The sequence below is a fragment of the Arachis stenosperma genome, chromosome 5 (assembly GCF_014773155.1).
Source record: "Arachis stenosperma cultivar V10309 chromosome 5, arast.V10309.gnm1.PFL2, whole genome shotgun sequence".
Taxonomy (NCBI): domain Eukaryota; kingdom Viridiplantae; phylum Streptophyta; class Magnoliopsida; order Fabales; family Fabaceae; genus Arachis; species Arachis stenosperma.
In genome coordinates this window covers 87,337,466-87,409,554 of record NC_080381.1, presented here as the reverse complement: position 1 = coordinate 87,409,554, position 72,089 = coordinate 87,337,466, and the positions used below count along the sequence as shown (strand labels likewise).

The 72,089-nt window shown below is 39.1% G+C and overlaps 2 non-coding genes across 2 annotated transcripts; both read right to left on the bottom strand.

The window, feature by feature from the left end:
* Nucleotides 1–20,074: 20,074 nt before the first annotated feature.
* LOC130983833 (small nucleolar RNA R71) lies at nucleotides 20,075–20,178 on the bottom strand. The gene has a single exon (XR_009087806.1). It is a non-coding gene; the product is annotated as a small nucleolar RNA R71 (small nucleolar RNA).
* A 24,921-nt stretch (nucleotides 20,179–45,099) lies between these two features.
* LOC130983691 (small nucleolar RNA R71) lies at nucleotides 45,100–45,207 on the bottom strand. Its single transcript, XR_009087670.1, has one exon. It is a non-coding gene; the product is annotated as a small nucleolar RNA R71 (small nucleolar RNA).
* Nucleotides 45,208–72,089: the final 26,882 nt, after the last annotated feature.

The following is a 72,089-nucleotide window of genomic DNA, read 5'->3' as shown; positions in this document are numbered from 1 at the left end:
AGATGAACAGGGATTGCAGTGCTCTCATTCAAACAGAGCCACCCACAAAGAAGAAGGATCTAGGGAGTTTCCACATTCCCTGTGCCATAGGAGAAACAATGATTGATAAGAGTATCTGTGACTTGGGATCAAGTATCAACCTAATGCCTCTATTTCTCATGAAAAAGCTTCAAATCAATGAGCTAACACCCACAAATGTAATCATCAAATTAGCTGACAAAACTCAAAAACAGGCAATAGGAGTGGTTGAGAATGTATTAGTGAAGGATGGGAACTACTTCCTCCCTACATACTTTGTCATTCTGGAAATGGATGAGAATCCTATTCACCCCATCATTCTGGGAAGGCCATTCTTAGCCACAGCCAGAGCACTTATAGATGTGGAGCGAGAAGAGCTAGTATTAAGAATACATAATGAGCAGCTCACCTTCAATGTTTTCAAACTCTCACAAGAAGCAGATCATGATAACAAAGAACTGAAGGAAGAGTCAAACAAGGGAGCTCAAGCACTACCCCTAAGAACTCCTGTGGCTAACAACCAATGTGATCAGAAGGAGCAATAGGCAAGTGTAATCTAAAAGGAACCAGACCCACCAGAGTCATATGAGATAGGCAACAAAACCATTCTTAAAGAGGAAACCACAAGGAACAAATTGACATCAAGGGACACAAAAAAAGGTCCCAAGGGGATGGAAAAACAAGAAGATCCCTATAAAAGATTTCTCTCTAGGAGATGAAGTGGTCTCTACATACTTTCCATCTATACCACCTCACCTCCCTACTATTCCATCTCAGCTGCCTCCAGTGTACACCATCAACAAAATCTTGTCCTTAGAGCATGTGGAACTTGTCAACAAGGCTAATGGAAACAGATTCACTGCAAGGGGAAAAGATTTTAAGCACTACCAACCACCTTGACAAGGACCAAATGTCAAGCTAATGACGCTAAAGAAGTGCTTCACCCATGTTCTATACCCTCTCTCTTTAATCTCTAATAGTAGTAATAAAGCAATTTTCATGGATTTTTAAATCAATTTTGACAACCAATATAAGACCCCTTACATGCAGCATATAGTACATGATATGTTTGGTGTTCAAGGCACACCAAGAGAGCTTGAACACACTTCATGATGAGAGATTATTTCCGAATCTTGTTGCACCATATGATCACAAACAAGTTTGGTGTACCAACGTTTCATGCATGGACACTTTAGTGGTTGATTGATTTACATTCATAAAAAGCATTTAGTATTTAAAAACAAAAGAAAAAGAATTTTTTTTCTAGTAGCTAGTTCACACCTTAAGTCTTCCCACCAAAAATCTCAATTAACCGTTTGCATTCCTTTTTGTCTTGTATAGGAAATCAAAAAGGACATTGATGGTACTTGATAGGACAATCAAGGAAGGGAGATTCGGCCACTATACCAAGGAACTTATACACTTGTCTCCAAGGGGAGTATCTTGGAAAGTGTTGCCATGCAACATTGGGAGTTGGAGAAGCCTTGGAGACCAAACCAAAACCCTCATAAAAGGGGTGATCCTCGTGCTCATCCAATGACAAACCCCAACCGTCTGTCACTAAACCAACACTAGCAATCTACACCTTTCAAACACCCATCACTCTTCTATATAAATGATCCTTATTTTGCACCCTCTCCGTGCATTTCTTGTTCTTATTCATCTCCCTTTCCTTCTTTTGAACACACATATTTCATCCTCCACCAAAAGTTCCATACACACCCTCCTGGTCACGTCTTGTGAACCGCAACCATACCAACCATCATGGCTTCATCCAGCTCTAAAAGGAAAAGAGGGAAAGAGCCCATGGAGCAGCCTCCTTCCAATGCCGTGAGATTTAAGACTGCCTTTCATGAGCTTCAATATGAACGGATAAAAAACAAGAAAATCTTGCCAGAATTGATATTCCAGTTTAACGAGGATGAATGCCCTAAGATCAGGGAGAAGATTGCACAGAGGGGCTGGCAAAAGCTCACCAACCCAGAGACAAAGATAAATGCAAACCTCATCAAAGAGTTCTATGCAAATGTGGTCAGAGAAGATAGCACTAGGGCTCCCACTTTCAAAAGTTATGTATGGGGAACAGAGGTGGACTTCAGCCCCAATGCTATAATAAGGACTCTTCAACTGAAATCACCATATTTTGATGAGCTTAGCTATCAAGTAAGAATAAGTAATGCTCCCGAGGAAGATGAACTTGAAGAAATTGTGAATGATATGTGTGTCATTGGGTCTGATTGGGAAATATACTCAGACCAGAGACCGAGGTTCATTGGGAGAGGAGACCTTATCCTAGAAGCCAAGGGATGGTTTGAGCTAGTAAGGAAATCTATCCTTCCAGCCGCAAACAATTCTGAGGTCAATATTGCTCGAGCCACCATGGTACATTGCCTAGTAAAGGGTGGAAGCATCAATGTGCATGAAATTATAGCTGAAGGGATTCAAGATTCAGCCAAGAAGAATGATCCGGGTGCTAGACTTTGGTACCCCAGTACCATCCTGAGACTATGCATGAAAGCCAAGGTGGTGTTCAAGGACAACAATCCACAATGGGTAAATCCTGGGAGGCTAGTCACGCTCCAACACATAAACTATGTGACACCTGCTCAACAACAAAGAAGACCTTGGATAGGAAAAAGAACTACACAAGAAGAGCCCCACCAAGAAGAACCTCACCAAGAAGAACCCCAACAAACAGGAAACCAGCAAGAAGGACAATTTGATCCAAACAATATAAATCTGTTTCACATCAAGGAAGCCATTGAGTATATGGCAAGTAGCTATATGGAGGGACAAGAATAGCAACTACATGTCCAAGCTCAAAGGATGGATCATTGATGATTAGATTTTTGATGGTATAGAATTGTACAAATGAATTCTCGTTGCAAGTATAGTTTCTAAACCAACAATAATCCTTTCATACAAAAGATTGTTTGTCACAAGTAACAAACCCCTAATTTTATAAACTGAAGTATTCAAACCTCGGGTCGTTTTCCCTAGGAATTACAATAAAGTGTCTTGTTATTGGTTATGAGTTATTTTGGGGTTTTGGATAAGAAGCATGAAAAGTAAATGGCAATGAAAATAAACTAACAACTATAAAAGGCTCTTGGCAAGGTACAAAAATTAGAAGTCATATCCTAGTTATCCTTCTCAATTGTGATGAGAATTGTTTATTGCTACCACTTAGTTAACCCTTACTAAATAAAGGAAAGTCAAGTGGATGAATTGACTTGAGCCACAAGTCCTAGCCAACTCCCAAGGAAAGACTAGCTTTAGTGCACTCCAAACCAATTAGCAATCTCTCCAATTATCAATCAACAAAGGAATTAGATAACTCAAGTGTTACTAATTACTCTACCTAGGCCAAGAGGAACAAAATCTACACTAAAACTAAAAGAGACATTTCAACAAACACATAAAGTGCAATAGAAGTAATCATTATTAAATGCAAGAATTAAAGGAATCTACAACTACAAAAACTGGAGATCAACAATAGAAAAGCAAAGAAGACACATTTAGTATGAATTACCTCTTATTGAATTGGAAGAATGTAGAAGGAATAATACTAGATCTACAACAAAATATAAGAACAACATAAAGGAAATTACAACAAAAGAGTAGAAGAAGATGAATGTAGCAACAAAGAATTGAGAGATAGAAGTGGAAGAAAGCAAAGATTAAAACCTAGATCTAAGAACTAATCCTAATCCTAATCCTAGAGAGAAGTGAGAGCTTCTCTCTCTAGAAACTAACTCTAACTACTAAAACTAAGCTAATGATCAAAAGTATCTAAAGTATGAAAAGTGTCTTCATTTCCCCGTCAATCCTTGGCTTAAATAGCATTAGAAATGAGTTGGATTGGGCCCACAACGCTTGTAAATTCGCTAGCCACAAGTTTGCATGAAGTGATCACGTGCACCAACGGCGCGTGCGCGTACAGTGCGCGTACGCGTCCTTATACGTATAGCAATTATGGCAAATCTTATATCGTTTCGAAGCTCCGGATGTTAGCTTTCTAACCCAACTAGAACTGCATCATTTAAACCTTTGTAGCTCAAGTTATGGTCGATTAAGTGTGAAGAGGTCGGCTTGACAGCTTTTGCGTTTCCTTTATTTCTCCATGAGTTCTCCATTTCTACATGCTTTTCCTTCATTCCCTTGGTCCAATCATTGCCTCCTAAACCTTAAGTCACTTAAAAAACATATCAAGGCATCTAATAGAATCAAGGAGAATTAGATTTAGCTATTTTAAGTCCTAAAAAGCATGTTTTCACTCTTAAGCACAATTAAAGGAGAAGTTATAAAACCATGCTATTTCATTGAATAAATGTGGGTAAAAGGTCATAAAATCCCTTAAATGAAGCATAAGATAAACCCTACAAATGGGGTTTATCAACCTCCCCACACTTAAACCAAGCATGTCCTCATGCTTAAATTAAGAATGAAGTAAGGGTATGGCATTTATTCAATGTAAATAAACTATATGCAACTATCTATATGAATGCAATTGCTTGGTTAAAATAAATCAATTCCCAAGAAGCATATATGCACAAGGGCTAAGGACTAGCAAGTCTAATCCACAATTGGATTGAGTTATTAAATATTTTTACAAACTTGCACGAAGAGTGATGATTGTAGGTGGAAACATGTGATCGAGCATCGAACCCTCACCGGATGTGTTTGCACTCTATTCGCTCAAGTGTTTAGGGTTGATTCTCTCAATTCTCCCCTAATCATGCTTTCTAAGATTTGTTCTTCTTCTAACAATCAACATATATTTCATGCATGCATACATTTATCATGAGGTCTTTTCTTTAGGTTGTAATGGGGCTAGGGTCAAGGTAGGATGCATATTTAGTTAAGTGGACTTGATATTTGAATCTTTGATAAGCTTAGACTTCCCACCTAACCTATGACATCCTATACAATTTCAAAGCTAACCTAACTACCCACTTCTCACTTTTTCACATACTCATGTATTCCTTTTTATTTCACAACACATATGCATTGATTTTATTGAGCTTCACTTTGCTTTGGGGCATTTTGTCCCCTTTTTATTTCTTTCTTTTTCTTCTTTTTTCTTTCTTTTTCTATATTTTTTTCTTTTCCATATTATTTTTTTCTTTTCTTTTTTTCTTTTGTTTCTCTCATTTTTTTATACAAGAGCATCAATGCATAAGGTCTATACATTTGATCAATACACGAGCATGTACCCAACTCCCAATATTTACAACAAAAATACAAAACTACCCTTTTATTCTCCCAATGTCCCAAGAGTTCCCACACTTGAATGGTACTCACACACACTAACCTAAGCTAATCAAAGATCCAAATTAAGGACATTTATTGTTTTTCCACTTTAAGGCTTGTAATGTGCTAAAATAAGAACAAGTGGGTTAAGCGTAGGCTCAAATTGGCTAACAAAGGAATATAAAAGGTTGGCTATTTGGATAAGTGAGCTAATAAAATGATGGCCTCAATCATATAAATGCATGTATACACAAAATAATGGACATAAAGAATCAAACAAATCAAAGATTACAATCATAGGAAGAGAATAATGCACACAAGAAGGAAAAATAAGTGGTTATAAGATGTAACCACATCATTAGGCTCAAATCTCACTTGCTTGTGTTCTTAGCTCAAAAATTCATGTTCCATAATATATATAATTCAAGCAAGTTTTATGAAAAGTTTCTACTCAAATCAATTGGTGCCCTATAGATAGAAATCTTGAAAATTTTCATTATTTGGACTAAGCTTATTGTGTATATGTATGCAAAAAAATGCAACAAAAATCCTAAAAAACTAGAATGAAATGCAAAAGTGTTGGGATTAGAAATTTGTCACCCAAAATCGCCGACCGGTCGGACGACCTCCCCACACTTAAAAGTTTGCACCGTCCTCGGTGCACTCAAAGATGAGCAAGGGGGTACGGCGAATCTCCGGATTGCTATGTGTTCTTAGTCTTGCTTCCGTTATTGCTTGTGGTGCATCATGTATGAAAAACAAAAATATAACACCATAAGATGAGAAGATATAAAAGCAAGGAAGCATATATTGTTGGAATGAGGTAAGAATCACTAGGAATGAGTGAGTGAATTAGTGTGACATGAATGACAAATAAGTGTGTGAATTCTAAATTGCGTGGTTTAGAACACACATTAGCATAAAAGTTATGTCACAAAAGAAGCATGCACTTCATTTATCTTAGTGTACTTGAGATGCTTTAAGTAAACTTGTAAGGTAAAACAAGCATTAAAGAAGCATGAAAGCATTCAAGCTAAAGCATATATGGATGCGTATGATCATGAAATACAATGCATTAAGGTAAATGCTCAACATCCATCAAGAAATTGCCCACTCAAAGAGAGAGTTCAAATCACATGGTGGCTAGCTACAACATACAATTCAAAAGAGTCACAAGCTCGAAGGCAGTTCTCATCACTTGGTATTCTTAAAAGGTAAGCATGAAGAACTCAAAACCAAGTAGCAAAATATAACCTCAATCATAGAATCCAACAAAGATTATCAAAGATCATTAATTCTAAATTAGCATTTAGGAAATAAGGGGTAGCAATGTATAGTAAACAAAGTCAATAATCCAACACTTATAATGAAAAGAGAAGATGAAATGAAAACTAACGTAAAACTAACTAATCGACTAACTAACTAACTAATTAGTTAACTAAAATAAATGGTTATCAATGGTGTTTGGAAGTGTTGGATGAAGGGTAGGAAAGGGAAGGAAGAAAGGAGAAGGAAAGAAATGGAAAGAGGAGAAGAAACGAAATGTAGTGAACGAAGGAAATCCACGCGTACGCGCGCATGCCGCGCGCGCGGATGGTTTATTTTGAGAGTGGCGCGTACGCGTCATGTGCGCGAACGCGCAAATAGGTATATGCCAAAGGCACAACGTTGGCGCGGCGCAGGCACAACTCTCTGGAAAATGTATGGAATGTAGAACTTCTCAATCCACGCGTACGCACGCATGGCGCGCTCGCGTGGATGGTCGAAAACGCTTGATGCACGCGTACGCGTACAGTGCGCGTACGCGTGGATGGTGCTTTATTTTTAAAAAAAATTTTGCTATGTTTTTGCACCAATCCAAGCATTCTAAACCTCCAAGCAACTACCAAAACACCCTAAAACCTTATTTAACATGATAAAATACTAAGTAAACTCAACAAACTAATCAAAACATGAAATTAAACTAGTTCTACCAATATGTACAAAAGAGAAAATGAAAGAATTTTACCATGGTGGGGTGTCTCCCACCTAGCACTTTTATTTATTGTCCTTAAGTTAGACTTATGGGGAGCTTCTCTCAAGGTGGCTTGTGCTTGTACTCATCTTGGAACTTCCACCAACGCTTGGACTTCCAATAAGCTCCATCATTCAAGATTAATATCTCCAAGCTTTGATGAAGTTCTTCACAAACCATGGGCTCCCAATGTTGATCCTCATGTGTTCCCGGATCCCATATTTTGTCTTCACACCCATCTCCAAGTTGATTATCGTTAATCCATGTGGGTGGTGAGCAAGGTAAATTCTCAACAAAGTGACCAAACATCCTTCTAGACCCATGTACTCTAGTTATACACCAACCTTTGCTATCAAGCTTTGGACATGTGACCATAATGAACCTAGAATGATGCTTCCAACCACTAACCATCTCCTTTTTACTCTTAAAGCCACAAACATGTCTAAGTTGACCATCCGTTTCAAGCAAACTATATTCAAGGGGAATAATAAAGCTTGAGTATAAGGAATTTACCCACTTGAATGAGAGAGTGGATGGTGGTGGCTTGGGGAGAGGTATCTCCAATGTGCTTGCAAGCTCTACTCCCTTGTTTGCTTCTTTGTCAATCTCCACCTCTTCATAAACTTCTTCATTCTCAATCCTTTGTTTATCAACTTCATCTAACTCATCTCCATCACTCAAGTCATAAATGGGAGGTTGAGAGAAATCTACCTCCACATCACTTTCAAATTCATTGGGAGAAGGTTCTTCAAATTCAAAGGATTCTTCACCACTAAGACTTGATGCTTGATCTTCATCACCAAGGAAACTCAATTCTTGCTTCATTCTCTCCAAGTTTTCATATAGAATATGCCTCGGAGGTTGTGCACATTCCCCTTTAACATCAAATTTACTCTTCCTGGAGGGATTTTCTTCGATTTTAGCTTCCCATGGAAGTTCCGCATCTCCTAAGTCTTCAACCACTTCTTCCTTTTCTTCAATAATCATAGGCTTCTCCAATTGTTATAACACAAAGTAGCATTCCTCCTTTTCCACCGGAGTTTCCAATCTCTCCTTCATTATATGCTCTTCTTTTGATTCTCCACATGTAGCCATGGGAGTTCCTTGAGTGTCCAAAAGTTGGGATGCTAGCCAGTTTACCACCTCATCCAAGGCGGTCATGAATTGTTGCACATCCCTTGTCATATCCTCTTGTCCTTGAAGAAGAACACCGAGGGTTTCATCCATTGAGGATTGGGGTGGATAAGAGGGTTCATTGTCTTGGAGAAAGGGTTCATTATAGGAAGGTGGTTCTTCTTGGTAAGGTGGTGGTGTGTATTGAGGTGGTTCTTGGGAGTAGTAATCTTGGAATTGTGGTTCCATGTATGGCTCATATGGTTCAAAAGGAGGTTGGTATGGTGGGTAAGGATCATGGTCATATGGAGGTGTTTGTTGAAAATAGGCTTGTGAGTGTAGTTGAGACTCATGTTGAGGATATGACTCATAGGCATACGGTGGTGGTTCTTGAAAATCACAAGGCGATTCACCATAGCCATTGGATTGATATGCATCATAGAATGGCTCTTCTTCATAGTGCATTGGTGGAGGTTGTTGCCAAGAGGATTGATCATAAGCATATGGCTCCTCCCACCTTTGGTTATCCCATCCTTGACACACATCTTCATTGTAGCTCCCATCACCTACAACATAGTTGTAATCACACTCATAGCCAAAATGAGAATTCATGGTGAAAAGAGAAAACAAGAGAAACAAAATTCTATAACTAGCAAATAAAGCAAAAAGCAAGATATTCACACTATTCACATATATACAATAACCAATAACACAACACCAGTGCAATTCCCCGGCAACGGCGCCATTTTGATGATTCAATTTTTGATGGTATAGAATTGTACAAATGAATTCTCGTTGCAAGTATAGTTTCTAAACCAACAATAATCCTTTCATACAAAAGATTGTTTGTCACAAGTAACAAACCCCTAATTTTATAAACCGAAGTATTCAAACCTCGGGTCGTTTTCCCTAGGAATTACAATAAAGTGTCTTGTTACTGGTTATGAGTTATTTTGGGGTTTTGGATAAGAAGCATGAAAAGTAAATGGCAATGAAAATAAACTAACAACTATAAAAGGCTCTTGGCAAGGTACGAAAATTAGAAGTCATATCCTAGTTATCCTTCTCAATTGTGATGAGAATTGTTCATTGCTACCACTTAGTTAACCCTTACTAAATAAAGGAAAGTCAAGTGGATGAATTGACTTGAGCCACAAGTCCTAGCCAACTCCCAAGGAAAGACTAGCTTTAGTGCACTCCAAACCAATTGGCAATCTCTCCAATTATCAATCAACAAAGGAATTAGATAACTCAAGTGTCACTAATTACTCTACCTAGGCCAAGAGGAACAAAATCTACACTAAAACTAAAAGAGACATTTCAACAAACACATAAAGTGCAATAGAAGTAATCATTATTAAATGCAAGAATTAAAGGAATCTACAACTACAAAAACAAGAGATCAACAATAGAAAAGCAAAGAAGACACATTTAGTATGAATTACCTCTTATTGAATTGGAAGAATGTAGAAGGAATAATACTAGATCTACAACAAAATATAAGAATAACATAAAGGAAATTACAACAAAAGAGTAGAAGAAGATGAATGTAGCAACAAAGAATTGAGAGATAGAAGTGGAAGAAAGCAAAGATTAAAACCTAGATCTAAGAACTAATCCTAATCCTAATCCTAGAGAGAAGTGAGAGCTTCTCTCTCTAGAAACTAACTCTAACTATTAAAACTAAGCTAATGATCAAAAGTATCTAAAGTATGAAAAGTGTCTTCATTCCCCCTTCAATCCTTGGCTTAAATAGCATTAGAAATGAGTTGGATTGGGCCCACAAGGCTTGTAAATTCGCTAGCCACGAGTTTGCATGAAGTGATCACGTGCACCAATGGCGCGTGTGCGTACAGTGCACGTACGCGTCCTTATACGTATAGCAATTATGGAAAATCTTATATCATTTCGAAGTCCCGGATGTTAGCTTTCTAACCCAACTAGAACCGCATCATTTGGACTTCTGTAGCTCAAGTTATGGTCGATTAAGTGCGAAGAGGTCGGCTTGACAGCTTTTGCGTTTCCTTTATTTCTCCATGAGTTCTCCATTTTTACATGCTTTTCCTTCATTCCCTTGGTCCAATCTTTGCCTCCTAAACCTTAAGTCACTTAACAAACATATCAAGGCATCTAATAGAATCAAGGAGAATTAGATTTAACTATTTTAAGTCCTAAAAAGCATGTTTTCACTCTTAAGCACAATTAAAGGAGAAGTTATAAAACCATGCTATTTCATTGAATAAATGTGGGTAAAAGGTCATAAAATCCCTTAAATGAAGCATGAGATAAACCCTACAAATGGGGTTTATCAACCATCAAGAAAAACTACTCTCCAGTTGGATGGATCAACAAAGAGAGTGGCAGAAACAGCAAATGGAGTTGCAACAGGAGCATTACTCCCAGCTCACCCAAGCCATCAATCAAGTGTCCGAAAGGCAAGAAAGCCAGGACAAACGCCTTCAAGAACTCAACCAACGCCAGATAGCTCAGATGAAAGCCTTCAATGAATTCAGTGTGCTCAATGAAGGAAGGCAATTGCATCGAGAAGAATTTCGCATAAACACTCAGGCCAAGTTAAACTATATGACTGGGCATATGCATAACTTGCACCCTGCCATCCCACGTTATGAGTCAGTCCGCAAGGACTTAACAGAGCAAGAAGAGGGGAAGGTGAAACAGCAAAAGGAAGCATTAAAGAAGAAGATGGAAGATGCTGGTTTCTGGAAAAAGCTGATAGGGAAGCGCAAAGGGAATGGGGACTCAAGCAATCAAGGAGGATCCCAAGACAAAGGATCATGAGCATTCTAATAAGTGAAAGGTGGTGGAGATCCTTCTTAGTTCTATCTTTTTCAAAGCTTTAAATAAGGAAAATCATGTATGAAATAGAACATGCTTCCATAGTAACTTAGAAATTTGCAATTATGCGTTAAGATCTTGTTGCTTAGGTCCATGCTCACTAGTCTAGATCCCTAGTTTTCATCTTCACCTTTCTTAATTATATGCCTATCCTTCAAGTTAATCAAAAAGAAAATGTTATGATAAGAACAAGAGTGGAGTTATTTTGTGAAGTGAACCCTGAATGTTTGTGGTAGGGTGATTAGTTAGCTAAGTTGGTTCACCAATAAGGAAAGAAGGCAACTATCTATCCTGAATCCTATGCTTGAAACACATCCTATGAGACTAACTAAATAATAAGATCCCAATAAGAAAATAGAAAGAGCAATAAAAGTGAAAAGGAAAGAAACACAATAAGAAACAATGCTAGGCACCAGGGGTTTTAAGATTGAGGTATGTGTCTGTGGTGTTCATGTGCAAGGGATATGCTTGGATGAATAAGCTCTTAGGGGTGCCTCATCACTTGGTAACTTGGATTAACTAATCTGGGATTATCAGCTGAAAGTCCACTGTCAAGAGTGACCCTTGCTACAGAACACTTAGTAACCCAAAGAGGTGTTGGACACCAAGGTCTCAAGAAAGAAAAATAACAAACCATGTGCCTGTGGTGTGTATGTATGAGGAAAAGAGACTTGAGGGAGTAAGTCCTTAGGGGTGTCTTAACACCTAGCACCTTGAACCAATTGGTTCGGGAGTGTTGACTGAAAGCTTATCATAAAGAGTCGCCCTCTTACAGAGCACTTAGCCAAAAGGAGAATGCAGTAAATCTTAAGAAAACAAAAGAAGGAAGGATCAACAACTAGGAAGTCTCAAGGGATGTAAGTAAGCAAGTGTTCAAGGGCATGATAAAGGCCTAAAACCTGGTAAAGGAATGAACCTAAGTTGCTATGCATAAAATCCCATAAACCAAGAATTTTACTTTTATATTGTTCATCTTGTTCTTTCATTCATTATTCCTATGTTCCAATACTTGCTTAGGGACAAGTAAGCTTTAAGTTTGGTGTTGTGATGCCAGGGCATCTAGGCCAGTTTCACTGACCTTTTTTTACTATTTTAGGGTAGTTTCATGCATTTTCTTAGAGAATGAGGCAAGTTTTGGATGAAAATACACTCACACCTTGATTCAAGCAACTATTGTGAATTTTACATGATTTCATGAGGATCTTGCAAGGATTGCATGACAAATTGATGATGCATAATCTCATAATTTGGGCTAGAGCTTTGATGCACTTTATTTGCTTGATTTCAGGACAAAGGAAGCAAGGAAGAACCACGTTAGTAGCCACGTTAACCTAGTTAACGTGACCACTAACGTGGAATGGGAAAGAGCTTGCAACATTAATGAGAAAAGTGATCACCAATAACGCCTGCGAAGCCATCATAAGCCCATGTTAATTGCCACGTTAACTAGGTTAACGTGGTAGTTAATGTGGAGACAAAGAAAGCTCCAATGTTAGTGGTAAATGTGAACACCACTAACGCTCCAAAATGTGGCAATGAACCACGTTAAGAGTCACTTTAACTTAGGTAACGTGAACTCTAACGTGGAAGAGAGGAACAATGCCAACGTTAGCGACACTCACCTTTGTCACTAACGTTGGATCAAACTAGCATTGCCCACGTTAGTGGTCACGTTAAGACCACTAACGTGAAAGTTAACGTGGGGCTAAGATTGATGAGCCAACGTTAGTGACACTCACCTTGGTCACTAACGTTGGAGATGACATTCACTACCACGTTAGTAGCCACGTTAACTTAGTTAACGTGAACTCTAATGTGGAGAGTAGGGGCACTTGGAGCGTTAGTGAAAAAGGTGAGCACCACTAACGCTCGAAGATGAGGCATACCCACGTTAAGAGCCACGTTAGTTACACTAACGTGAACTTTAAGGTAAGGACAAGGGGCACAAGGCAATGTTAACTAAGGCAACGTTAGTTGTCATGTTAGTGCCACTAACGTTGGAGTTAACGTGGGTTATATGGGGTTGGAACGTTAGTGAAAAAGGTGATTGCCATTAACGTTCTCGAACACACAATGTCACTTAACGTTAATGGTGCACGAAATTGTGATCACTACTTTTCACAACTCAAATAATCTCTAGTAATGGCCCCAAAGACTTGGTGCTCAATACCATGGCATAAACACAACTTCACACAACTAACCAGCAAGTGCACTGGGTCGTCCAAGTAATAAACCTTATGCGAGTAAGGGTCGATCCCACGGAGATTGTTGGTATGAAGCAAGCTATGGTCACCTTGTAAATCTTAGTCAGGCATACTCAAATGGTTATGGATGATATATGAATAAAAGATAAAGATAGAGATACTTATGCAATTCATTGGTAAGAACTTCAGATAAGCGAATGGAGATGCTTTGTCCCTTCCGTCTCTCTGCTTTCCTACTGTCTTCATCCAATCCTTCTTACTCCTTTCCATGGCAAGCTGTATGTTGGGCATCACCGTTGTCAATGGCTACAGTCCCGTCCTCTCAGTGGAAATGTTCAACGCACCCTGTCACGGCACGGCTATCCAGCTGTCGGTTCTCGATCATGTCGGAATAGAATCCAGTGATTCTTTTGCGTCTGTCACTAACGCCCCACAATCGCGAGTTTGAAGCTCGTCACAGTCATTCAATCATTGAATCCTACTCAGAATACCACAGACAAGGTTTAGACCTTCCGGATTCTCTTGAATGCCGCCATCAATTCTAGCTTATACCATGAAGATTCCGGTTAAAGAACCCAAGAGATAAACATTAGAGCCTTGTTTGCTTGTAGAACAGAAGTGGTTGTCAGTCACTTGTTCATAAGTGAGAATGATGATGAGCGTCACATAATCATCACATTCATCAAGTTCTTGAGTGCGAATGAATATCTTGGAATAAGAACAAGCTGAATTGAATAGAAGAACAATAGTAATTGCATTAATACTCGAGGTACAGCAGAGCTCCACACCTTAATCTATGGTGTGTAGAAACTCCACCGTTGAAAATACATAAGAACAAGGTCTAGGCATGGCCGTGAGGCCAGCCCCATGATCCAAAATAGCATAAGACTAAAGATAGCTACCAAGATGATCTAGAGATCTAAAGTGATCAAAAGATGAAAATACAAATAGCAAAAGGTCCTATATATAGAGAACTAGTAGCCTAGGGTTTACAAAGATGAGTAAATGACATAAAAATCCACTTCCGGGCCTACTTGGTGTGTGCTTGGGCTGAGAATTGAAGCATTTTCGTGTAGAGACTCTTCTTGAAGTTAAACGCCAGCTTTTGTGCCAGTTTGGGCGTTTAACTCCCCCTTTGGTGCCAGTTCCGGCGTTTAACGCTGGGAATTCTAAAGGTGACTTTGAACGCCGGTTTGGGCCATCAAATCTTGGGCAAAGTATGGACTATCATATATTGCTGGAAAGCCCAGAATGTCTACTTTCCAACGCCGTTAAGAACGCGCCAATTGGGCTTCTGTAGTTCCAGAAAATCCACTTTGAGTGCAGGGAGGTCAGAATCCAACAGCATCTGCAGTCCTTTTCAGTCTCTGAATCAGATTTTTGCTCAAGTCCCTCAATTTCAGCCAGAAAATACCTGAAATCACAGAAAAACACACAAACTCATAGTAAAGTCCAGAAAAGTGAATTTTAACTAAAAACTAATAAAAATATACTAAAAACTAACTAAAACATACTAAAAACATACTAAAAACAATGCCAAAAAGCGTATAAATTATCCGCTCATCAGTTAACTTCACTAACGCCCATGCCTAATTCATACTTTTCTGCAAGCTGAGCCCACTAAAGGTTGAAACTGCTTCAACTCAAGATCTAAGGCCCACATCCAAGACTTGAAGAACTCACTAGAAGATCAAGAGAAGTAGTATATATAGGAGTAGTTTTGAACTATAGAGAAGCTTGGCACTTTGGAGAACTACTGTTTCGAGGGTTACCTGAAACTAGAGGTCGATCTCGGAAGAGATATTCTGTACTGGTTGGAGTTATTTGCGTCCGACTTGTTGGACTTGGTGATGATATTGATTCCTTTGTCCCCGGAAGGTGGGGGGTACCTGCAAGGGACTCTGATGCTTAAGTTAGCAAGGGTATTAAGCAGGTATTGAGTAGAATCAGAGTATGAGTTATACCTGGGTGCTCCAGTGTATTTATAATGGCATAAAATGACCTTCTTAGATAAGATAAGTTAGTTATCTTATCTTATCTTTATCTTATCTTCAAGTGAGGTCATCTTATCTTCAAGGGAACCGCCTTTCTCTCGGTAGGCTTTGGGCTGCCTTAGAATTTGTGGCTTGTTCCTCTATTTGGGCCCTTTATTGAGCCTTCCTGTGATTTGGTTGACCTCTTTGAGAAGAGGTCGGGTCCTCCTAACCTTAAAGAGGTTGGTCGCTTTGTCTGTAGAACATTCCGGATCGGAGAGCTCGACCCAGGATATGAACAGTGTCCCTGCTCGAGTTTTGTCTTTATTTGGAGGTAGAGTCTTAGTTTTTAGGACTTCGAACCTTCAGGTGAAGCCAAACTCGAGCATTTTGTCGATTTCGCCCTTGTAGTTTCTCCTTTGAATGCGGAACATTTTGTTTTTCCTTAAAAGCGCGCACTTTTTTGTATTAGCGCTTTGACTTCGGGAATGTGCGAGGGTTTTAATTCCCTCATTAATTGATTTTAATGCCCCATTTCTCTTGGTTCTTTTATTCAAATTTTGTATCCAAGAGACGGTTTTCTTTTTCCTGTAACTTCCCTTCATTTTCGCCGTTTCCTGTCCTGCCTTTCTCATCTTCTCTTTGTGACGTTTTTAGCATTCACTGGTGCTTCTGCTTCGTGGTTGATCCTTGCCGCTTTGCTTTGCTTTTCGGATTTTTCCTTCAAAGTTTTCCTCCTTCTTCCAGGTTGGTTTTGCTTTCTCTTCACCATTTATTTCAGCTACTTTTTGTTTTTGATCCTTTTGATGACGCTTTGATTTTGTACGTTGGAAAGCTTGAACCTTTTCCTTGTTTCTGTTCTCGCTTTGGAATGTGATACTTCAATAAAGTTTTGATTTTGCCTGAGTTATTGTTGGAAAGCTTGAATCTTTTCATATTACCATGCTTAACTATTGATGAGCAGATAATTTATACGCTTTTTGGCATTGTTTTTAGGTAGTTTTTAGTATGATCTAGTTACTTTTAGGGATGTTTTCATTATTTTTTATGCTAAATTCACATTTCTGGACTTTACTATGAGTTTGTGTATTTTTCTGTGATTTCAGGTATTTTCTGGCTGAAATCGAGGGACCTGAGCAAAACTCTGATAGGAGGCTGACAAAGGACTGCTGATGCTGTTGAAATCTGACCTCCTTGCACTCAAAATAGATTTTCTGGAGCTACAGAACTCCAAATGGTGTGCTCTTAATGGCGTTGGAAAGTAGACATCTAGAGCTTTCCAGCAGTATATAATAGTCCATATTTTATTCGTGATTAGACGACATAACTGGCACTCAACCGCAGTTCCATGCTGCATTCTGGAGTCAAACGCCAGAAACACGTCACGAACCAGAGTTGAATGCCCAAAACACGTTACAACTTGGTGTTCAACTCCAAGAGAAGCCTTAGCTCGTGGATAGATCAAGCTCAGCCCAAACACACACCAAGTGGTCTCCGGAAGTGGATTTATGTATCAATTACTTACCTTTGTAAACCCTAGTAGCTAGTTTAGTATAAATAGAACTTTTTACTAGTTTATTAGGGGTCTTTTGATCATTCGGTCTTTTGACCATGTTTGGGGGCTGGCCATTCGGCCATGCCTGGACCTATCACTTATGTATTTTCAACAGTGGAGTTTCTATACACCATAGATTAAGGGGGTGGAGCTCTGCTGTACCTCAAGTTTCAATGCAATTACTACTATTTTCTATTCAATTCGATTTATTCCTGTTCTAAGATATTCGTTGCACTTCAACTTGATGAATGTGATGATCTGTGACTGACTCATCATCATTCTTGGATTCCTTGATCAGAATCTTCATGGTATAAGATAGAATTGATGGTGGCATTCATGGGAATCCGGAAAGTCTAACCTTGTCTGTGGTATTCAGAGTAGAATTCCGGGATTGAATGACTGTGACGAGCTTCAAACTACTGAAGGCTGGGCGTTAGTGACAGACGCAAAATAATCACGGGATTCTATTCCAACCTGATTGAAAACCGACAGATGATTAGCCATGCTGTGACAGAGCATTTGGACCATTTTCACTGAGAGGATGGGATGTAGCCATTGACAACGGTGATGCCCTACATACAGCTTGCCATGGAAAGGAGTAAGAAGGATTGGATGAAAGCAGTAGGAAAGCAGAGATTCAACAGGGACAAGCATCTCCATACGCTTATCTGAAATTCCCACCATTAATTTACAGAAGTATTCCTATCCTATTTTATTTATCTTTTAATTATCTAATCTAATCACATTTGAATCAGCCTGACTGAGATCTACAAGATGACCATAGATTGCTTCATACCAACAATCTCCGTGGGATCGACCCTTACTTACGTAAGGTATAACTTGGACGACCCAGTGCACTTGCTGGTTAGTTGTGCGGAGTTGTGACTAAGTGTAATTCACGTGTGAGAGTTACCAAATTATTGGAGCCATTGTTGATGATCACAATTTCGTGCACCAAGTTTTTTGTGCTGTTGCCAGGGATTGTTCGAGTATGGACAACTAACGGTTCGTCTTGTTGCTCAGATTAGGTAATTTTCTTTTCAAAAAGTTTTCAAAAAAATTTTTCAAAAAAATTTTTCTTTATTTTCATTTTTCTAAAGAATATTTTCGAAAAAAAATTAATAAAAATACAAAAAAAAAATCATAAAATCATAAAAATAAAAAATATTTTGTGTTTCTTGTTTGAGTCTTGAGTCAACTTTTAAGTTTGGTGTCAATTGCATGCTTCAAAAATTTTTCTTGCATTTTTTGAAAATTCATGCATTCATGGTGTTCTTCATGATCTTCAAGTTGTTCTTGACAAGTTTTCTTGTTTGATCTTGATGTTTTTTTGTTTTGTGTTGTTTGTTGTTTTTCATATGCATTTTTCGTTTGTTAGAGTCCATGCATTAAAGATTTCTAAGTTTGGTGTCTTGCATGTTTTCTTTGCATCAAAAATTTTTCAAAACTATGTTCTTGATGTTCATCATGATCTTCAAAGTGTTCTTGGTGTTCATCTTGACATTCATAGTGTTCTTGCATGCATCATGAGTTTTGATTCATAATTTTCATGTTGTGAGTCATTTTTATGTTTTTCTCTCTCATCATCAAAAATTCAAAAATCAAAAAAAATATCTTTTCCTTATTTCTCTCCAAATTTTCGAAATTTTGGGTTGACTTGGTCAAAAAAATTTTAAAAATTAGTTGTTTCTTACAAGTCAAGTCAAATTTTCAATTTTAAAAAATCTTATCTTTTCAAAACTTTTACAAATCAAATCTTTTTCGTTTTTATCTTATTAATTTCGAAAATTTCAAAATATTTTTTCAAAATCTTTATCTTAATTTTATTTCAAATTTTCAAAATTACACTAACAATTAATGTGATTGATTCAAAAATTTGAAGTTTGTTACTTTCTTGTTAAGAAAGGTTCAATCTTTAAATTCTAGAATCATATCTTTTAGTTTCTTGTTAGTTAAGTAATTAATTTTAATTTTAAAAATTAAATCCTTTTCAATCCTATCTTTTTATCATATCTTCTTATCTTATTTTTTTTATCGTATCTTTTTCAAAATTTTATCTTTTTCAAAAAAAATTTGATTTCAAAATATCTTACCTAACTTCTTATCTTCTTATCTTTTCAAATTTGACTTTAATATCTTTTTCAACTAACTATTTGACTTTTTGTTAGTTTCTTATCTTTTTCAAAACCACCTAACTACTTCTCTCTCTCTAATTTTCAAAAATATCTCATCCTTTTTCAAAAATTCATTTTAATTAATTAATTGTTTTAAATTTTAATTTTAATTATATCTTATCTTTAATTTTCGAAAATCACTAACTACTTTTTCAAAATTATTTTCGAAATTCTCTATCTCTCCTCTTCTTCTATTTATTTATTTATTTACTAACACTTCTCTTCACCTCTCTTCATCTCAGTTCACTACCCCTATCCTTACCCTTCTGTTTGGATTCTCCTTTCTTTATTCCCTTTCTTCTTCTACTAACAATAAGGAACCTCTTTACTGTGACATAGAGGATTCCTCTTTCTTTTCTTGTTCTCTTCTTCCCTATATGAGCAGGAACAAGGAAAAAGGCATTCTTGTTGAAGCTGACCCTGAACCTGAAAGGACTATGAAGAGGAAATTAAGAGAAGCTAAATTACAATAATCCAGAGACAACCTTTCTGAAATTTTCGAACAAGAGAAGGAGATGGCAGCCGAACCCAACAACAATAATGCAAGGAGGATGCTTGGTGATTTCACTAAACCAACGTCCAAGTTTGATGGAAGAAGCATCTCAATTCCTGCCATTGGAGCAAATAATTTTGAACTGAAACCTCAATTAGTTGCTTTGATGCAACAGAACTGCAAGTTTCATGGACTTCCATCTGAAGATCCTTATCAGTTTTTAACTGAGTTCTTGCAGATTTGTGAGACTGTTAAGACAAATGGAGTAGATCCTGAAGTCTACAGGCTCATGCTTTTCCCATTTGCTGTAAGAGACAGAGCTAGAACATGGTTGGACTCATAACCTAAAGATAGCCTAGACTCCTGGGATAAGCTGGTCACGGCCTTCTTGGATAAATTCTTTCCTCCTCAAAAGCTGAGCAAGCTTAGAGTGGATGTTCAGACCTTCAAACAAAAAGATGATGAATCCCTCTATGAAGCTTGGGAAAGATACAAGCAGATGACCAAAAAGTGTCCTTCTGACATATTTTCATAATGGACCATATTAGATATATTCTATTATGGTCTATCTGAGTTTTCCAAAATGTCATTGGACCGTTCTACAGGTGGATCCATTCACTTAAAGAAAGCGCCTGCAGAAGCTCAAGAACTTATTGACATAGTTGCAAATAACCAATTCATGTACACTTCTGAGAGGAATTCCGTGAATAATAGAACGCCTCAGAGGAAGGGAGTTCTTGAAATTGATGCTCTGAATGCCATATTGGCTCAGAACAAAGTGTTGACTCAGCAAGTCAACATGATCTCTCAAAGTCTGAATGGATGGCAAAATGCATCCAACAGTAATAAAGAGGTAGCTTCTGAAGAAGCTTATGATCCTGAGAACCCTGCAATAGCAGAGGTAAATTACATGGGTGAACCTTATGGGAACACCTATAATTCATCATGGAGAAATCATCCAAATTTCTCATGGAAGGATCAACAAAAGCCTCAACAAGGCTTTAATAATGGTGGAAGAAATAGGCTAAGCAATAACAAGCCTTTTCCATCATCTTCTCAGCAACAGACAGAGAATTCTTAGCAGAATCCCTCTAATTTAGCAAATTTAGTCTCTGATCTGTCTAAGGCCACTTTAAGTTTCATGAGTGAAACAAGGTCCACCATCAGAAATTTGGAGGCACAAGTGGGCCAGCTGAGTAAGAAAGTCATTGAAACTCCTCCCAGTATTCTCCCAAGCAATACAGAAGAGAATCCAAAAGGAGAATGCAAGGCCATTGATGTAATCAATATGACCGAATGCACAAGGGAGGAGAAGGACGAAAATCCTAGTGAGGAAGACCTCCTGGGACGTCTCTCAAACAAGAAGGAGTTCCCTATTGAGGACCTAAAGGAATCTAAGGCTCATATAGAGACCATAGAGATTCCATTAAATCTCCTTCTGTCATTCATGAGCTCTGAAGATTATTCTTCCTCTGAAGAGGATGAAGATGTAACTGGAGAAAAAGTTGCTCAATATCTAGGAGCCATCATGAAGCTGAATGCCAAATTATTTGGTAATGAGACTTGGGAAGGTGAACCTTCCTTGCTCATTAGTGAACTAGATACATGGGTTCAGAAAACTTTACCTCAAAGGAGACAAGATCCTGGTAAATTCTTAATACCCTGTACCATAGGCACCATGACCTTTAACAAGGCTCTGTGTGACCTGGGGTCAGGCATAAATCTTATGCCACTCTCTGTAATGGAGAAACTAGGAATCATTGAGGTACAGCCTACCTTATTTTCATTATAATTGGCAGACAAGTCAGTAAGACAAGCTTATGGATCAGTAGAGGACGAGTTGGTAAAGGTTAAAGGCCTTTACATTCCTGCTGATTTTATAATCTTAGACACTAGGAAGGAGGAGGATGAATGCATCATCCTTGGAAGACCTTTCCTAGCCACAGCAGAAGCTGTGATAGATGTTAACAGAGGAGAATTAGTCCTTCAATTGAATGGGGACTACCTTGTGTTTAAGGCACACGGCTATCCTTCTGTAACAAGGGAGAGTAAGCATGCAGAGCTTCTCTCAATACAGAGTCAAACAGAGCCCCCACAATCAAACTCTAAGTTTGGTGTTGGGAGGCCACAACCAAACTCTAAGATTGGTGTTGAACCCCCATATCCAAACTCTAAGTTTGGTGTTGGGAGTCCACAACATTGACCTGATCACTTGTGAGGCTCCATGAGTGCCCCAGGTCAAGCTATTGACATTAAAAAAGCGCTTGTTGGGAGGCAACCCAATTTTAATTTATCTAATTTTATTTTTATTTGATTGTTATTTTGTGTTTTAGTAGGTTCATGATCATGTGGAGTCACAAAAAAAATATTAAAATTAAAAACAGAATCAAAAACAGCAGAACAAAAATCACACCCTGGAGGAAGGACTTACTGGCATTTAAACGCCAGTAAGGAGCATCTGGCTGGCGTTCAACGCTAGAACAGAGCATGGATCTGGCGCTGAACGCCAAAAACAAGCAACATCCTGGCGTTTGAATGCCAGGAATATGCCCTGAGGAAAGCTGTCGCTGAACGCCAGTAACAAGCATGGAACTGGCGTTCAACGCCAGAAACATGCTACACATGGGCGTTGAACGCCCAGAACGTGCACCACTTCGACGTTTAAACGCCAGAATGGTATGCTAAAGCATTTTACATGCTTAATTGGTGCAGGGATGTAAATCCTTGACAGCTCAGGATCTGTGGACCCCACAGGATCATCTCAGGATCTGTGGACCCTACAGGATCCCCACCTAACATATTCCCACCTTACCTCCTAATTAATCCTATAACACACTTTCCCAAAAATCCTTCACCAATCACCTCAATCTCTCTTCCCAATTACCCCCTTTACCACTCATCCATTCACACTTCCCCATAAACCGCACCTACCTTCAAAATTCAAAAATCTTTCCCACCTAAACCCACCCTAAATGGCCGAACCTACCCTCTCTCACTTCCCTATATAAACCCCTCCCTTTGATGACAAGTCATCTTAGCCTAGTTTTACTAGTCTTTTTCTAGGTTTTCATTAGGTTTTATGCACTTTCTTGCATTATAAGTAAGTAATTTGGAATGGAAATGCATGACTTCTTTGAATCAAACAACCACCACTTAATTGATGCTAAATCACGAGGTTTGGGCTAAAATTAATTATTTTTTTTAATGATTTATAAACCTTGTGAATTTGGTGATACTTTGATTGGTTATTTTGATTAATTGAAGGTGAAGAAAAGAAGAAAACAAGAAAGCGTGGCCTAAGTAATGTGGCCCAAGGAAGAAAAAGTGTGGCTAAGGAAGGAAGAAGTGTGGCACAACAATGAAGGAAAACCATGAAGCTCTCTCCAAGAGCACCATGCTCACCAAGGGAGCGCTATATTTTCCCTCAAGGGACCAAGGCACAATGCTCTGCTCACTTTGTGAGCTGAGCACAGTATGAAGCCAAGAAACAAGGAAAGGAAAAACAATGCTCAGCTCACCAAGTGAGCATTATCGGGCTCTCACAAGATATAAATCAAAGAAAATAAGTTTCCAATGCTTGCTCCAAGGATTGAACCCATGACCAAAGGGGGTTGGGGGAGCGCTACTCACAAGGGAAAATGAGCCAAAAATGGCCAAATGCATCCTCCAAGGTTCGAACCAAGCACCTAGAGGAAGCAAGGAGCAAGGCGCCACATCCTTCACCAAGAGAAAAGCTTCAGCGCATGCTTCCCTCAAGTTTCGAACCAAGGACCTTCCCTTGGATGCCTCAATTCTCAGCTCACTTGGAGAGCTGAGCGCTACCCATGGTGCATCACACAAGCATCTTGACACGGTCCCGGGGCACAAGGCGCGCAACAATTTTGCACCAAAGCACCAATGCTCGGCTCACTTTGTGAGCTGAGCATTCCCCTGATGCCTCCCCCCCAACATTGCACGCTACAAGGGAACCCACACACAAGGCCTCAATGCCCAGCTCAACTTGTGAGTTGAGCATCCCCCTGGAAGTAATTTCTTCATGGGCTAAAAAATCAATTAAAAATCCAATTAAATTCAAATCTTCACCAAATTAAAAGCCCATCCAAATTCCAAAAATCCAAGAATAGAAAGTGTATAAATAGGAGCTAGTTTGATGTAATTAGGACCTCTAGAATCACTTTTGAATTTTTCTTGAATTTCCATTTTCACTTTTGAACTTTTATTTTGGAATTTAGTTCTTAGAGAATTGGGGAGGAGAATTGATCTCTCTTCTTCCTTGTTCTTGCTTGAGCACTCTTTACTTTTTATTTTCGATCTTGGGTGAAGAATTGAAGAACTTCTGTTTCAATCTCACCTTGAGATCCCTTGCTTAAATTTTATGCATAATTGAATTTCAATTTCCATTCACTGCTTCATCTTCTACTCTTTCTGCAATTTACTTTCCTTTAGTTCTTTTGCAATTGTTCTTGTTGGATCAAGGAAGGATTTGAGATCTAGACTTGTTTTCTAGTCTCTTCCACTCCTGAGATCTTCAACCTCTTTTAATTTGTTGTAATTTAGCATCAGTCATTCTCTGTTTTCATTCTCCAAGCAATTGTTTTATCTTTATGTTTGAGATCTATTACACTTCAATTCATCTTTAGTTCTTCTGCTAGTTGCAATTTACTTCTGTCTTATTTAAATTCTGCAATCCCAATTCCCAATTCCTTTTATGATTCAAGCAATTTACATTTCTTGCACTTTAAGCTTCAGCCATTTACATTTCTTGCAATCTAAGTTTCTGCAATTTCATTTACTTATTCTTTAAGATTCAACTTCTTTGCTTTATTTGCTCTTTAATTTACTGCAATTGCCCCTCTCCCTTTACATTTCAAGCAATTTAGCTTCTGTCAGTTACAAACCACTCAACCAATATTTGATTCGCTTGACTAAATTAACCACTAAACTAAAATTGATCAATCCTTCAATCCCTGTGGGATCGACCTCACTCATGTGAGTTATTATTACTTGATGCGACCCGGTACACTTGCCGGTGAGTTTTGTGTCGGATCATTTTCCGTACATCAAGTTTTTGGTGCCGTTGCCGGGGATTGAAATAGATTGACAATGATTAAGTAAGGTGGTGGTCTAGATTAAGCACTTTTTCTTTGTTTCTCTTTATTTTTACTAAGCACATTAACTGTTTGACACATTGTGTCACCTAACCCTCTAACCACATTCTAGCACTAGAATGTTCATGTTTTATTTGGTTTGTTTGTGATTTTTGCAAGTCATAGAGGCTGAGGTGCGTGAAGAGGGAGTGAGCAACAATGCCCAGCCTACAAGAAGGGTGTTGGCCTCTTACACTATCCCCAATACAAGAAACTGCGGGAGTAGCATACTCACTCCTAACGTTCATGCAAATAATTTTGAGTTGAAGCCTCAACTTATCACTCTGGTGTAGAACAATTGCTCCTATGGAGGAAGTCCACTTGAAGATCCAAACCAACACTTATCCATCTTCCTCAGGATTTATGAAACTGTCAAAACAAGTGGTGTGCATCCAGACATCTACAAGCTACTGCTGTTTCCATTCTCTCTAAAGGATAAGGCCACTCAATGGCTAGAGACATTTCCCAAAGAAAGCATCAATAATTGGGAAGACTTAGTGAGCAAATTTCTAGCCAAGTTCTATCCTCCCCAAAGGATTATTAGACTCAAAATAGAGGTCCAAACATTCACTCAGATGGATGGACAGTCATTATATGATGCATGGGAAAGATACAAAGCTTTACTCAGGAAGTGTCCACCAGAAATGTTCAAAGAATGGGATAAACTTCAAAACTTCTATGAAGGATTGACTCTGAAAGCTCAGGAAGCACTAGACCATTCAGCAGGAGGTTCTTTACAATTGATGAAGACAGCAGAGGAAGCCCAAAACCTCATAGACATGGTGGAAAATAATCAATACTTCTATGGTCATCAAAGGCAACGCCAACCAACTCCCAAGAAAGATATCTTGGAGCTTGAAGGTGTTGACACTCTTTTGGCACAAAAAAAATAGATGCATCAACAATTTCAGCAACAAATGGAATTGATGGCCAAGAGAATTGAGCAACTTGCAGTAGTAAACACACAAGGCCAATCTCAAGTCTCACATGGATGGAATCAATCTAAAGAAGGTACTGAGATATTCAATTATGAGCAACAAGGCCCTGAGTAGATGCAATACATGAATAACACCTCAAGTTCACTCCAGCACAACTTCCATGGTGATGTACACAATCTATCCTGGAAGAGTCATTCTAACTCGAGATGGGGTGAGCACCAGAATCAAGGACAAAGGGACTTCAACTATAGCAGCATTAGCAACACAAACAACCAAAGCCATTCATCCAATAATACTAACCAGTTTAAAAATCCACAAAACACATACCACCAACCCCATAACAACTCACAAAACCACCAGAATAACTTTTCCACATCCACATCCCATCCACAAAGTACCCCCACAATTAATTCAAATAACTTCCAACAACAACCATCTTATTTCACACAACCACAACCAAATCCAGACTCTCAAAGAATCTAAAGTCTAGAGAAAATGATGGAGAAACTCATGAAAAATCAAGAGATAGCAAGACAAGATCAGGAAGCTGCAAGGAAAGATCAGGCCCTGGCATTCAAAAACCAAGAGGCTTCAATCAGAAACCTTGAGAGACACATGGGGCAAATGGCTAAGCAAATTTCAGAAATAGATGAGAAGAGAGCAAATGCCTTCCCCAATGTCACTGAAGAATACCCAAGGGACAAAGGAAAAGCCACAAAATGGGAGTAGTGCAAAGCAATCATAGTGGGAAGTGAGAAGACTATGAAGAAGGAAGCCATCAATCAGGACAAACACAACAGAGAAGTTCCACAAGAAGAGACAGAGGGGAAAAGTAAAGAGGATCAAGAAACCAAAAATGCACAAATTTCAAAAGGATACAAGAACACCCTTGGATCACAACTACAAGAGAAGAGGGAAGGAGTGAATCTTTGTGTCCCCAAACTTCCATACCCTCAGAAGTTTAAAAAAGAAAATGAGGATAAGCAATACTCAAAATTCCTGGACATATTCAAGACACTCAGCATCAATATTCCTTTCTTGGAAGCACTTGAACAGATGCCACTATATGCCAAATTCATGAAGGAAGTGCTGACAAAGAAAAGATCCCTGAAGGAAGGACAGATTGTTGAGATGACAAAAGAATGTAGTGCTATCCTCCAAAGAGAGTTGCCAGAGAAGAAAGATGATCCTGGGAGGTTTTACATACCTTGCACCATAGAAAACAAAACAATTGAGAAGTCATTCTGTGACCTCGGTGCAAGCATAAACTTGATGCCTTTGTCTCTAATGAGGAAACTTAAAATTTCTGAGCTGAAGTCCACACGAATAGTTCTCCAAATGGCTGACAAATCCACTAAGCAAGCACTGGGAGTTGTGGAGAATGTGTTGGTAAAAGTGGGAAAATTCTTTCTCCTTGCTGACTTTGTTATCTCAGATATAGAAGAGGACCCTGACACTCCCATCATCCTGGGGAGGCCTTTCCTAGCTATGGGCAGAGCATTGATAGATGTTGAAAAAGGGGAATTGTTGCTGAGAGAGCATGATGAGCATCTAGCATTCCATGTTTTTAAAACCTTGCATGAACCCATTCAAGAAGAAGATTTTATGAAGGATAAGGCCAGAGATCAAAGTTTGAAGGAGGCAGTCAATGAGTTAACTCCAAGACTTCTAAATCCATGCTTGAAAGAAGTAGAGATAGTGCAACAGACCAAAAAAGTCAAGGAGGAACTATATCCAAAACCCCCAGATGAGAAATTCAACATCCCATATAAAGAACCACCAAGGCAGGGAGTATCTCTTGAGAAAGAAAAGAAGAAGAGGCCAAGAGGGTGGAGAAACAAGAAGATCCCCACTGAAGGCTTCTCACCAGGGGATAAAGTGATGTTAAACACCCAACCAATGAAGGTGTCTCCACAAGTGTTTGAATACTACACTGTGAACCGGGTCCTTTCACTTGAACACCTAGAGATCATCAAAGAGGAGGATCGGAAGGAAATTCACAGTAAGAGGAGAAAAACTAAGGCACTATGATTTTTAGCCTCCATGATCAAAGAATGAAGGATGTCAAGCTAGTGACAATAAAAGAGCGCTTGTTGGGAGGCAACCCAACCTGAGGTAGTGTTATTTTCATAGCTATTTTAATAAAGAGGTTAATTGGCCTTATCTATATTGCAAGAAGCTAAGTTTGGTGTTGCACACCAAAACAAAATAAGGGAGAATGAAGGATTTTAAGTTTGGTGTTCCACCAAGATCTCATCATAGAACATATTCTCACCTCCTGCATAATGCTAGCCTCACGCAATTAGATAAACTAGTTAACTATTTTGATGTTTTCTAGTTATTAGCTTTATTGCTTTTGGAAAAGAAAAAGATTTCACATAGAATTTGTTGCATGAGAAACATTGGCAAGGAACTAAGTTCAAGAGCCAACACATAGGCTTTGCAGATTAACCGGATACCAAAAGGGGTTGAAAAGCAGCAACATTTGAGGAGTATGCAGGAAAATAGCCAACAAATTAGGGAATATTTGCATTATGACTAACAAGGAGCAAACAGAAGGAAGAATGAAAAGCTGCAACCCAACAGGTTGTATTTACACTTGATCTTTTTTGTTGTGTAATGATTCAATTCAAAGATTCCTTTATGTCTAGCTAGAATGATCATTTAGTTGTAAATGGAAGTACATACTAGAGAAAGCTATCTGCATAATTTTTGCATAAGTTATCTGCATAATAATTGTCATCATTCATTAGCTTGAATACTTTGTTTTGTTTTCCCTTGCTGTTTGAATAAACGAGAGATGTTTGGTTTAGAAAAGTAATTGTTCAATGTTGCAAAAGTTAGAATAAAAGTTAGTGGTGGTATATGTTTGATTTAATTGCTAGCTCATAGAATAAATGCTGCAGAATGACTTGTTACTTAAAGCTTAAGCTAGTTTGCTACTATGATCCTTCAATTAATGAAAGTCCGTTGAAAGTAAACCAAAACAAAGAGAAAAAGAAAGAAGAAAAGCCAAAAGTTGGCAAAGAAACAAACAATAAGGCTAGACACCAATAGCTTGGACCCTAAGACATATGCCTGTGGTGTTTGTGTACTAGGATATGCTTGGACAAGTAAGTTCTAAGGAGTATTTTAAAACTTGGCAACTTAGATCAACTGATTTGGGATTGCCAACTGAAAGTCCATAATAAAGAGCAACCTAGATACAAAACATTTAGTTATCCAAAGAGATGCTGGGCATCAATGATCCTAGGAAGAAAGAGTGAGCCATGTGTCTATGGTGAAGAAATGTTGAGTGAAATTAAGCCAAAGGCCACTGCAACAGTTGCCACCAAGTCTTCAATAAGTAATATGCTCTTTATGCAAAAGAAAGAAGAAAAGCTAACAAGGGAAATGAACAAAAAGTAAGGCATTGTAGCAGCAACCTTAGTGGACCCTTAAGGAAACATTGTTTGTTTTGACAGCAAGTAATAAATGAGCTACTTTTGAATCTGCATAAAACCCCATAAGCCAAATTCAACTATCTGCTTAATAAGGACATATATACTTATCTATTTCATTCTATCTTCAATTATGTTTGATGCTTGCTTGGGGACAAGCAAGTTTTAAGTTTGGTGTTGTGATGACAAGTCATCTTAGCCAAGTTTCACTAGTCTTTTTCTTTGTTTTCATTAGGTTTTATGCACTTTCTTGGATTATAAGTAAGTAATTTTGGAATGGAAATGCATGACTTCTTTGAATCAAACAACCACCACTTAATTGATGCTAAATCATGAGGTTTGGGCTAAAATTAATTGTTTTTTTTTAATGATTTATAAACCTTGTGAATTTGGTGATACTTTGATTGGTTGTTTTGATTAATTGTAGGTGAAGAAAAGAAGAAAACAAGAAAGCGTGGCCTAAGAAACGTGGCCCAAGGAAGAAAAAGTGTGGCCAAGGAAGGAAGAAGTGTGGCACAATAATGAAGGAAAACCATGAAGCTCTCTCCAAGAGCACCATGCTCACCAAGGGAGCGCTACATTTTCCCTCAAGGGACCAAGGCACAATGCTCTGCTCACTTTGTGAGCTGAGCACAATATGAAGCCAAGAAAAAAGGAAAGGAAAAACAATGCTCAGCTCACCAAGTGAGCATTATCGGGCTCTCACAAGAAATAAATCAAAGAAAATAAGTTGCCAATGCTTGCTCCAAGGATTGAACCCATGACCAAAGGGGGTTGGGGGAGCGCTACTCACATGGGAAAATGAGCCAAAAATGGCCAAATGCATCCTCCAAGGTTCGAACCAAGCACCTAGAGGAAGCAAGGAGCAAGGCGCCACTTCCTTCACCAAGAGAAAAGCTTCAGCGCATGCTTCCCTCAAGTTTCGAACCAAGGACCTTCCCTTGGATGCCTCAATTCTCAGCTCACTTGGAGAGCTGAGCGCTACCCATGGTGCATCACACAAAGCATCTTGTCACGGTCCAGGGGCACAAGGCGCGCAACAATTTTGCACCAAGGCACCAATGCTCAGCTCACTTTGTGAGCTGAGCATTCCCGTGATGCCTCCCCCCCAACATTGCACGCTACAAGGGAACCCACACACAAGGCCTCAATGCTCAGCTCAACTTTTGAGCTGAGCATCCTCCTGGAAGTAATTTCTTCATAGGCTGAAAAATCAATTAAAAATCCAATTAAATTCAAATCTTCACCAAATTAAAAGCCCATCCAAATTCCAAAAATCCAAGAATAGAAAGTGTATAAATAGGAGCTAGTTTGATGTAATTAGGACCTCTAGAATCACTTTTGAATTTTTCTTGAATTTCCATTTTCACTTTTGAACTTTTATTTTGGAATTTAGTTCTTAGAGAATTGGGGAGGAGAATTGATCTCTCTTCTTCCTTGTTCTTGCTTGAGCACTCTTTACTTTTTATTTTCGATCTTGGGTGAAGAATTGAAGAACTTCTGTTTCAATCTCACCTTGAGATCCCTTGCTTAAATTTTATGCATAATTGAATTTCAATTTCCATTCACTGCTTCATCTTCTACTCTTTCTGCAATTTACTTTCCTTTAGTTCTTTTGCAATTGTTCTTGTTGGATCAAGGAAGGATTTGAGATCTAGACTTGTTTTCTAGTCTCTTCCACTCCTGAGATCTTCAACCTCTTTTAATTTGCTGTAATTTAGCATCAGTCATTCTCTGTTTTCATTCTCCAAGCAGTTTTTTTATCTTTCTCTTTGAGATCTATTACACTTCAATTCATCTTTAGTTCTTCTGCTAGTTGCAATTTACTTCTGTCTTGTTTAAATTCTGCAATCCCAATTCCCAATTCCTTTTATGATTCAAGCAATTTACATTTCTTGCACTTTAAGCTTCAGCCATTTACATTTCTTGCAATCTAAGTTTCTGCAATTTCATTTACTTGTTCTTTAAGATTCAGCTTCTTTGCTTCATTTGCTCTTTAATTTACTGCAATTGCCCCTCTCCTTTTACATTTCAAGCAATTTAGCTTCTGTCAGTTACAAACCACTCAACCAACATTGGATTCGCTTGACTAAATCAACCACTAAACTAAAATTGCTCAATCCTTCAATCCCTGTGGGATCGACCTCACTCATGTGAGTTATTATTACTTGATGCGACCCGGTACACTTGCCGGTGAGTTTTGTGTCGGATCGTTTTCCGCACATCACCATTCTCCTTAATTTTCACACAACACAAACTTCTCTTCTCCTTCTTGGCTGAATACACCTCTCCCCCTCTCCTCCATATTTTCTTCTTCTTCTTCTTCTTTTCTTTCTTCTCTTGCTCGAGGGTGAGCAATATTTTAAGTTTGGTGTGGTAAAAGCATAAGCTTTTTGTTTTTCCATTACCATTGATGGCACCTAAGGCCAGAGAATCCTCTAGAAAAGGGAAAGGGAAGACAAAAGCTTCCACCTCCGAGTCATGGGAGATGGAAAGATTCATCTCCAAAGCCCATCAAGAACACTTCTATGATGTTGTGGCCAAGGAGAAGGTGATCCCTGAGGTCCCTTTCAGGCTCAAGAAAAATGAGTATTCGGAGATCCGACATGAGATCCAAAGAAGAAGTTGGGAAGTTCTAACCAACCCCATTCAACATGTCAGAATCTTCATGGTTCAAGAGTTCTATGCCAATGCATGGATCACTAGGAATCATGATCAAAGTGTGAACCTGAATCCAAAGAATTATCTTACAATTATTTGGGGGAAATACTTAGATTTTAGTCCAGAAAATGTGAGGTTGGCATTCAACTTACCCATGATGCAAGGAGATGCACGCCCCTGCACTAGAAGGGTCAACTTTAATCAAAGGTTGAACCAAGTCCTTATGGACATATGTGTGGAAGGAGCTCAATGGAAAAGAGACTCCAAAGGCAAGTCGGTTCAACTAAGAAGACTTGACCTCAAGCCTGTAGCTAGAGGATGGTTGGAGTTCATTCAACGCTCCATCATCCCCACTAGCAACCGATCTGTAGTTACTGTGGATCGGTCCATCATGATTCATAGCATCATGATTGGAGAGGAAGTAGAAGTTCATGAAGTCATCTCCCATGAATTCTACAAAATAGCCAATAAGTCCTCTACTTTGGCAAGGCTAGCTTTTCCTCATCTTATTTGCCATCTACGTTACTCAGCTGGAGTTGTCATAGAAGGAGACATCCTCATTGAGGAGGACAAGACCATCACTAAGAATGGAATGGAGCTAACAAGAGAGCCCACTCATGGAACCTAAGAGATGCATGAGGAAGCTCATCACCAAGAAATCCCGAGATACCTCAAAGGATGCACTTTCCTCCCAACAACTATTGGGAACAACTCAACACTTCCCTAGAAGGTTTGAGTTACAATGTGGAACAATTAAGGGTGGAACATCAAGAGCACTCCATCATTCTCCATGAAATAAGAGAAGATCAAAGAGCAATAAGGGCGGAGCAACAAATGCAAGGAAGGGACACAGAAGAGCTTAAGGACATCATTGGTCCTTCAAGAAGAAGACGCCACTAAGGTGGACTCATTCCTTGTTCTTATATTTTTCTGCTTTTCAGTTTTTATATTATACGTTCATCTATGTTTTGTGTCTCTACTTCATGATCATTAGTATTTAGTAACTATGTCTTAAGGCTATGAATAATTCCATTAATCCTTCACCTCTCTTAAATGAAAAATGTTTTTAATTCAAAAGAACAAGAAGTACATGAATTTTGAATTTATCCTTGAATTTAGTTTAATTATATTGATGTCGTGACAATACTTTTTGTTTTCTGAATGAATACTTGAACAGTGCATATTTTTGATCTTGTTGTTTATGAATGTTAAAATTGTTGGCTCTTGAAAGAATGATGAAAAAGAGAAATGTTATTGATTATCTAAAAATTCATAAAATTAATTCTTGAAGCAAGAAAAAGCAGTGAAAAAGCAAAAAAGCTTGCAAAAAAAAAATATTGGCGAAAAAAAAATTCAAGCAGAAAAAGCCAATAGCCCTTAAAACCAAAAGGCAAGGGTAAAAAGGATCCAAGGCCTAAGCAGCTAAATCAAGCTGTCCCTAACCATGTGCTTGTGGCATGCGGGTCCAAGTGAAAAAAGAGTGTGCTTAAGAGCTCTGAACACCTCTAACTGGGGACTCTAGCAAAGCTGAGTCACAATCTGAAAAGGTTCACTTAGTCATGTGTCTGTGGCATTTATGTATCCGGTGGTAATACTCGAAAACAAAATGCTTAGGGCCACGGCCAAGACTCATAAAAGTAGCTGTGTTCAAGAATCAACAAACTTAACTAGGAGAATCAATAACACTATCTGAAATTCTAAGTTCCTATAGAAGCCAATCATTCTAAATTTCAAAGGAAAAAGTGAGATACCAAAACTGTTCAGAAGCAAAAAGCTACAAGTCCCGCTCATCTAATTAGAATTAATATTCATTGATATTTTGGGATTTATAGTATATTCTCTTCTTTTTATCCTAATTGATTTTCAGTTGCTTGGGGACAAGAAACAATTTAAGTTTGGTGTTGTGATGAGCGGATAATTTATACGCTTTTCGGCATTGTTTTTAGGTAGTTTTTAGTATGATCTGGTTACTTTTAAGGATGTTTTCATTAGTTTTTATGCAAAATTCACATTTCTGGACTTTACTATGAGTTTGTGTGTTTTTCTGTGATTTTAGGTATTTTTTGGCTGAAATTGAGGGACCTGAGCAAAACTCTGATAGGAGGCTGACAAAGGACTGCTGATGCTATTGGAATCTGACCTCCCTGCACTCGAAATATATTTTTTGGAGCTACAGAACTCCAAATGGAACGATCTTAACGATGATGGAAAGTAGACATTCAGAGCTTTCCGGCAATATATAATAGTTCATACTTTATTCGTGATTAGATGACGTAAACTGGCGCTCAACGCCAGTTCCATGCTGCATTCTGGAGTCAAATGCCAAAAACACGTCACGAACCATAGGTGAACGCCCAAAACACGTTACAACTTGGCGTTCAACTCCAAGAAAAGCCTCAGCTCGTGGATAGATCAAGCTCAGCCCAAGCACACACCAAGTGGGCCCCGGAAGTGGATTTATGCATCAATTACTTACCTCTGTAAACCCTAGTAGCTAGTTTAGTATAAATAGAACTTTTTAGTAGTTTATTAGGGGTATTTTGATCATTCTGTCTTTTGACCACATTTGGGGGCTGGCCATTTGGCCATGCCTGGACCTATCACTTATGTATTTTCAATGATGGAGTTTCTACACACCATAGATTAAGGGTGTGGAGCTCTGCTGTACCTCAGGTTTCAATGCAATTACTACTATTTTCTATTCAATTCGATTTATTCCTGTTCTAAGATATTTGTTGCACTTCAACTTGATGAATGTGATGATCTATGACTCACAACCACTTCAGTTCTACCTTAGACCGGGCGCATATCTCTTGGATTCCTTGATCAGAATCTTCGTGGTATAAGCTAGAATTGATGGTGGCATTCATGGGAATCCGGAAAGTCTAACCTTGTCTGTGGTATTCTGAGTAGGATACCAGGATTGAATGACTGCGACGAGCTTCAAACTCCTGAAGCCTGGGCGTTAGTGACAGACGTAAAAGAATCACGGGATTCTATTCCAACCTGATTGAGAACCGACAGATGATTAGCCATGCTGTGACAGAGCATTTGGACCATTTTTACTAAGAGGATGGGATGTAGCCATTGACAACGGTGATGCCCTACATACAGCTTGCCATGGAAAGGAGTAAGAAGGATTGGATGAAAGCAGTAGGAAAGCAGAGATTCAACAGGGACAAGCATCTCCATACGCTTATCTGAAATTTTCACCATTAATTTACATAAGTATTCCTATCCTATTTTATTTATCTTTTAATTATCTAATCCAATCACATTTGAATCAGCCTGACTGAGATCTACAAGATGACCATAGATTGCTTCATACCAACAATCTCCGTGGGATCGACCCTTACTCACATAAGGTATTACTTGGACGACCCAGTGCACTTGCTGGTTAGTTGTGCGGAGTTGTGACTAAGTGTAATTCACGTGTGAGAGCTACCAAATTATTGGAGCCATTGTTGATGATCACAATTTTGTGTACCAACTGTCGCTGTGATGTATGTTTTTCTGGTCTTCTTTTCGTCTTTTTGTATGCTTTCGGATGGATTTCCTGGCAGTTTAGTGCCTTTAGGGCTTCGCATGTTGCCGCTGCTTGAAAAAATTTTGCTCTTTTAATGGCTTTGTTCTGTCGATAGTTTTTCTTTTGATGGAGACAATGATTTCTGTTCCGGGTGTTGTTTCTGGTTACAAAGAAAAGGGTCGTTGCTGGGGTGTGAACTTGTAGATCCCCTTGGGTTCTTGTTCTGTGGCTGCCTCCAAAGGATGCCCCTGGATCTTTAGTGTAGGTCTTGGGGTTTCCTTTTTGTTCCTCATACTGTGCTGGGTTATGTAGCCGAGTTGTTTTGCTGTTGTCCGAGATGTTTTTAAGTAATCCAATATTCTTTTCTTATTATAGGACTAGTTGGCCTCATGGCTTGTCGCAAAAATATTGTTGAGACGTCTTCCCAAGTCCCTGAGGGCATGGCTGATTGGGTGGATTCTTTGGTTCTTCTGTGTATTTCTATGGTGGACTATGAGTTTTGTATAGAGCTGCAAAAACATCATAGGGTTTGTGGTACCGGTGCCCAGGAGAGGGATTATGAGCTTGTAGCGCCTGGTTCTAACGAGAGAGTTTGTTTTCCCACCTCAGTCGAGGGGGAGCGTCCCTTATTCTATGCTTATGAATATTTCTTTAGTCAGTTGAACATTACTTTTCCTTTTTCTATCTTTGAAATCGACTTGTTGTGGTCGTGTATTATTGCTCCATCCTAGCTTCATCCCAATTCGTGGGGTTTTATAAAAATTTTTCAGCTGCTGTGTCAAGAGTTAGGCATCAAGCCTTCTCTAACTATTTTCCTCTATTTGTTTGTTTCGACCAAGCTTGGGGCCTCTTCAAAAAAGAAAGCTTCTTGGGTTTTCTTTAGATCTGCTCAAGGACACAAAGTCTTTGCCATGTATGACGAGTCTTTTAAGGACTTTAAAAATAATTTCTTTAAATTTCGAGTTATTGAGGGGGTTCGCCCCTTTTTTCTTGATAAAAATGATGAATCTGCTTTTCTTCTTGAGTGGCAAAAGAATGTCATGGTATCTCGGTATACTTGGGAGATGTTGGACGAGGTCGAACAGGCCTTTGTGAGTGTTTTGGAGGATATTTGGGGGGAGCCTCCGCATCTGGATACTAAGAAGTTTCTGGTGGACCCATCTTTGGTCCGAAATGTGTTGGGTATTGACTGACGTGTTTTTATTTTATTCTATTTTACCTCTGTGATTCATGACTTTTGTTTGTTGATTTTGTCTTTTCTGTTTTTCAGAAATGTCGAAAAACAACGACTCCATGAAGGCTTTCAAAAAGGCCAGGAAGGTAGCCGCTGCACAAAACATCTCGATCATGGCGGCTGAGGAGGGGTCTTCTCAAACCACCATAAAGCCGCCCGTGCTGAATTCCCCTGGGCCGAGGAGGGTGATCCCTACTCCTCGGGTTCGCCTGGCAGATCCCCCACAAACTTCTGCTGCTGCTTCTGGTGCTCCTCCCTCGAAAAAGCAGAAAACATCTGAGCCCTTTAACCTGGATGCTCTGGATTTTGATGCTGTCGAGTTTGTTGACCAGCAAATTACCCCTTATGGTGGGCTTTCCATGGATGATGTGTCCCTTCTTCAGCACCTAGATTTCATCACCAAAAATAGTGTGAAGATGGCACATATGGGTGCGGCTATTTTCCGAACTGTTCAGGGTATCCCGATTCATGCTACAAAATCCTTCATGGAGGAGGCTAGATCGGAGATTGATCGGATCAAGGGTCTGAAGGAGGAATTGGAGGTGAAGTTGGCGAAGGTAGAAAAGGAACTAGAGGGTGAGAAGGCTAGGAGTTGGTGCATCTCCGAGATGACTTGGAAACTGCTCGGGTTGATTATGCCGAGGTCTAGGGTCACCTTGTAGGCAGCGTGACTGCCGCCTATGAGAACCTGATGGAGCAGTTCTGGATTGTTGCCCCTGATGCCGATTTGATTCTCGTTAGTCTTGATAATGTAGTAAAGGATGGCAAGATTGTCCCGGATGATCCCGATGATGACATTGAACCTCCTCCTGCGCCTCCTCTTAAAGCTTCTGCCATGCCGGTTTCTTCAGCCCCCTCGACCGTAGTTGAGCCAGATCCTGATTGTCAGATCTTGAATCGAGGCGATGGGACAGTGGATGCGGTGCCTCTCCATACTCGTCCTCCTTCACCTCATGTTGATGCTGCTACTGGGAAGCCTTTGGATCCTGTATGATTTCTCTGTCATGTTTGTGTATAGCTCGGCCTGTGGGCTTTGAACTCTTTTTTGTAAATGTTATTTTGTTGACTGTTGATACTTTCTGTTGCTTGTTTAGCAACTTTGTTTTAAAAAACAAAGTGACTTTTCGAGCTTTCTGGGCCGATTTGGGTGGCCTCTGATGCTTGCTATTATCATAATTTAGTAGTTTTTATATCTGTCTGCTTTGCACTCGTCTTGGCGCCTTCATAAGTTTCTATCTGACATGATTAACTTGATCCTTTGGCCTAACGCTGCTCTGATATTGCTAAACTTGGTTTTTGTTTGTTTGTAGCCCTCCTTTTTGGACCTTACTTAAGGTCTTCTTCCAAGGGTAGCTTTATCGTGTTGGTTCCTGTAAAATTACTCGGTAATCCTCTTTTGTTCAACTCTCTTTCAGGGATTACCTTTGTAGCTTTGTATCTTGGACCGACTTCGTCATGTCGGGCTTTGGTCATGTTACTTGATAATCCTCTTTCTTGGACCTTGTTCAGGTCTCTTTCAAGGATTTATCTTTTGTAACTTTATCTTTTCGGGCCGACTTTGTCACGTCGGGCCTTGTCGAGTTACTTGATAATCCTCTTTTTGGACCTTGTTTAGGTTTCTTTCAGGGATTATCTTTTGTAACTTTATCTTTCCGGGCCGAGTTTGTCACGTCGGGCCCTGTCGAGTTACTTGATAATCCTTTTTCTTGGACCTTGTTCAGGTCTCTTTCAGGAATTATCTTTTGTAACTTTATCTTTCCGGGCCGACTTTGTCACGTCGGGTCCTGTCGAGTTACTTGATAATCCTCTTTCTTGGACCTTGTTCAGGTCTCTTTCAGGGATTATCTTTTGTAACATTTTTGTAGGAGTCCGACTTCCTCATGTCGGGCTCTTCGAAGTTATAGTAATCCTCTTTTATAGGGTTGGCCAGACCTCTTTCCAGGGCTTTACTTATAACTTGGGTTGTTGTGGCTGGTCCGACTTTTTGTGCCGGCTAGTCTTTAAGTTATTTTATAGCAATCCATTTTATTAGTCTTATAGAAAGGTCCGTCAGGTCCTTTCTTTGGATCACTTTCTATAACTTCTTGCATTATTTTATTTTCATCTTTGCCGATTTTGTAGAATTTGGATTTTTAGCCCTCATTTTTATTGTGATCGCACAGTGAATTCGATTTTCACTTTTTGTCGATCTGTAGCTGATGCATGGAAAATCCGTCTAGTAACAAATCTCCCTTCGGCAAGTGTACCGAATTGTCATCAAGTAAAAACTCACTAGAGAGTGAGGTCGAATCCCACAGAGATTGATTTGATCAAACAACTTTAATTAGAGGAATGTTTTAGTTGAGCGAACCAGAATTTGAGTTGAGAATTGCAGAACATTAAATTGCAGAAAGGTAAATAGCAGAATAAGTAAATGCTAGAAATAAAGAGCTGAATGTAAATGGCAGAAGGTAAATGGCAGAATCTTAAATGGGAATGGGGGATATGCTCATAAAAGTGAATGGCAGAAATTAAAGAGAATGGGTAAGATCAGAAATGGGGAGTTCATTGGGCTTAGGAAATGTTGCATTCTCCAGATCAAATTCATTTTCATCTCTTCTTCAATCAATGCATTCATTGATCTCCTTGGCAATCTTAAGTGATCGGATTCCAATTCCTTGGTAATCCAATCTCTCAAATCTTGATCAATAGCCAATTCCTTGGTCAATTGCTCATGAGAAGAGATGAAGTATGGTCACTGATTATACCACATGCATTCTCAAATCAAGTATTGGTAGGATTATAGTCACATATCCATCCAAACCCAATTTGATCCATCATGAGAAAGCGTTTCTAGCATGATCTCTTCATTCCTCTTCCAAGGTTCCGAAAAGATCCAAGTATGAATAGTTTCTTTTCCAAGATAACTACCCAATTGGATGAAGATTGAAAGCTTTCTAGTAAAATCAAGAGAAAAGATTGAAGATGAAGAATGAAAACTAATATTGATCCATCAAATTGCAGCAGAGCTCCCTAACCCAATAAAAGGGGTTTAGTTGTTCATAGCTCTGAAAATTGAAAACAAAGATGGAGAATACATCATGAAAGTAAACTAGAAGTTGCAGAGAAAGTAAATACAGAGAGTAGTTCTATGCCCAAGGCTCCCTAAAGTTCCAACCAACCCTTTTCTAATTCAATGCTACTCCTATATATACTACTCTTCTGATCTTCTAGTTGATTCTTCAAATCTTGGGTGGGGGCCTCTTGGATCTTGAGTTTGAAGCAGTTATCCTCTTTATTGGGCTTAGCTTTGCTTGCAGAGAGAAAATGTGAAGTAGGCAGGGACTTCGGCTTAAGACGTGAATGGTGTCAACGTTAAGTGAAAGTGTGGGTTCGAGAACATTAGTGACAATCACCTTTTTCACTAACGTTTCTCTCCCAAATATGATCACGTTGACTTCAACGTTAGTGGCACTAACGTGACCACTAACATTGCCTCTTGGTCCTTCGCATACGTTATTGGGACTTACCTTTCCCAATAACGTGGTGAGTCACCCCTTCTCCTTATGTTAGAGTCCATGTTAACTAGGTTAACGTGGCTTCTAACATAGCATTGCCAATTCTTCGAGAACATTAGTGACACTTACCTTTGTCACTAACGTTTCAATGTTCCCCTACATCCGACGTTAGAGTCCACGTTAACTAAGTTAATGTGGCTTCTAACGTAGTCATGCTAGCCATCTCCAACATTAGTGACAAAGGTGAGTGACACTAACGTTGGCTCATCATCTCTTTATCCACGTTAGCTTCCACGTTAACAAAGTTAACGTGGGAGTTAACGTTGCTCATGGTGGCTCTTAGGTGTTCATCCCAACGTTAGTGACAAAGGTAAGTGTCACTAACATTGTCGATCAATTGCTCTCTCCACATTAGCTTCCACGTTAACTAAGTTAACGTGGGAGTTAACGTGGCTTATGGAGGCTTGGCCAACGTTAGTGACAAAGGTGAATGTCACTAACGTTGGCTTCTCTTTTGCTTCTTAACGTTAGAGTCCACGTTAACTAAGTTAACGTGGCAACTAACGTGGCCAATTATGAGCTTGGTCCAACGTTAGTGACAAAGGAGAGTGCCACTAACGTTGGCCTTGTTGTCTTCTTCCACGTTAGAGTTCACGTTAACTTAGTTAACGTGACTCTTAACGTGGGCTATGATGGCTTCGAGGGCGTTATTGGTGATTACCTTTCTCACTAACTTTGCAAGCTAGCTCCCATTCCACGTTAGAGGTCACGTTAGTTAAACTAACGTGGCTGCTAACGTGGTTCTTCTTTGCTTCTTTTGTCCTGAAATCAAGCAACAAAGTGCATCAAAGTTCTAGTACAAGTCATGAGTCATGCATCATCCAATTTGTCATATAATTCATGCAAAATTCACATGAAATCATGTAAAGTGCATGGTGGACGAAATTGTGATCCTCAAAGTTGGACTCTTTGTACTTGTATGAAATTTAATTCGAGATAATAATGGCTCTTGGCTATGTGTGGACAAAACTCCGTTCAACTAACCAGCAAGTGTACTGGGTCGTCCAAGTAATAAACCTTACGTGAGTAAGGGTCGATCCCACAGAGATTGTTGGTATGAAGCAAGCTATGGTAATCTTGTAAATCTCAGTCAGGCGGATAATAATTAATTATGGAATTTGGAAAATCAAATATGTGTAAATAAACATAAAATAAAGATAAAGTTACTCATGTAATTCCATGGTGGGAATTTCAGATAGGTGTAAGGAGATGTTGTGCTCCTCTTGAATCTCTGCTTTCCTACTGCTCTCATTACAGTTTTCTTACATCATTCCTTTCCATGGTAAGCTGTATGTAGGGCATTGATGAGCGGATAATTTGTACGCTTTTTGGCATTGTTTTTAGTATGTTTTTAGTATATTTGGTTGAGTTTTTAGTATATTTTTATTAGTTTTTAGTTAAAATTCACTTTTCCGGACTTTACTATGAGTTTGTGTGTTTTTCTGTGATTTCAGGTATTTTCTGGCTGAAATTGAGGGACCTGAGCAAAAATCTGATTCAGAGACTGAAAAGGACTGCAGATGCTGTTGGATTCTGACCTCCCTGCACTCGAAGTGGATTTTCTGGAGCTACAGAAGCCCAATTGGCGCGCTCTCAACGGTGTTAGAAAGTAGACATCCTGGGCTTTCCAGCAATATATGATAGTCCCTACTTTGCCCAAGATTTGATGGCCCAAACCGGCGTTCAAAGTCACCCTCAGAAATCCCAGCGTTAAACGCCGGAACTGGCACCAAAATAGGAGTTAAACGCCCAAACTGGCATAAAAGCTGGCGTTTAACTCCAGGAAGAGTCTCTACACGAAAATGCTTCATTGCTCAGCCCAAGCACACACCAAGTGGGCCCGGAAGTGGATTTTTATGTCATTTACTCATCTTTGTACACCCTAGGCTACTAGTTCTCTATAAGTAGGACCTTTTACTATTGTATTTTTCATCTTTGGACATCTAGTTCTTAGATCATTGGGAGGCTGGCCTCACGGCCATGCCTAGACCTTGTTCTTATGTATTTTCAACGGTGGAGTTTCTACACACCATAGATTAAGGTGTGGAGCTCTGCTGTACCTCGAGTATTAATGCAATTACTATTGTTCTTCTATTCAATTCCGCTTGTTCTTTGTCCAAGATATCACTTGTTCTTCAACTTGATGAATGTGATGATCCGTGACACTCATCATCATTCTCACCTATGAACGTGTGACTGACAACCACCTCCGTTCTACCTTAGATTGGGTGAATATCTCTTGGATTCCTGATACACGATGCATGGTTGATCGCCTGACAACCGAGTGCTCGCCTGACAAACGAGCCAGCCATTTCGTGAGATCAGAGTCTTCGTGGTATAGGCAAGAACTGATGGCAGCATTCAAGAGAATCTGGAAGGTCTAACCTTGTCTGTGGTATTCTGAGTAGGATTCAATGATTGAATGACTGTGACGTGCTTCAAACTCCTGAAGGCGGGGCGTTAGTGACAGACGCAAAAGAATCACTGGATTCTATTCCGGCCTGATCGAGAACCGACAGATGGATAGCCGTGCCGTGACAGGGTGCGTTGAACATTTCCACTGAGAGGATGGGAGGTAGCCACTGACAACGGTGAAACCCTTGCATAAGCTTGCCATGGAAAGGAGTAAGAAGGATTGGATGAAGACAGTAGGAAAGCAGAGAGACGGAAGGGAAGGCATCTTCATACGCTTATCTGAAGTTCCTACCAATGAATTACATAAGTATCTCTATCTTTATCTTTATGTTTTATTCATCATCTATACCCATTTGAGTCTGCCTGACTAAGATTTACAAGGTGACCATAGCTTGCTTCATACCAACAATCTCCGTGGGATCGACCCTTACTCGCGTAAGGTTTATTACTTGGACGACCCAGTGCACTTGCTGGTTAGTTGTGCGAAGTTGTAGTGATCACAATTTCGTGCACCAAGTTTTTGGTGCCGTTGCCGGGGATTGTTTTGTGTATGGACAACTGACGGTTCATCTTGTTGCTTAGATTAGGTATTTTTCTTCAGAGTTCTTAAGAATGAATTCTAGTGTTTCATGATGATCTGTTGAAGTCTGGCTGGCTGAGAAGCCATGTCTAATCTTATTGGACCGAGGTTTCAACTGATCATCACAAGAGCTTGTTGATCTCTATCAATCTGGCTATTGGGGCAATGATCTGCTAAGGCTTGGCTGGCCATTGGCCATGTCTAGTGTTTTGGACCGAAGCTTTCTTTGAAAGCTTGGCTGGCTGTGAAGCCATGTCTAATTCCTGGACCGGAGTCTTAGACTAGCATTGCAATGATTCCTGGAATCCAAATTAAGAATTCTGAAACCTTTATTTTCTATTTCCATATAATTTTCGAAAAAACACAAAAAAATTTCAAAATCATAAAAAACCAAAAAAGATTTTATGTTTCTTGTTTGAGTCTAGTGTCTAATTTTAAGTTTGGTGTCTTGCAATGCATTGTTTATTTGATCTTGGTTCTATTTTCAAGTCAATAGTACAGGGAACTAAAGATTCAGAACATGCAGCAGAGGAATTACACAGAAAAAGCTGGGCGTTCAAAACGCCCAGTGAAGAAGGACAGACTGGCGTTTAAACGCCAGCCAGGGTGCCTGGTTGGGCGTTTAACGCCCAAAAAGGTAGTGCATTGGGCGTTAAACGCCAGAATGTGCACCATTCTGGGCGTTAAACGCCAGAATGTGCACCATTCTGGGCGTTTAACGCCAGGATGGCACAAGGGGGAGGATTTTGTTTTCAAATCAATTTTTTTCAAGTTTTCAAAAGTTTTTCAAAATCAAATCTTTTTCAAATCATATCTTTTCAATCAAATGTTTTCAAAATCAATTTCTTTCCTTTTTCAAAGATACTTGCTAACAATTAATGATTTGATTGAACATTTCAAGTATGTTGCCTTTTCTGTTGAGAAAGGTTTAATGTTTGAATCATATCTTTTCTTGATAGCCAAGTTATTAATTTTTAAAATCAAATCTTTTTAAAATTTTTTTCAAATCATATCTTCTCAATCACATATTTTTTAAAACCAATCATATCTTCTTAACCTCATTTTTTTCAAAATAGTTTTCAATCAAATCTTTTTTACTTCTAATTTCAAAATCTTTTTCAAAAATCACTTGATTTCTTTCCCACTCTTATTTTTGAAAATTAATTAGTGTTTTTCAAAATGTTTTCAAATTCTTTTACTTAATTTTCGAAAAATTTCCTCCTCTCTTCTCACATCCTTCTATTTATAGAGTACCACTCCTCTTCAATGCACAATTCGAACTCTATCTGACTAAGTTCGAATTCTTCTCCTTCTTTCTTCCATTTTTCTTTTCCTCTGACACCTCAAGGAATCTCTATACTGTGACATAGAGGATTCCACACTTTCTTGTTCTCTTCTCTTTCATATGAGCAGGAACAAAGACAAAGGCATTCTTGTTAAAGCTGACCCTGAACCTGAAAGGACCTTGAAGCGAAAGCTAAGAGAAGCTAAGGCACAACTCTCCGTAGAGGACCTAACAAAAATCTTTAAACAAGAAGAAGACATGGCAGCCGAAAACAACAACAATGCCAACAATGCAAGGAAGGTGCTGGGTGACTTTACTGCACCTACTCCGGACTTCTATGGGAGAAGCATCTCTATCCCTGCCATTGGAGCAAACAAATTTGAGCTTAAGCCTCAATTAGTTTCTCTAATGCAACAGAATTGCAAGTTCCATGGACTTCCATTGGAAGATCCTCATCAGTTTTTAACTGAATTCTTGAAAATCTGTGACACTGTCAAGACTAATGGGGTTTACCCTGAGGTCTACAGACTTATGCTATTCCCTTTTGCTGTAGGAGACAGAACTAGGACATGGTTGGACTCACAACCTAAAGAAAGCCTGGACTCATTGGAAAAGCTAGTCAATGCCTTCTTGGCAAAGTTCTTTCCACCTCAAAAATTGAGTAAGCTTAGAGTGGAAGTCCAAACCTTCAGACAGAAGGATGGAGAATCCCTCTATGAAGCTTGGGAAAGATACAAACAATTGATCAGAAAGTGTCCTTCTGACATGCTTTCTGAATGGAGCATCATAGGTATTTTCTATGATGGTCTCTCTGAACTATCCAAGATGTCTTTGGATAGCTCTGCTGGAGGATCTCTTCATCTGAAGAAGACGCCTACAGAAGCTCAAGAACTAATTGAAATGGTTGCAAATAACCAATTCATGTACACTTCTGAAAGGAATCCTGTGAACAATGGGACTAATCAGAAGAAAGGAGTTCTTGAGATTGATACTCTGAATGCCATTCTGGCTCAGAACAAGATATTGACTCAACAAGTCAATTTGATTTCTCAAAGTCTGTCTGGAATGCAAAATGCACCAAGCAGTACTAAGGATGCTTCATCTGAAGAAGAAGCTTATAATCCTGAGAACCCTTCAATGGAAGAAGTGAATTACCTAGGAGAACCCTATGGAAACACCTATAATTCTTCATGGAGAAATCATCCAAATTTCTCATGGAAGGATCAACAGAGACCTCAACAAGGTTTCAACAACAATAATGGTGGAAGAAACAGGTTTAGCAATGGCAAGCCTTTTCCATCATCTTCTCAGCAACAGACAGAGATTTCTAAGCAGAACCCCTCTGACTTAGCAACTATGGTCTCTGATCTAATCAAAACCACTCAAAGTTTCATGACTGAAACAAGGTCCTCCATTAGGAATTTGGAGGCACAAGTGGGACAGCTGAGCAAGAAAGTTACTGAACTCCCTCCTAGTACTCTCCCAAGCAATACAGAAGAAAATCCAAAAGGAGAGTGCAAAGCCATCAACATGGCCAAATTTGGAGAGGAAGGAGAGGCAGTGAACGCCACTAAGGAAGACCTCAATGGGCGTGCACTGACCTCCACTGAGTTCCCTAATGAGGAACCATGGGAATCTGAGGCTCAAAATGAGACCATAGAGATTCCATTGGACTTACTTCTGCCATTCATGAGCTCTGATGAGTATTCTTCCTCTGAAGAGGATGAGTATGTCACTGAAGAGCAAGTTGCTAAATACCTTGGAGCAATCATGAAGCTAAATGACAAGTTATTTGGAAATGAGACTTGGGAGGATGAACCCCCTTTGCTCACCAAAGAACTGGATGACTTGTCTAGGCAGAAACTGCCTCAAAAGAGACAGGATCCTGGGAAGTTTTCAATACCTTGTACCATAGGCACCATGACCTTCAAGAAGGCCTTGTGTGACTTAGGGTCAAGTGTAAACCTCATGCCTCTCTCTGTAATAGAGAAGTTAGGGATCTTTGAGGTGCAAGCTGCAAAAATCTTACTAGAGATGGCAGACAACTCAAGAAAACAAGCCTATGGACTTGTAGAGGATGTTCTGGTAAAGGTTGAAGACCATTACATCCCTACTGATTTTATAGTCCTAGAGACTGGGAAGTGCATGGATGAATCCATCATCCTTGGCAGACCCTTCCTAGCCACAGCAAAGGCTGTGATTGATGTTGATAGAGGAGAGTTGATCATTCAAGTGAATGAAGAATCCTTGGTGTTTAAAGCTCAAGGATATCCCTCTGTCATCATGGAGAGGAAGCATGAAGAGCTTCTCTCAAAACAGAGCCAAACAGAGCCCCCACAGTCAAACTCTAAGTTTGGTGTTGGGAGGCCACAACCAAACTCTAAGTTTGGTGTTGAACCCCCACATTCAAACTCTAAGTTTGGTGTTGGGAGGTTCCAACATAGCTCTGAGCATTTCTGAGGCTCCATGAGAGTCCTCTGTCAAGCTAATGACATTAAAGAAGCGCTTGTTGGGAGGCAACCCAATATTATATTTTGACTATTTTCTTTTGTTATTTTATGTTTTTTGTAGGTTGATGATCATGAGAAGTCACAAAATCAATGAAAAAAGCAAAAACCGAATGAAAAACAGAAAGAAAAATAGCACACCCTGGAGGAGAGCTTGCTGGCGTTTAAACGCCTGTGAGGCTAGCAGATGGGCGTTTAACGCCCAGTCTGGCACCATTCTGGGCGTTTAACGCCAGAAAGGGGCACCAGACTGGCGTTAAACGCCAGAAAAGGGCAAGCTCCTGGCGTTAAACGCCAGAAATGGGCACCAGCCCGGCGTTTAACGCCAGAAATGGCTAAAAACACAATTTTGCATGCCATTTGGTGCAGGGATGACTTTTCCTTGACACCTCAGGATCTATGGGCCCCACAGGATCCCCACCTACCCCACCACTCTCTCTCTTTTCTTCCCCATTCACCAATCACCTCAACACCTCTTTCCAAAAAACCCTTCACCTATCAAATCCCTTCTTTCTCTTCACCACTCACATCCATCCTTCATAAAACCCCACCTACCTCACCATTCAAATTCAAACCACTTTCCCACCCAAACCCACCCTCACTTGACCGAACCTTACCCTTCCCCCTCTCCTATATAAACCCATCTTCACTCCTTCATTTTCACACAACCTAAACACCACTTCTTCCCCTTCTTGGCCGAACACAAACGCCATTCCCATCTCCCTCATTTCTTCTTCGTCTACTCTTTTCTTTCTTCTTTTGCTCGAGGACGAGCAAAAATTTCAAGTTTGGTGTGGTAAAAGCATTGCTTTTTGTTTTTCCATAACCATTCATGGCATCCAAGGCCGGAGAAACCTCTAGAAAGAGGAAAGGGAAGGCAAAAGCTTCCACCTCCGAGTCATGGGAGATGGAGATATTCATCTCAAGGGTGCATCAAGACCACTTCTATGAAGTTGTGGCCTTGAAGAAGGTGATCCCCGAGATCCCTTTCAAACTCAAAAAGGGTCAACTTTGATCAAAGGTTGCACCAAGTCCTCATAAACATTTGTGAAGAGGGCACTCAATGGAAGAGAAACTCAAGAGGGAAGCCGGTTCAACTGAGAAGGCATAACCACAAGCCCATCACTAAGAAAAGGATGGAGCAAACAAGAGACCCCTCTCATCATGAGATCCCTGAGATGCCTCAAGGGATGCACTTTCCTCCACAAGACTATTGGGAGCAACTGAACACCTCCCTAGGAGAATTGAGTTCCAACATGGGACAACTAAGGGTGGAGCACCAAGAACAGTCCATCCTCCTCCATGAAATTAGAGAAGATCAAAGAATCATGAGAGAGGAGCAACAAAGACAAGGAAGAGACATTGAGGAGCTCAAGCACTCCATAAAACCTTCAAGAGGAAGAACAAGCCGCCATCACTAAGGTGGACCCGTTCTTTAATCTCCTTGTTCTTTATTTTCTTGTTTTTCGAAAATTCATGCTTATGTTTATCCATGTTTGTGTCTTATGATCATTAGTGTCTTAGTGTCTATGCCTTAAAGTTATGAATGTCCTATGAATCCATCACCTTTCTTAAATGAAAACTGTTTTTAATCACAAAAGAACAAGAAGTACAGGATTTCGAATTCATCTTTAAAACTAGCTTAATTAGTTTGATGTGGTGGCAATACTTTTTGTTTTTTGAATGTATGCTTGAACAGTGCATATGTCTTTTGAATTTGTGGTTCATGAATGTTGGCTCTTGAAAGAATAATGAAAAAGGAGACATGTTACTGAGGATCTGAAAAATCATAAAAATGATTCTTGAAGCAAGAAAAAGCAGTGAATACAAAAAAAAAAAGAAGGAGAAAAACGAAAAAGAAAAAAAGGGGAGAAAGAAAAAGAAAAGAAAAAGAAAAGAAATAAAGTTGTGATCCAAGGCAAAAAGAGTGTGCTTAAGAACCCTGGACACCTCTAATTGGGAACTTTAGCAAAGCTGAGTCACAATCTGAAAAGGTTCACCCAATTATGTGTCTGTGGCATGTATGTATCCGGTGGTAATACTGGAAGACAGAGTGCTTTGGGCCACGGCCAAGACTCAATAAGTAGCTGTGTTCAAGAATTATCATACTTAACTAGGAGAATCGATAACACTATCTGGATTCTGAGTTCCTAAAGAAGCCAATCATTCTGAATTTCAAAGGATAAAGTGAGATGCCAAAACTGTTCGGAGGCAAAAAGCTACTAGTCCCGCTCATCTAATTTGGAGCTAAGTTTCATTGATAATTTGGAGTCTATAGTATATTCTCTTCTTTTTATCTTATTTGATTTTCAGTTGCTTGAGGACAAGCAACAATTTAAGTTTGGTGTTGTGATGAGCGGATAATTTGTACGCTTTTTGGCATTGTTTTTAGTATGTTTTTAGTATATTTGGTTGAGTTTTTAGTATATTTTTATTAGTTTTTAGTTAAAATTCACTTTTCTGGACTTTACTATGAGTTTGTGTGTTTTTCTGTGATTTCAGGTATTTTCTGGCTGAAATTGAGGGACCTGAGCAAAAATCTGATTCAGAGACTGAAAAGGACTGCAGATGCTGTTGGATTCTGACCTCCCTGCACTCGAAGTGGATTTTCTGGAGCTACAGAAGCCCAATTGGCGCGCTCTCAACGTAGTTGGAAAGTAGACATCCTGGGCTTTCCAGCAATATATGATAGTCCATATTTTGCCCAAGATTTGATGGCCCAAACCGGCGTTCAAAGTCACCCTCAGAAATCCCAGCGTTAAACGCCGGAACTGGCACCAAAATGGGAGTTAAACGCCCAAACTGGCATAAAAGCTGGCGTTTAACTCCAGGAAGAGTCTCTACACGAAAATGCTTCATTGCTCAGCCCAAGCACACACCAAATGGGCCCGGAAGTAGACTTTTATGTCATTTACTCATCTCTGTACACCCTAGGCTACTAGTTCTCTATAAGTAGGACCTTTTACTATTGTATTTTTCATCTTTGGACATCTAGTTCTTAGATCATTGGGAGGCTGGCCTCACGGCCATGCCTAGACCTTGTTCTTATGTATTTTCAATGGTGGAGTTTCTACACACCATAGATTAAGGTGTGGAGCTCTGCTGTACCTCGAGTATTAATGCAATTACTATTGTTCTTCTATTCACTTCCGCTTGTTCTTTGTCCAAGATATCACTTGTTCTTCAACTTGATGAATGTGATGATCCGTGACACTCATCATCATTCTCACCTATGAACGTGTGACTGACAACCACCTCCGTTCTACCTTAGATTGGGTGAATATCTCTTGGATTCCTGATACACGATGCATGGTTGATCGCCTGACAACCGAGTGCTCGCCTGACAAACGAGCCAGCCATTCCGTGAGATCAGAGTCTTCGTGGTATAGGCAAGAACTGATGGCGGCATTCAAGAGAATCCGGAAGGTCTAACCTTGTCTGTGGTATTCTGAGTAGGATTCAATGATTGAATGACTGTGACGTGCTTCAAACTCCTGAAGGCGGGGCGTTAGTGACAGACGCAAAAGAATCACTGGATTCTATTCCGGCCTGATCGAGAACCGACAGATGGATAGCCGTGCCGTGACAGGGTGCGTTGAACATTTCCACTGAGAGGATGGGAGGTAGCCACTGACAACGGTGAAACCCTTGCATAAGCTTGCCATGGAAAGGAGTAAGAAGAATTGGATGAAAACAGTAGGAAAACAGAGAGACGGAAGGGAAGGCATCTTCATACGCTTATCTGAAGTTCCTACCAATGAATTACATAAGTATCTTTATCTTTATGTTTTATTCATCATCTATACCCATTTGAGTCTGCCTGACTAAGATTTACAAGGTGACCATAGCTTGCTTCATACCAACAATCTCCGTGGGATCGACCCTTACTCGCGTAAGGTTTATTACTTGGACGACCCAGTGCACTTGCTGGTTAGTTGTGCGAAGTTGTAGTGATCACAATTTCGTGCACCAGGCATCACCGTTGTCAATGGCTACATCCCATCCTCTCAGTGAAAAAGGTCCAAATGCTCTGTCACAGCACGGCTAATCATCTGTCGGTTCTCAATCAGGTTGGAATAGAATCCCTTGATTCTTTTGCGTCTGTCACTAATGCCCAGCCTTCAGGAGCTTGAAGCTCGTCACAGTCATTCAATCCCGGAATCCTACTCGGTATACCACAGACAAGGTTAGACTTTCCGGATTCCCATGAATGCCGCCATCAATTCTACCATATACCACGAAGATTCTGATTAAGGAATCCAAGAGATATGCGCCCGGCCTAAGGTAGAACGGAAGTGGTTGTCAGTCACGCTCGTTCATAGGTGAGAATGATGATGAGTGTCATGGATCATCACATTCATCAAGTTGAAGTGCAACGAATATCTTAGAATAGGAATAAAGAGAATTGAATAGAAAATAGTATTAATTGCATTGAAACTTGAGGTACAGCAGAGCTCCACACCCTTAATCTATGGTGTGTAGAAACTCCACCGTTGAAAATACATAAGTGAAAGGTTCAGGCAAGACCGAATGGCCAGCAACCCAAAACGTGATCAATGGCTTCCTAAGATGAAGAATAAAACAAAACTGAGACCAAAGATGTCTAATACAATAGTAAATTATCCTATTTATACTAGACTAGCTACTAGGATTTACATGAGTAAGTAATTGATGCATAAATCCACTTCCGGGGCCCACTTGGTATGTGCTTGGGCTGAGATTGATCTATCCACGAGCTGAGGCTTCTTTTGGAGTTGAACGCCAAGTTGTAACGTGTTTTGGGCGTTCAACTTCGGGTCGTGACGTGTTTCTGGCGTTTTACTCCAGACAGCAACATGAAACTGGCGTTGAGTGCCAGTTTACGTAGTCAATTCCAGAATAAAGTATGGACTATTATATATTATTGGAAAGCTCTGGATGTCTACTTTCCAACGCCGTTGAGAGCGCACCATTTGGAGTTCTGTAGTTCCATAAAATCTATTTCGAGTGCAGGGAGGTCAGATTCCAACAGCATCAGCAGTCCTTTGTCAGCCTCCTATCAGAGTTTTGCTCAAGTCCCTTAATTTCAGCCAGAATTTACCTGAAATCACAGAAAAACACACAAACTCATAGTGAAGTCCAGAAATGTGAATTTAACATAAAAACTAATGAAAACATCCCTAAAAGTAGCTTGAACTTACTAAAAACTACCTAAAAACAATGCCAAAAAGCGTATAAATTATCCACTCATCACAACACCAAACTTAAATTGTTGCTTGTCCCCAAGCAACTGAAAATCAAATAGGATAAAAAGAAGAGAATATACTATAAATTCCAAAATATCAATGAATATTAATTCTAATTAGATGAGCGGGACTTGTAGCTTTTTTGCTTCTGAACAATTTTGGCATCTCACTTTTTCCCTTGAAGTTTAGAATGATTGGCATCTCTAGGAACTTAGAATTTCAGATAGTGTTATTGATTCTCCTAGTTAAGTTTGTTGATTCTTGAACACAACTACTTTTATGAGTCTTGGCCGTGGCCCTAAGCACTTTGTTTTCCAGTATTACCACCGGATACATAAATGCCACAGACACATGACTGGGTGAACCTTTTCAGATTGTGACTCAGCTTTGCTAGAGTCCCCAGTTAGAGGTGTCCAGAGCTCTTAAGCACACTCTTTTTGCTTTGGATCACGACTTTAACCACTCAGTCTCAAGCTTTTCACTTGGACCTGCATGTCACAAGCACATGGTTAGGGACAGCTTGGTTTAGCCGCTTAGGCCTGGATTTTATTTCCTTGGGCCCTCTTATCCATTGATGCTTAAAGCCTTGGATCCTTTTTACCCTTGCCTTTTGGTTTTAAGGGCTATTGGCTTTTTCTGCTTGCTTTTTCTTTTTCTTTCTAATAAAATTTTTTTTTTGCCATTTTTTTTTCAAGCTTTTGCTTTTTCACTACTTTTCTTGCTTCAAGAATCAATTTCATGATTTTTCAGATTATCAATAACATTTCTCTTTGTTCATCATTCTTTCAAGATCCAACAATTTTAACATTCATAAACAACAAGTTCAAAAATATGCACTGTTCAAGCATTCATTCAGAAAACAAAAAGTATTGCCACCACATCAATATAATTAAACTAAATTCAAGGATAAATTCGAAATTCATGTACTTCTTGTTCTTTTGAATTAAAAACATTTTTCATTTAAGAAAGGTGAAGGATTAATGGAATTATTCATAGCTTTAAGACATAGTTACTAAATACTAATGATCATGAAGTAGAGACACAAAACATAGATGAACATATAACATAAATAAAAACGGAAAACAGAAAAATAAGAACAAGGAAGGAGTCCACCTTAGTGGCATCTTCTTCTTGAAGGACCAACAATGTCCTTAAGCTCTTCTATGTCCCTTCCTTGCCTTTGTTGCTCCTCCCTCATTGCTCTTTGATCTTCTCTTATTTCATGGAGAATGATGGAGTGCTCATGATGTTCCACCCTTAATTGTTCCACATTGTAGCTCAAATCTTCTAAGGAAGTGTTGAGTTGTTCCCAATAGTTGTTGGGAGGAAAGTGCATCCCTTGTGGCATCTCAGGGATTTCTTGATGATTAGCTTCCTCATGCATCTCTTGAGATCCGTGGAGGGTCTCTCTTGCTTGCTCCATCCTCTTCTTGGTGATGGGCTTATCCTCTTCAATGAGGATGTCTCCTTCTATGGTAACTCCAGCTGAGTAACATAGATGGCAAATAAGATGAGGAAAAGCTAGCCTTGCCATGGTGGAGGGCTTTTCGGCTATTTTGTAGAATTCATGGTAGATGACTTCATGAACTTCTACTTCCTCTCCAATCATGATGCTATGAATCATGATGGCCCGATCCACAGTAACTTCAGATCGGTTGCTAGTGGGAATGATGGAGCGTTGAATGAACTCCAACCATCCTCTAGCCACAGGCTTGAGGTCCAGTCTTCTCAGTTGAACTGGCTTGCCTTTGGAGTCTCTTTTCCATTGAGCTCCTTCCACACATATGTCCATGAGGACTTGGTCCAACCTTTGATCAAAGTTGACCCTTCTAGTGTAGGGGCGTTCATCTCCTTGCATCATGGGCAAGTGGAATGCCAACCTCACATTTTCCGAACTAAAATCTAAGTATTTCCCCCGAACCATTGTGAGATAATTCTTTGGTCTCGGGTTCATACTTTGATCATGGTTCTTGGTGATCCATGCATTGGCATAGAATTCTTGAACCATTAAGATTCCGACTTGTTGCATGGGGTTGGTTAGGACTTCCCAACCTCTTCTTCGGATCTCATGTCGGATCTCCGGATACTCATTTTTTTTGAGCTTGAAAGGGACCTCAGGGATCACCTTCTTATTTTCCACAACATCATAGAAGTGGTCTTGATGGCTTTTGGAGATGAATATTTCCATCTCCCATGACTCGGAGATGGAAGCTTTTGTCTTCCCTTTTCCTTTTCTAGAGGATTCTCCGGCCTTAGGTGCTGTTGATGGTAATGGAAAAACAAAAAGCTTATGCTTTTACCACACCAAACTTAAAATATTGCTCGCCCTCGAGCAAGAGAAGAAAGAAGAGAAGAAGAAGAAGAAGAAAATATGGAGGAGAGTGAGAGATGGTGTTTCGGCCAAGGTGTAGAAGAGGGGGTTTGTGTTGTGTGAAAATGAAGTAGAATGGAAGGGTATATATAGGGAGGGGAGTGGATGTAGTTTCGGTCAATTCGGGTGGGTTTGGGTGGGAAAGTTTTTTTGAATTTTGAAGGTGGGTGGGGTTTATGGGGAAGAGTGGATGGATGTGAATGGTGAAGGGGGTAATTGGGAAGAGAGATTGAAGTTGTTGGGAAGTGTGTTTATTGGAAAGAGAGAATGAATGTTGAGAAGAGGGGAGAATATGTTAGGTGGGGATCCTGTGGGGTCCACAGATCCTGAGGTGTCAAGGATTTACATCCCTGCACCAATTAGACATTTAAAATGCCTTTGCATACTATTCTGGCGTTTAAACGCCGAGATGACGCACACTCTGGTCGTTCAACGCCCTTGTGTAGCATGTTTCTGGCGTTGAACGCCAGTTCCATGCTTGTTACTGGCGTTCAGCGCCAGCTTTCCTCAAGGCACATTCCTGGCATTCAAACGCCAGGATGTTGCTTGTTTCTGGCGTTCAGCGCCAGATTCATGCTCTATTCTGGCGTTGAACGCCAGCCAGATGCTCCTTACTGGCGTTGAACGCCAATATGTTCTCCCTCCAGGGTGTGATTTTTCTTCTGCTGTTTTTGATTCTGTTTTTAATTTTTATATTTTTTTCGTGACTCCACATGATCATGTACCTAATAAAATACAAAATAACAATAAAATAAAATAAAAATTAGATAAATAAAAATTGGGTTGCCTCCGAACAAGCGCTCTTTTAATGTCATTAGCTTGACAGTGGGCTCTCATGGAGCCACAAAGGTGATCAGGTCAATGTTGTAAAACTCCTAATACCAAACTTAGAGTTTGGATATGGGGTCTTAACACCAAACTTAGTGTTTGGTTGTGGCCTCCCAACACCAAACTTAGAGTTTGACTGTGGGGGCTCTGTTTGACTCTGTACTGAGAGAAGCTCTTCATGGTTACTCTCTTTTGTCACAGAGGGGTGGCCATGTGCCTTAAACACAAGGTAGTCCCCATTCAGTTGAAGGACTAATTCACCTCTGTTGACATCTATCACAGCTCCTGCTGTGGCTAGGAAAGGTATTCCAAGGATGATGCATTCATCCTCTTCCTTCCTAGTGTCTAAGATTATGAAATCAGCAGGGATGTAAAGGCCTTCAACCTTTACTAACACGTCCTCTACTAAACCATAAGCTTGTCTTAATGACTTGTCTGCCAATTGTAATGAGAACAAGGCAGGTTGTACCTCAATGATCCCCAGCTTCTCCATTACAGAGAGTGGCATAAGATTTATCCCTGACCCCAGATCACATAGAGCTTTTTCAAAGGTCATGGTGCCTATGGTACAAGGTATTAAGAACTTGCCAGGATCTTGTCTCTTTTGAGGTAAAATTTGCTGAATCCAGGTATCTAGTTCACTAATGAGCAAGGGAGGTTCACTTTCCCAAGTCTCATTACCAAACAACTTGGCATTCAGCTTCATGATAGCTCCTAAATATTGAGCAACTTGCTCTCCAGTCACATCTTCATCCTCTTCAGAGGAAGAATAGTCTTCAGAGCTCATGAATGGCAGAAGGAGATTTAATGGAATCTCTATTATCTCTATATGAGCCTCAGATTCCTTTGGATCCTTAATATGAAACTCCTTCTTGCTTGAGAGACGTCCCAGGAGGTCCTCCTCACTAGGATTTTCGTCCTTCTCCTCCCTTGTGCATTCGGCCATATTGATCACATCAATGGCCTTGCACTCTCCTTTTGGATTCTCTTCTGTATTGCTTGGGAGAATATTGGGAGGAGTTTCAATGACTTTCTTACTCAGCTGGCCCACTTGTGCCCTAAGATTTCTGATGGAGGATCTTGTTTCACTCATGAAACTGAAAGTGGCTTTTGACAGATCAGAGACTAAGTTTGCTAAAATAGAGGGGCTCTGTTCAGAATTTTCTGTCTGTTGCTGAGAAGATGATGGAAAAGGCTTGTTATTACTGAGCCTATTGTATCCACCATTGTTAAAGCCTTGTTGAGGCTTTTGTTGATCCTTCCATGAGAAATTTGGATGATTTCTCCATGATGAATTATAGGTGTTTCCATAAGGTTCACCCATGTAATTTACCTCTGCTATTGCAGGGTTTTCAAGATCATAAGCTTCTTCAGAAGCTGCCTCTTTAGTACTGTTGGATGCATTTTGCCATCCATTCAGACTTTGAGAGATCATGTTGACTTGCTGAGTCAACGCTTTATTCTGAGCCAATATGGCATTCAGAGCATTAATTTCAAGAACTCCCTTCCTCTGAGGCGTCCCATTATTCACGGAATTCCTCTCAGAAGTGTACATGAATTGGTTATTTGCAACCATGTCAATAAGTTCTTGAGCTTCTGCAGGTGTTTTCTTTAGGTGAATGGATCCACCTGCATAATGGTCCAGTGACATTTTTGAAAACTCAGATAGACCATAATAGAATATATCTAATATGGTCCATTCTGAAAACATGTCAGATGGACACCTTTTGGTCAGCTGCTTGTATCTTTCCCAAGCTTCATAGAGGGATTCACCATCTTTTTGCTTGAAGGTCTGAACATCCACTCTAAGCTTGCTCAGCTTTTGAGGTGGAAAGAATTTATCCAAGAAAGCCGTGACCAGCTTATCCCAGAAGTCCAAGCTATCTTTAGGTTGTGAGTCCAACCATGTTCTAGCCCTGTCTCTTACAGCAAAAGGGAAAAGCATGAGCCTGTAGACTTCAGGATCTACTCCATTTGTCTTAACAGTCTCACAAATCTGCAAGAACTCAGTTAAAAACTGGTAAGGATCTTCAGATGGAAGTCCATAAAACTTGCAGTTCTGTTGCAATTAAGCAACTAGTTGAGGTTTAAGCTCAAAATTGTTGGCTCCAATGGCAGGAATGGAGATGCTTCTTCCATCAAATTTGGACGTTGGTTTTGTGAAGTCACCAAGCATTCTCCTTGCATTATTTTTGTTGGGTTCGGCTGCCATCTCCTTCTCTTGTTCGAAAATTTTTGAAAGGTTGTTTCTGGATTGTTGTAATTTAGCTTCTCTTAGTTTCCTCTTCAGAGTCCTTTCAGGTTCTGGATCAATTTTAACAAGAGTGCCTTTTTCCTTGTTCCTGCTCATATGAAAGAGAAGAAAACAAGAAAAGAAGAGGAATCCTCTATGTCACAGTATAGAGATTCCTTTATGTTAGTAAAAGTAGAAGAGAATAGAAGAATCCAAACACAGGGGGAGGAGTGAGTTCAGATTTTTGGATGAAGAGAGGTGAAGAGAAGTGTTAGTAAATAAATAATTAAAAAGAATAAGAAAAGAGAGGGAGAATTCGAAAATTAATTTTTGAAAAGGAGTTAGTAATTTTGAAAATTAAAGATAAGATATGATTAAAATTAAAATTTAAAACAATTAAAAAGAATTTTTGAAAAAGAGAGAGGTATTTTCGAAAATTAGAGAGAGAAAAGTAGTTAGGTGGTTTTGAAAAAGATAAGAAACAAACAAAAAGTCAAATAGTTAGTTGAAAAAGATATTAGAATCAAATTTGAAAAGATAAGAAGATAAGAAGTTAGATAAGATATTTTGAAATCAAATTTTTGAAAAAAAAAATTTTTTTTAAAAGATATGATAAGATATGTTTGAAAAAAAAATATTTAATTTTTAAAATTAAAATTAATTACTTTACTAACAAGAAACTAAAAGATAGGATTCTAGAATTTTAAAGATTGAACCTTTCTTAACAAGAAAGTAACAAACTCCAAATTTTTGAATCAATCACATTAATTGTTAGTGTAATTTCGAAAATTTGATATAAAGATAAGAAAAATATTTTGAAAATAATTTGAAAAAAGAATTTAAAAAGATAAGATTTTTAAAATTGAAATTTTGACTTGACTTGTAAGAAATTTAAAAATTTTTTGACCAAGTCAACCCAAGATTTCGAAAATTTGGAGAGAAAAAAGGAAAAGATATATTTTTATTTTTGAATTTTTAATGAAGAGGGAGAAAAACACAAACATGACCCAAAACATGAAAATTTGGGATCAAAACACAAGATGCATGCAAGAACACTATGAATGTCAAGATGAACACAAAGAACACTTTGAAGATCATGATGAACATCAAGAACATAATTTTGAAAAATTTTTGATGCAAAGAAAACATGCAAGACACTAAACATAGAAATCTTTAATGCATGGACTCTAACAAACAAAAAATGCATATGAAAAACAACAAACAACACAAAACAAGAAAACATCAAGATCAAACAAGAAGACTTGTCAAGAACAACTTGAAGATCATGAAGAACACCATGAATGCATGAATTTTCGAAAAATGCAAGAAAAATTTTTAAAGCATTCAATTGACACCAAACTTAAAAATTGACTCAAGACTCAAGCAAGAAACACAAAATATTTTTTATTTTTATGATTTTATGAATTTTTTTTGTATTTTTATTATTTTTTTCGAAAAACATTATTAGAAAAACGAAAAATAAAAAAAATTTGAAAATTTTTTTAGAAAACTTTTTGAAAAGAAAATTACCTAATCTGAGCAACAAGATGAACCATCAGTTGTCCATACTCGAACAATCCCCGGCAACGGCACCAAAAACTTGGTGTTGTTGCCGGATCAGAAAAACTTGGTGCTGTAGTTGCACGTAATTGTAATTCAAACAATCCCCGGCAACGGCGCCAAAAACTTGGTGGACGAAATTGTGATCCTCAAAGTTGGACTCTTTGTACTTGTATGAAATTTAATTCGAGATAATAATGGCTCTTGGCTATGTGTGGACACAACTCCGTTCAACTAACCAGCAAGTGTACTGTGTCGTCCAAGTAATAAACCTTACGTGAGTAAGGGTCGATCCCACAGAGATTGTTGGTATGAAGCAAGCTATGGTCATCTTGTAAATCTCAGTCAGGCGGATAATAATTAATTATGGAATTTGGAAAATCAAATATGTGTAAATAAACATAAAATAAAGATAAAGTTACTCATGTAATTCCATGGTGGGAATTTTAGATAGGTGTGTGGAGATGCTGTGCTCCTCCTGAATCTCTGCTTTCCTACTGCTCTCATTACAATTTTCTTACATCATTCCTTTCCATGGCAAGCTGAATGTAGGGCATCACCGTTGTCAATGGCTACATCCCATTCTTTCAGTGAAAAAAGTCCAAATGCTCTGTCACAGCACGGCTAATCATCTGTCGGTTCTCAATTAGGTTGGAATAGAATCCCTTGATTCTTTTGCGTCTGTCTCTAACGCCCAGCCTTCAGGAGTTTGAAGCTCGTCACAGTCATTCAATCCTGGAATCCTACTCGGAATACCACAGACAAAGTTAGACTTTCCGGATTCCTATGAATGCCGCCATCAATTCTAGCTTATACCACGAAGATTCTGATTAAGGAATCCAAGAGATACGCGCCCGGCCTAAGGTAGAACGGAAGTGGTTGCCAGTCACGCTTGTTCATAGGTGAGAATGATGATGAGTGTCACGGATCATCACATTCATCAAGTTGAAGTGCAACGAATATCTTAGAATAGAAATAAAGAGAATTGAATAGAAAATAGTAGTAATTGCATTGAAACTTGAGGTACAGCAGAGCTCCACACCCTTAATCTATGGTGTGTAGAAACTCTACCATTGAAAATACATAAGTGAAAGGTTCAGGCATGGCCGAATGGCCAGCCCCCTAAAACATGATCAATGGCCTCCTAAGATGAAGAATAAAACAAAACTGAGACCAAAGATGTCTAATACAATAGTAAATTATCCTATTTATACTAGACTAGCTACTAGGGTTTACATGAGTAAGTAATTGATGCATAAATCCACTTCCGGGGCCCACTTCGCGTGTGCTTGGGCTGAGCTTGATCTATCCACGAGCTGAGACTTCTTTTGGAGTTGAACGCCAAGTTGTAACGTGTTTTGAGCGTTCAACTCCGGGTCGTGACGTGTTTCTGGCGTTTTACTCCAGACAGCAACATGAAACTGGCGTTGAGCACCAGTTTACGTCATTAATTCCCTAATAAAGTATGAACTATTATATATTGCTGGAAAGCTCTGGATGTCTAATTTTCAACGCCGTTGAGAGCGCACCATTTAGAGTTCTGTAGCTCTAGAAAATTCATTTCGAGTGCAGGGAGGTCAGATTCCAACAGCATTAGCAGTCCTTTGTCAGCCTCCTATCAGAGTTTTGCTCAAGTCCCTTAATTTCAGCCAGAATTTACCTGAAATCACAGAAAAACACACAAACTCATAGTGAAGTCCAGAAATGTGAATTTAACATAAAAACTAATGAAAACATCCCTAAAAGTAGCTTGAACTTACTAAAAATTACCTAAAAATAATGCCAAAAAGCGTATAAATTATCCGCTCATCAGTGCACAATGTATGCTTGAATCAAGATGTAAGTGAATATCCACCCAAAAATATCTTATTTCTTAAGAAAATGCATGAAACTACCCTAAAAACAGCAAAGATAGGTCAGTGAAACTGGCCAAAATGCCCTGGCATCACAACACCAAACTTAAAGCTTGCTTGTCCCTAAGCAAGTACTGGAACCAGAAAATGATGAATGGAATTCCAAGAGAAATGAGTCATGTAACAACCCCGGTTTTCGAGTACGCGAGATCTTTTCTGAAAGTACGGAGAACTCCGGAGGATCAGTAAGGGGAGAAGCTCTGATATATTATCAAGCATCTCAATTCTAATTGTCATTATGTCATCTTTAAGCTAGAACCTTTTATGAGGCAAGCTTGATAATGCAGTTACGAAGAACATAGTTTTTGAACCGTATCGGTTAGGAGTTTTGATCCGGTTTTTCGTAAATAGTCTCATTTTGACGAACCGGACTCGATTCATGAGAGAAGAGAGATAATAGGGTAATATCATCCTTATATGAGTATTAGAAGCTTCTTGAATGATATTATAAGGTTACCTGGTCAGTTTTAGTTAAAAACAGAAAATCGGTTTAACCGGGTTCACAGTTTACTGGTGCAGCTTAGCACCAGCACTCTCTGATGACTTTAGCAATGCTAAGGCCTCATTATTCATGTTTTATTCTTATAATAAATATGTTACTAGTGTCATTTATGCTAGTAGCTCAGAAAATAATTTTTAGAGATGTTTTTGCAAGTGTTCCGATACACCTAGTTTTAGTAGTTATACACCTGAGATATTTTAATATTATTTTAATCCACCTCCAAGCCAACCAATCACAACTCACCCTACACCCCCAAAACCCCCAAGGCTGGCTCATTTTCACTTTGTGGCCGAAAATAGGTAGAGAGAAAAAGAGAGAAAAGTTCTTAGTTCCAAATCTTCAAAGCTTGATTTCTGCTGAACTAAAACTCAAATCAAAATTCCAATCCGACCAAAATGATCCTCTCTTCTTTCTCTACATGATCATATGACTTATCAAGGCTGGGATCAAGGTGAGTTGGCTGCACCATCTCTCTTTTGATTCGGTTTCAAGGAAACATGGTTAAATATGTGTTTCTTGGTGTGATTTAGGAGGAAAAAGTGCTTAAGGACCACCTGAAAGTTTGATTGAATTAGGAGCAGCAAAACCAGGTAGGGTGTCACGAAATTAATCTTGATTATTTATGTTCTGCTTTCTTTTGTCTCTACCTTCTCTTTCTGTCTTTATCTTTTGTTTACTGCTTCGCTATCTTATGTTATTCGTCTGTTAATTGATGAGCGGATAATTTGTATGCTTTTTGGCATTGTTTTTAGTATATTTTTAGTATCTTTTAGTTAGTTTTTAGTATATTTTTATTAGTTTTTAATTAAAATTCACTTTTCTGGACTTTACTATGAGTTTGTGTGTTTTTCTATGATTTCAGGTATTTTCTGACTGAAATTGAGGGTCCTGAGCAAAAATCTGATCCAGAGACTGAAAAGGACTGCAGATGCTGTTGGATTCTGACCTCCCTGCACTCGAAGTGGATTTTCTGGAGCTACAGAAGCCCAATTGGCGCGCTCTCAACGGCATTGGAAAGTAGACATTCTGGGCTTTCCAGCAATATATAATAGTCCATACTTTGCCCAAGATTTGATGGCCCAAACCGGCGCTCAAAGTCACCTACAGAAATTCCAGCGTTAAACGCCGGAACTGGCATAAAATTTGGAGTTAAACGCCCAAACTGGCATGAAAGCTGGCGTTTAACTCCAGAAAAGGTCTCTACACGAAATTCCTTCATTGCTCAGCCCAAGCACACACCAAGTGGGCCCGGAAGTGGATTTTTATGTCATTTACTCATTTCTGTAAACCTTAGGACACTAGTTTACTATTAATAGGATCTTTTGACATTGTATCCGTACCTTATGACCTCATAACATTTTAGACGTTTCATTGTGTACTTTCCACAGCATGAGCCTCTAAACCCCATGGTTGGGGGTGAGGAGCTCTGCTGTGTCTTGATGGATTAATGCAATTACTACTGTTTCTCATTCAATCATGCTTGCTTCCATTCTAAGATAATACTTGTTCTTAATCCGGATGAATGTGATGATCAGTGACAATCATCATCATTCTCAACTATGAACGTGTGCTTGACAACCACCTCCGTTCTACCTTAGATTGAGTAGTTATCTCTTGGATTCTTTAATCGGAATCTTCGTGGTATAAGCTAGAACTGATGGCGGCATTCAAGAGAATCCGGAAGGTCTAAACCTTGTCTGTGGTATTCTGAGTAGGATTCAATGATTGAATGACTGTGACGTGCTTCAATCTCCTGAAGGCGGGGCGTTAGTGACAGACGCAAAAGAATCACTGGATTCTATTCCGGCCTGATTGAGAACCGACAGATGAATTCCGCTATGCTGTGACAGAGCATATGCAATCGCTTTCACTGAGAGGATGGGGGGTAGCCACTGACAATGGTGAAACCCTACATACAGCCTGCCATGGAAGGAGACTTGCGTGTTTGAAGAAGAAGATAGTAGGAAAGCAGAGATTCAGAAGATGGAGCATCTCCAAACCTCAACCTATTCTCCATTACTGCAAAACAAGTAATCATTTCATGTTCTTTTGCTTTTCACAATCAATCCTGATAATTTCTGATATCCTGACTAAGATTTACAAGATAACCATAGCTTGCTTCAAGCCGACAATCTCTGTGGGATCGACCCTTTGACAAACCCCAATTTGAGGGTTCGTCTTGTATTGAATTTAGAGTATTTTGATAACCTTTTGTCACATTTAGCCTATAAATTAGCATGGTTTTGTTATCTCTCCCGTATTTATGCCTAAGTGTAAAAACATGCTTTTAAACCTTATTTTGATGAATTCTAAAATTCTCTTTGATTCCATAAGATGCCTTGATGTGTTTGCTAGTAATTCTAGGATTAAAATAGGCTAGACATGGATCAAAGGAAGCAAGGAAGGAAGCATACAAGTGGAGAGAAGCACTAAAAGCCAAAAGAGCTGATCCAGGTCATGTACGCGTACGCGCACCAGGCGCTCGCGCGCACATTGCGAAATAGGCCAAGGACGCGCACGCGTACCATGCGCGCACGCGCCGATGATGGCACATGACTTCATTTATGTAACACGTGCCTGGCGATTTTGGGAGGTTTTCAGCAACCAACTTTGGCGCCAAAATGCATATAAGAGCCAAGGAATGAAGAGGAAAAAAAAAGATGACTATTAGTATTAGTTTTGGTTAGAAGTAGTTTTCTAGAGAGAGAAGCTCTCACTTCTCTCTAGAATTAGGATTAGGATTAGGGTTAGTTCTTGGATTTAGATTTAGATTCATCTTCCTCTACCTCTATCTTCTCAATTCCTTGTTGTTACATTCATTTCTTCTTCCATTCTTTTATTGCAATTTCCTTTATGATGTTCTTATGCTTAATTGTAGATCTAGTATTGTTTCTTTTTACTTCCTTCCAATTCAATAAAGGTAGTTCATAATAAAAGTGTTTCTTTGATTGTTGTTGTTAAATTCTTTCAATAATTGTTGTTAGATTTCATTTTTGTTGTTGATTTACTATGTTTTCCTTTTATGCCTTCCAAGTGTTTGATGAAATGCTTGAGAGGATGTTAGAGTAGGATTTTATGTTCTTGGCTTGAGAAGGTAACTTAGGATTTCTTGAGTCACTAGTGTCCAATTGATTGCTAGTTGACAGCCACTAACTCTAGCCTTCATTAATCCAATTAGTGGAAAGCTAGGACTTATGGACTAGGATTGATATAACTCACTTGACTTTCCTTTGTCAATTGATTTAAGGATGACTAAGTGGGATTAATCCTTGCAACTATCATACTTGTGGCTAGTGATAATGATGAAGATCCTTGGCACTCAAATCTTGCCAAGACTATTTTCTTAACAAAGTTTTCTTACCATTTACTATTCATGTTTCTCATCTAAAACCCCAAAATAACTCACAACCAATAACAAGACACTTTATTGTAAGTCCTAGGGAGAACGACCCGAGGTTTAAATACTTCGGTTTATAGATTTTAGGGGTTTGTACTTGTGACAAACAAATTTTTGTACGAAAGGATTAGTGATTGGTTTAGAAACTATACTTGCAACGAAAATTCATTTGTAAATTCTAACCCGTCAAAAATCCATTCGTACCCGGATTTGCATATTCTTTGCGAACATGAACCACAACTTTTCTTTTCATCATGTTTAGATATCATCATATTGGTAACCCATTTTTTCTAACCTCATTAATTTCTTTAACCATCTAATTTCCGCTTACTCTTTAACGATTCTTTCACAGTTATGATGATAGTCTAGCATTGTGAATATGAGTTGTTACTTTTAATGAAATTTGCCTTCTTGGTTCATTCGTTCACTTTTGCACGTTCATTGCAACATCATGGTTGTTTTTGTCATTTGTCTCCTGAACATGTTTATGTGTTAAATGCTAAATGTCTTACATATTCTATCATATTTTTCAGGATGTCTGACAAAGGCAAAGCCATAGCCACTACCCCCAAAAAGAGAAAACACTCTACCCCCTCCATTCCTTCCACATATAAGAATTATGCCAAGAACCCATTAAATGATGTGGACAAGGAAAATCAACAGTTACCTTCCACCAATCCGGACAAATTCCCTAATCTTTACTGTGAGCTCCGGTTTTCTAAGTATCGGACTACAAAGCTCAACATTGAGAAGAAGTTGCTTCTCCCGATGGATGTGAGACGTCCTATTTCCGGTCGGATCATTGAATTGGGTATTGACTTTGTCGACCGGGATTTGGGGGATATCAATGTGTCTTGGGTGAAGGAATTCTACTGCAACTTCTTCCGTCCGACATTAGATTCGGTTCAGGTGAGGGGTAGGGAGATTATGATCACTGAGACTGCCATTGAGGAGGCACTACAGTGCCGGCATGTCCCGGATGAGTTGTGTGCCCATCAGCAGGCTGAGTTAGCCATCCACAGTATGACCTTCGATTATGAGGCACTCAGGACTGTTATTGGGTTACCAGAGGCTACTTGGGTTATGGATGCCAACAACACCAAGCCGAAGGGGATGTTGTTTACTCACTTGACTAGGGAGGCCAAGACTTGGCAGATGATCTTTGCTTGCTATGTCCTTCCCACCACCCATTTCTCTGAGATTCCTATGGAGATGCTTCTCCTTATTGGGTGTGTTATGGAGGGGAAGGAGGTCTCTTTCCCTAGGCTGATCAGACAGTGTATGTGGCGGGCGCATATTCGTGGCCTACTCCCATTCCCTACCTTGGTCACGAGTATGGCGGCCCTGGCAGAGGTCCCGTGGTTGGACGACGATGTGCGACCACCACCCCCCGATGCTGATGACAGGGAGGTTACTATTCCCTGGGGTGGTTGGGTACACGAGAGACCACCTGCGAGACGCCGATCTCGGGCTAGAGCTGCCATTGGGACACCTTCACCATCAGCCCCTGCAGCTGCCCCATCATCCTCTACAGCAGCAGCTCCATCATCATCTACAGATCCTCCAGCTGCCCCTGAGCCCACTTATCTCCTAGTTCAGCGTCTTTTCCAATTCCCAGAGCGCGAGCGACGCCATGTTAGACGCCGTTTAGACAGGATGGACCAGGCACTGACTTCTTTGGGCGCTGAGCTACCACCACTTCCCGATTCTCCGGCCTCCGATGAGCAGGATCATCGGGAGAAGGATGCGGAGGCGCCGGTTCAGCAGGACTCCCCTACCACTACAGAGCCACTAGAGATTCATGAGGAGCCAGTCCCACAGTCAGAGCATGCGCCTATCGTTGTACCTCCCACTGATCCTCCGGTTTAGCATCGAGGACGATGCTTGGTTTTAAGTGTGGGGAGGGCACCGGTAGCATTATTTGGGAACCGGTGAACTACCTTTCAGCCTAGTTATCCTACTTTTGCACATTTTGTACACATTTGGATGCATTTTAGTTTGCTTTGGGATACTTCTATTTTGGATTTGCTTATTTTGGATTTTAGTTATTTTGATGCTTTTGGATATTTTAGATATTTTTGGATGATAGATTTCGTATCTTTATTTTTCTTTATGCATTTTGCTTATCTTTGTTTTTAGTTTGTGGTTGTGATTAGAAATTATACTCGAATTGTTTAGTTACCCTTTTTGCATAAGAAATTGATTTTAAGTGAAAAAAAAGGAAAGGGTGAACTAAAAAAAAAAATTTTTTTTGAATTTTTTCAATCACAACAATGCTTATTCAAATATTGAAATTGTCCAAAGAGTTTAAATATAGGGCGTTGACCCAATTGATTGAAAGGAAAATTTTTGGTGAAACTTGCTTGAATTTCATACTTTGTGAATCATGTATTGAATTAAGAACACAAGCTTGTGAGACTTGAGCCTATTGATGTGGTTACATTTTAGAACCACTTATTTTCCATTCTTGTGTGAATTTATTCTCTTTCTATGATTGTAATCCTTGATTGCTTGATTCTATATGTCCATTTATTTCTTGTATTTATGCATTTATATGATTGAGGCCATTACTTCATTAGCCCACTTTCCCAAATAGCCAACCTTTTACTCTCCATTGTTAGCCAATTTTGAGCCTATGTTTAACCAACTTATTCTCAATTTAGCACATTACAAGCCTAAGGCGGAAAACCAATAAAAGTCCTTGTTTGGATCTTTGATTAGCCTAGGCTAGTGAGAGTGTTTAGTATTCAAAAGTTGTGAGGCTTGGGAACATTGGATGGGATAAAAGGGGTAGTACACTTTCATGTTTAGGAATTTGGTACATACTCATGTATTGATCAAATGAATAGACCTTATGCATTGATGCTCTTGTCTATAGTTTGACAAAAGAAAAAAAAAAGAAAAAAAAAAGAGAAAAGAAAAGGAAAAAAAAAGAATTGTATATAGAAAAAGAAAGAAAATAGTAAAAAGGGGACAAAATGCCCCAAAGCGAAGTCAATAAAAAGGAATCAATGCATAAGTGTTATGAATCAAATAAGAATGCATGAATATGTAAGAAAAAGTGAAGAATGGGTAGTTAGAATAGTTTAAATTTGTATAGGACATTATATAGGATAGGTGGGGAAGTCTATGCTAATCAAAGATTCAATCCTAGTCCACTTAACCATAAATGATCCTACCTTTGACCCTAGCCCCATTACAACCTAAATGAAAGACCTCATGATGAATGTATGCATGCATTGAATAAATGTTGATTGTTAGAAGAAAATCAAATTTTGGAAAGCTTGATTAGAAGAGAATTGAGTGAAATAACCCCTAAACACTTGAGTGAATAGAGCGGATACACATCCGGTGAGGGTTTAAAAGTTCAATCACATGTGTTCACCCCTATTATCTATATTCTTGCAAGTTTAAATTCTTTTTGGTAATTCAATACAATTGTGGTTTGGAATTAATTCCTATTGCCTAGCCCTTGTGCTTATACATACTCTCTTGGCAAGTTGATGTGTTTGAATTAAGCCTTTGCATTTATTTAGGTAGTTGCATTTAGATAGGATTCATATAGTTTAGTTGCATTCAATAAATGTCATAACCTTTAGTTCCTTCTTATTTTAGCATGAGGACATGCTAAGGTTTAAGTGTGGGGAGGTTGACAAACCCCAATTTGAGGGTTCGTCTTGTATTGAATTTAGAGTATTTTGATAACCTTTTGTCACATTTAGCCTATAAATTAGCATGGTTTTGTTATCTCTCCCGTATTTATGCCTAAGTGTAAAAACATGCTTTTAAACCTTATTTTGATGAATTCTAAAATTCTCTTTGATTCCATAAGATGCCTTGATGTGTTTGTTAGTAAATCCAGGATTAAAATAGGCTAGACATGGATCAAAGGAAGCAAGGAAGGAAGCATACAAGTGGAGAGAAGCACTAAAAGCCAAAAGAGCTGATCCAGGCCATGTACGCGTACGCGCACCAGGCGCTCGCGCGCACATTGCGAAATAGGCCAAGGACGCGCACGCGTACCATGCGCGCACGCGCCGATGATGGCACATGACTTCATTTATGTAACACGTGCCTGGCGATTTTGGAAGGTTTTCAGCAACCAACTTTGGCGCCAAAATGCATATAAGAGCCAAGGAATGAAGAGGAAAAGGGGGGAATGACTATTGGTATTAGTTTTAGTTAGAACTAGTTTTCTAGAGAGAGAAGCTCTCACTTCTCTCTAGAATTAGGATTAGGATTAGGGTTAGTTCTTGGATTTAGATTTAGATTCATCTTCCTCTACCTCTATCTTCTCAATTCCTTGTTGTTACATTCATCCTTCTTCCATTCTTTTATTGCAATTTCCTTTATGATGTTCTTATGTTTAGTTGTAGATCTAGTTTTGTTTCTTTTTACTTCCTTCCAATTCAATAAAGGTAATTCATAATAAAAGTGTTTCTTTTGATTGTTGTTGTTAATTTCTTTCAATAATTGTTGTTAGATTTCATTCTTGTTGTTGATTTACTATGTTTTCCTTTTATGCCTTCCAAGTGTTTGATGAAATGCTTGAGAGGATGTTAGAGTAGGATTTTATGTTCTTGGCTTGAGAAGGTAACTTAGGATTTCTTGAGTCACTAGTGTCCAATTGATTGCTAGTTGACAGCCACTAACTCTAGCCTTCATTAATCCAATTAGTGGAAAGCTAGGACTTATGGACTAGGATTGATATAACTCACTTGACTTTCCTTTGTCAATTGATTTAAGGATGACTAAGTGGGATTAATCCTTGCAACTATCATACTTGTGGCTAGTGATAATGATGAAGATCCTTGGCACTCAAATCTTGCCAAGACTATTTTCTTAACAAAGTTTTCTTACCATTTACTATTCATGTTTCTCATCTAAAACCCCAAAATAACTCACAACCAATAACAAGACACTTTATTGTAAGTCCTAGGGAGAACGACCCAAGGTTTAAATACTTCGGTTTATAGATTTTAGGGGTTTGTACTTGTGACAAACAAATTTTTGTACGAAAGGATTAGTGATTGGTTTAGAAACTATACTTGCAACGAAAATTCATTTGTAAATTCTAACCCGTCAAAAATCCATTCGTCACCCTTGCTCACGCAAGGTATTACTTGGACGACCCAGTACACTTGCTGGTTAGTTGTGCGGAGTTGCAAAAGTGTGATTGCAATTTCGTGCACCAAGTTTTTGGCGCCGTTGCCGGGGATTGTTCGAGTTTGGACAACTGACGGTTTATTTTGTTGCTTAGATTAGGACTGTTTTTGTTTTTGTTGGTTTAGAGTCTTTTAGTTGAGTCTAGTTCATATTTTAAGTTTGGTGTCAATTGCATGCTTTTGTTTTTCTTTTAGTTTTTCGAATTTGCATGTCCTTAGTTTCTTTTTGATCTATAAAAGTTCTAAGTTTGGTGTCCTCTTTGTGTTTTTCTTTTAAAATTTTCGAAAAAATTAGTGTTTGATTTTCTAAAATTTTAAGTTTGGTGTCTTTTTGTGTTTTTCTCTTTCCTCTTTTTAAGAATCAAATCTTTTTCATAAAAATTTTTTCAATCATATCTTCTTAATTGCTGTTTTCAAAATCTTTTTCTTTACTAATTGATTCAGTTCTCAATTTGCTTTGATCTTATTTTATTTTTAATTCTCGAATTTTATTTTATTTTCCTTTTGTCTTATTTTATTTTATTTTAATTTTCTTTTTTTTCGGTTATTTCAAAAAAAAAATAAACAAAATTCATCTCTTTGCAATCATTATCATTTCCCTTTTGTCCATTATGGACTTAAGTGGGATTAATCAGTCCAAGAGGACTCTGGGGTCATATGCTAACCCCATTACAGCTGCATATGGGAGTAGCATCTGTACACCTCCCATCAAAGCAAGCAGCTTTGAGCTAAATCCTCAACTCATTATCATAGTGCAGCAAAATTGCCAGTATTTCGGTCTTCCACAGGAAGAACCTACCGAGTTTCTGGCACAATTTTTACAAATTGCTGACACAGTACATGATAAAGAGGTGGATCAGGATGTCTACAGACTATTACTGTTTCTGATGAGCGGATAATTTGTACGCTTTTTGGCATTGTTTTTAGTATGTTTTTGGTAGTTTTAGTTGAGTTCTTAGTATATCTTTATTAGTTTTTAGTTAAAATTCACTTTTCTGGACTTTACTATGAGTTTGTGTGTTTTTCTGTGATTTCAGGTATTTTCTGGCTGAAATTGAGGGACCTGAGCAAAAATCTGATTCAGAGACTAAAAAGGACTGCAGATGCTATTGGATTCTGACCTCCCTACACTCGAAGTAGATTTTCTGGAGCTACAGAAGCCCAATTGGCGCGCTCTCAACGGCGTTGGAAAGTAGACATCCTGGGCTTTCCAGCAATATATTATAGTCCATACTTTGCCCAAGATTTGATGGCCCAAACCGGCGTTCAAAGTCACCCTCAGAATTCCCAGCGTTAAACGCCCAAACTGGCACAAGAATGGGAGTTAAACGCCCAAACTGGCAACAAAACGGGAGTTAAACGCCAAGAAGAGTCTCTACACGAAAAATGCTTCATTGCTCAGCCCAAGCACACACCAAGTGGGCCCGGAAGTGGATTTTTATATCATTTACTCATTTCTGTACACCTTAGGCTACTAGTTTTCTATAAGTAGGACCTTTTACTATTGTATTTTTCATCTTTGGACATCTAGTTCTTAGATCAGATCTTGGTTCTTCTGGTTCCCTCTCTGGGGCCGAAACCAATGATCACTCTTGTTCTTATGTATTTTCAACGGTGGAGTTTCTACACACCATAGATTAAGGTGTGGAGCTCTGCTGTACCTCGAGTATTAATGCAATTACTATTGTTCTTCCATTCAATTCCGCTTGTTCTTGTTCTAAGATATCACTTGTTCTTCAACTTGATGAATGTGATGATCCGTGACACTCATCATCATTCTCACTTATGAACAAGGTGACTGACAACCACTTTTGTTCTACAAGCAACCAAGGCTCTAGTGAATATCTCTTGGATTCTTTAATCGGAATCTTCGTGGTAGAGGCAGGACTTGATGACGGCATTCAAGAGAATCCGGAAGGTCTAAACCTTGTCTGTGGTATTCTGAGTAGGAT